The sequence below is a fragment of the Pristiophorus japonicus genome, chromosome 2 (assembly GCF_044704955.1).
Source record: "Pristiophorus japonicus isolate sPriJap1 chromosome 2, sPriJap1.hap1, whole genome shotgun sequence".
Lineage (NCBI taxonomy): Eukaryota > Metazoa > Chordata > Chondrichthyes > Pristiophoridae > Pristiophorus > Pristiophorus japonicus.
Window position 1 is genome coordinate 208,674,439 of NC_091978.1, and position 72,089 is coordinate 208,746,527.

At 45.4% G+C, this 72,089-nt stretch overlaps 1 protein-coding gene, 1 non-coding gene and 1 pseudogene across 4 annotated transcripts in view; all 3 read left to right on the forward strand.

Annotated features, from left to right (window-relative positions):
- The first annotated feature begins 42,688 nt into the window (after positions 1-42,688).
- Positions 42,689-42,885, forward strand: LOC139252639 (U2 spliceosomal RNA). Its single transcript, XR_011591495.1, has one exon. It is a non-coding gene; the product is annotated as a U2 spliceosomal RNA (small nuclear RNA).
- A 180-nt stretch (positions 42,886-43,065) lies between these two features.
- Positions 43,066-43,266, forward strand: LOC139251552 (U2 spliceosomal RNA; annotated as a pseudogene).
- Positions 43,267-66,354: 23,088 nt separating this feature from the next.
- LOC139243617 (protein FAM184B-like) overlaps positions 66,355-72,089 on the forward strand; it is a 418,508-nt gene continuing 412,773 nt past the window's right edge. For all 3 annotated transcript variants that reach the window (XM_070870807.1, XM_070870810.1, XM_070870811.1), the window contains exon 1: positions 66,355-66,762. In XM_070870807.1, the coding sequence (XP_070726908.1) occupies positions 66,619-66,762 (144 nt within the window). In that variant the 5' untranslated portion in view covers positions 66,355-66,618. The remainder of the gene's footprint in view (positions 66,763-72,089) is intronic.

Here is a 72,089-nt window from a genome sequence, read left to right on the forward strand (position 1 = left end):
TTACAGTACTGGCCAATATGGATAGGGAGGGACTATTCACCTATAAAGACAACAAGGCTAAAATAACAGGTCAATACTATCACCAAAAGGGAAGAGGACAAGCACAGAATAATAGAGGAGGGTTTGGGGGATGAGGACGGGGAAGAGGAAGAGGACAGTGGCCCCAATGCGAGCGCTCCCAAGATGAGTGTAGAAATTGCGGAAGGAAAGGGCATTGGGCTCAAGATTGCAGATGCTCACCGAAACAGCTTGGAGGGTTACAAAGGGATTCCCCTGAACCTCCACCTTCATTGGCCCCTCAGTTTTCATTCTCTAACCCCAACCCACACCAATCAGCATAGGGATGCCCCGTAGGCTTTGTGGTACAAGCGGCAGCCCTCCGCTTATCAGCAGACATAGAAGAAAACCCTTTAGCAGTAGTAAAAGTGGGAAACACTTATGTGAAGTTCCTGGTGGATATCGGTGCTACTATGTCTTCTGTACCACCCTCTGTGGGACTACCTGTAAGCAACACCACCGTCTTAAGTTTGGGTGTGGCCGATATCCCCATGAAATAATTTTTATCTGAACCTAATCAAATTGATAGTTGAAGGACAACAAGTTAATAATGAGACTTTGATAGTCTCTAAAACAACACCTCTCCCTTTATTGGGAAGACAGGCTTTGTGCAAACTAGGAGCCACAATTTATTGCACAAAGGAAGGAATGTTCATGGAGCTCCCTCCAAATAAAATCCATCAGTTTTTTAAGGGGATTGAAGAAGAGAAAAGGGAAGATAACAAAGAAAAGGCTGCCCTCTATTGTTGGCAATTGAATGGCAACTTCTATTCCCCCTTGATACATGAAGTTATACAAAACTTAAAAGCTAAAATTGACTCTAATACTGAAGAATTGATGTATATAATTTTGACAAGCTTTGAGGCAGTTCAGCTTCACTGTACAGCCTGGTACACTCGACAAAAAGCTGAAACTTACCAGTGTTTGGTACAATCCTTTTTAAATAGAGAAGAAATAGTAGAAGCTACGCCCCGCATTTATTTTGGACCAGAAGGATTGGGGGTAGCCATTGATTTGACACCCTTACAGCAGCAGCGGTTTAGAGAAGAGAACTCGACACCCCATCTGACATTGGCTGTAAAACCGCCAGCGAAACCTAAAGATATGGGTCCGATGATTGTAGAAATAGAAAAGGAAAAACAGCAACAAGGCTATCAACCTTGGGCAGTAATAAAATTGCAAAATATTCAGATAGACTTCATCACCCACAACAGGGGGATTCTCCAGTGGAAAGGAAAAAGTCATGCCTCCACTTTTGAAAAACAGCAACCCCCGGAACAACCAAGCCCTAAGCTGCCAATGGCATTGAATCAAGTATCCTCTGAACTTTGGGCAAAGCATAAGAATCATGTTGGGCACAATTGATAAAGAACGCCGTGTTACCAAGCATTAGGCAGTACAGACTGCCTCCAGAGGCAGAAAATGGGATAGAGCCAGTCATTTCTGCATTATTGGAACAAGGAGTTCTCGAAAAGACACAGAGCCCGTGTAACACTCCGATACTGCCCATACCAAAGGTTAATAGGCCGAATGAGTGGAGATTTGTGCAAGATCTGAGAGCTATTAATAAGATAGTAGTCCCTATCACCTCTGTGGTACCGGACACCAACTGCAAATACTATCTGCTATCCCACCAACAGCAATTGTCTTTACTGTGATAGACCTGTGTTAAGCCTTTTTCTCCATCCTGTTAAATCAAGAAAGTCAGTATCTGTTTGCTTTCACCTACAAGAAACAGCAGTACACATGGACCAGGTTGCCCCAAGGATACACCGAAAGCCCTGCAGTATATGCAGCAGCAGTAAAAAGAGACCTCGAAGACTGTTCATTATCAGACCAGTCTGTACTGCTGCAGTATGCGGACGATTTGCTTGTGGCTTCCAGCCACGGATACAGGTGCATGCAAGATTCCCTGAAACTGTTACAGCACCTATGTGAAAGAGGGCACCGAGTGTCGTTACAAAAGTTACAATTTTGTCAGACTCAAGTCCAGTACCTGGGTTTTCACATATCTCAAGGGCAGAGGCAGCTAGGACCAGAAAGAATTCAGACAATTCAAAGTGCCACCATACCGAAGACAAAGAAGGATATCTTGTCATTTTTGGGGATGGTTGGGTACTGTAGACAATGGATCCCTGATTATCGAGAATGGGATGCGGTCCTAAGATCAGCTGCCCTAAATGATGCCCCACCCAAGGTGGAGTGGACCCCAGAGAGAGAGGAGGCATTTAAACAGTTAAAGAAAGCCATTACTAATGCTCCGGCGTTGGGACTTCCGAATTATGGAAAACCTTTTCAGATGTATGTGAATGCGAAAGAAGGATTTGCAACAGCAGTACTAACCCAAGAACATGGTGGGGGAAATAGACCAGTTGCTTATTATTCGGTTTTGCTGCCTCCAGTAGTAAGGGGAATGCCAGTATGTCTACGTGCTGTAGCTGCTACTGCGGTCATGGTGGAGAAATCGGTATCTATTGTTTTGGACTATCCATGTACTGTCATTACAGCCCATGCTGTGTTATTACTTTTGAATTCAGCCGCCACACAACACTTTACAGCGTCTAGAAGAACGGGTTATGAAGTATTACTGCTGTCACACCCTAACTATACCTTTCGACGCGCACCGGTAGTGAACCCAGCCACCTTTCTTCCTACTAGAGAAGTAGAGGATCCAGACCAGCATGATTGTCTGTTAACGGTGGAAATAGCCACCTTACCAAGACCAGATTTGCTCACAGAGCCCATGGACAATCCTGATCTTATTCTCTATACGGATGGATCATCGTACAGGCCGTCGGATGATTTGCTTTTGGCAGGCTATGCTATTGTAAACCCCCACGAAACTGTTGAAGCATTTGCCCTGCCTCCCGGAACCTCGGCTCAGGCTGCTGAATTGTTTGCCCTCACTAGAGCTTGTATAATAGCTAAAGATCAAACTGCTAATATCTATACTGATTCTAGATATGCATTCGGGGTGGTCCATGATTTTGGACAACTGTGGAAAAACAGAGGCTTTATCACCTCTGGTGGAAAGCATATTAAGCACTCTCAACTGGTGCTTAATCTATTAGACGCCATTCAGTTGCCAAGTAAGGTAGCCGTTATCAAATGTGCAGCTCACACAACCGGTGAGGATGAAGTATCAATAGGAAATAGGAGGACTGACGAGGCAGCCAAACAGGCCGCTTCGGCCCAGGCAGACTGCCTTCAAGCAGTCTCAGTCTCTCCTCCACAGATGCTTGACATCCAACAACTTAAAACAGCCCAACAACAAGTTACTATACAAGAAAGAAGGACTTGGGAACACCGAGGTTGTTTTCTCAAAAACGACATTTGGTATCACCCTGATGGGCGAACTGTTTACCCTAGGTCTCTATTTTTGCCCCTGTCTCGCCTAGCACACGGTCAGGCTCACATGGGCAAAGGAGGGATGATACATGCTATTAATGCACAGTGGTATGCACCAGGAATAACAGTAGTAATTGAAAAAATTGCTAGAACATGCCAAATTTTTCAACAAAATAACAGAGGTAAAACACCTACTGAATATGATCATCTACCCCAGCCAAGTATGCCCTTTGAAAATTTGCAAATTGATTTTGTCCACATGCCTCCAGTATCAGGTCTCAAGTATCTATTGGCTATAGTCGATATGTTCACAAGATGGGTAGAAGCGTATGCCACTAGGAGAGACGATGCCCGAACAGTAGTAAAAATTCTATTTAAAGAAATAGTACCAAGATATGGGATACCTATGGGAATCAACAGTGACAGGGGAACACACTTCACAGGAAAAATAGTGCAAAATCTTGCAGAAGCATTAGGATTCCAGTGGAAGTTACATATACCATATCAACCACAGTCCTCGGGAATTGTAGAAAGAGTAAATGGGATAATAAAATCTACCCTCACCAAGGTATGTCAGGAGACAGGACTAAAGTGGCCAGATGCCTTACCATTGGTACTGTATACAATTAGAAACCAAAAAAAAACAAAACACTGGGTTGACACCACATGAAGCCTTGTTGGGAAGACCAATGCCTACCGGCGTAAAACCACCACTGGTGGCTGAAAAGATAGCATTAATTTGGAATGATGAAAAATCACTAAAGTATGCTCAGGCCATGTGTGAAATAGCGAGGAGTCTGCACGAACAAATAAAGCAGACACAGGTGTCCCCGTCGGAAGGAAATATGCACCCTTTCAGGCCTGGAGATCAAGTGTTAGTAAAAACATTAAACAAAGAATCTTTTTCTCCTAGGTGGAAGGGACCATATCAGATAATCCTCACAACACGAACCGCTTTGAAGTTGGAAAAGCACCCGAACTGGGTACATGCAACCCGCTGTAAATATTATTTCCCCGACGAATCACAGCCGAAAGAACCAGGATGAGCTACGGTCGCCCGACTAAGAAAACAGCCATCTTCTCGCTAAAGAACTGTACCTGCCCTTATTTTGTGTTCACTTATTTTGGGTATTTTGGACTTAAAAGTATCTATAGTTACTAAAAAAATCCAGGGACGAATGTCAGAACTCATTTGTGTGCCAGCCTGGGCATTTATTATTTTGGTTACAGTTACCATCGTGCTTGCGTGTTGTTATTGTAACGAATTAGTTCAAGAGTGTTATAGAAGAAAACAGAAAAGAGAAGATGAGGTGGGACTTTTGGAAAAACTATAAATGGACATTGGGCGTTCTGATCATTTTAGCAGTAAGGAGAGTCAGACAGGAGGAAGAATTACTTGAAGAAGGAAAAGTATGGAAGGGAGATGTAAATGGGAGAAAACTGATAAGGCAACGCAGCAAGGTCACTTTACATGCCCAGAGGGAAAAAATTGTAAGATAGGGAATTTCACAGTGATGTGTAAAGCTTGCGGAGTAGGAATAGATCAGCGATCAGGAGAAGTGAAAGTGACCAGTGAGGAAGGATTTAATATATCCCTGAACTGGAAAGTGGATATGACTTGCCTGACCAGCACGGACCAGGGTGGGAGTCGGGAGACCAATGGAACATTGTATGGACCGGAAGAGAATTGCTACTTTGAATTAGGAAACAGAGAATGGGTAAAGTGTATGAACCTCACGAAAATAATAAATAGAATAACCTATACTAAACAATGGACCCATAATAAAAATAAGCATTCCCCGCGAGATCCGGGACACCTGAAACGGATATTGACCACCTGCATCCCAGTGGTAAAGTCCCCAGGCGTATTGAATTTAACAATACAAATTAAATATCCCCCGAAGGAGAAAGGCGGCTGCAACACAACCAGTGTTGAGGTATCTTTTAGAAAAGAAAGACCCCCGAAAAAGAAACGGGATGTGCTAGGGACTGTGTTAGGTGGAGTGGGAGCAGGAATAGGAGCATTGAACTCCATGGATATCGAAACCCTACAAAATAAAATCCAGGTTGTCGGAGGACTGGTAGGGGAAGGCATAAAAATAAGAAATGCCTGGGATGAAGGGTTACAGCAATTGCAGGTATCAGGTTACGTCACGGACGTAATGACCTGGAAGCAGAACGAAAGGATAGAAAAGGAAATAGAGAACCTGATGAAGGAACAACAGGGAGTAAACAGGTACACCCATTGCATGTTTAAAGAAACGATCAGACAGTTATTGAGAGCCGAGCTAGAAAGGAAGATATTATCCTTCCATGCTGATACGTGGGAAGGGTTGCTGAAAATCAATCAGAAGGATAGGCTTCTTAATCTGACCATTAAACCCCAAGAAAGATATACCAGTTGTGATTCAAAGGGATGTAACATAACTGTGGAAATAGTGAATAAGACGAGACAAGAAATTTGGTGTCAGTTCCAAGTAATGCCCCAGTTATTTGGACAGAACTTTTGGTACCCAGAGTTTAAAGGAGATTGGGTTGATGAAAACAATTTGACACATCACCATAGGGGATGTGCTAGGTGGCCATTCGGAATGGTATGTCCTTATCAAACTGCCATACACGAACCATGCTCACTACAGCACTCCATTGGAGTATGTAAGTGAGAACTGAAGCCAACAAATAACACTGATATTACGGAAATTGGACAGAATGAGATCTGTGTGACAGTGAATAAACCTGTCTATCTGGATGGAATTTTGTATAGGCCCCCCATTAATAAATGCGTGAGAGGAGTCTACACCCTGTATGACCCTGAAGTAAAAAGAACTTATATCTTTGGGCAATGGCAAAATATAGAAAAATATCTGTCTGCGCACAAGATTGAACCCTTACCCCCTGTAATTAATTTGACCAGACTGCACAATTTGATACGTAATGACAAGCAAATTGAGGAAGCTCTGTCAAAAAGAGGCAGAGACATCCACCAATTTAGAGTCGAAATGAGTTACAAGAAGGGGCAGCTAGTAAGAATCGCAGATGAAATTACCTTTTTGACGGTACACCACTGGTGGGATGTGTTTTTCAGATGGTCCCCAAAAGCTTCCGCAATACTGAAGCTAGCTGTACACCTCATAATAATCATGGGTGTAGTGATGCTTACATTATTAATAATCATTTTTGGAATATGGATAAAGTTGGAAAAATTAATTAGTCAAGTAATGAGCCTGGTATCCCAAGTAGAAAGGAAAAGTGTGTCCATAAAAGGAAGGTTAAATCGCATAGGGGGAAAAGTAGATGATTACAATGAAGAGGAATGTCTTAAAATGCGACCCTACCCTGAGGGGTATGAACCCCCTTTTGAACAAGAAAAGAATATATAAGAAACTGTGTTGATCTAGTAAAAGATCAACAAGGAGGGAATTGTGGAAGAAAATGATCTAAGCCCTATTTTTAAGGAAAGGGTTAAGTTCACTTCTTGCTGAGTTAATTAAATTAGTGAAGCTAGAAAAGAAAACACCCCAAACCTCTCAGATCTTGGAACAAAGAATGTTGTAAATACATGACTGTCTAGTGTTTACATGAGTTTCCAGATACCCTGCTTATCAGAAAACGGACAGGGAGAAACTATGGAAGGACAAGATAAAAGTCTGCCTCCTGAAATGACCTTTGATTGCATTTACAAGAATGTATGATTAATGTACTTGTGTGGTGTGTTTTAGATTCCTGTTTCAACTGTATAAAGATAGAGCGAGTTTTCCTGTAAAAGTCAGAGTTTTGCCTCAGTGAGGGCTGAGTGGACTCTCCGAGATATCTTGTTAGGAAATAAAATTCTCTCGAAGCACGGCTCTGAAAGCATCCACCTGAGTTAATTTAAGCTAAAATTTCCTCGACAACTGTGTACAATGAGCAAGTGTGACCATAGCTTTTTTAATAAGACTCCAGTGTGTGGGTGGCCTGCTTATATACCGTCCTCCCAAGGGATGCTGGGATCCCTTTGGACTCCAACAGGTGGGCCCTCTGGTGGTCAGGTGTCATACAGGTTACAAGGGGTTAAATACATAACATCACTCTCCCGTGAAGTCAACAGTACATTCATTTACAAGATGAGACGATCTGGGGCTTTTCGCTCCCTTGTCGATCGTCTCGGTACAAATGCGGGTGTGGGTGAGTTGGTCAATTCTTCACTGGGCTGTTGGGCAGCCGGCCTTGCCGGGCTGCTGGGGATGGTGAGTTCGGCTTCGTGGTCAATCATGATGTCAGTTGCCACTTGTGTGTGTGTGTGTGTTGGAGGGTCAAAGTTGGTGGTGTCTTCTTCGGGTTGTTCGTAGCTGTTGGTGAACCGCAATTGATTTGGTCCAGGTGTTTTCAGTGCGTTTGTCCATTGGCCAATTTGACCTGAAACACCCTACTCCCCTCTTTGGCTATGACCGTGCCAGCGAGCCATTTGGGACCATGTCCATAATTGAGTACAAACACAGGATCATTGATCTCAATATCGCGTGACAAATTTGCGCGGTCATGGTACACACTTTGTTGATGTCGTTTGCTCTCCACGTGATCATGGAGATCAGGGTGGACAAGAGAGAGCCTTGTTTTAAGCGCCCTTTCCATGAGCAGCTCGGCTGGGGGAGCCTCGATGTGTGAGTGGAGTCTGGTGCGGTAGCTGAGCAGCACTCGGGACAGCCGGGTCTGCAGGGAGCCTTCCGACACACGTTTCAAGCTTTGCTTGATGGTCTGAACTGCCCGTTCTGCCTGGCCGTTGGATGCGGGCTTGAACGGGGCAGATGTGACATGTTTGATCCCGTTGCGGTTCATGAATTCCATGAATTCAGCACTGGTGAAGCACGGCCCATTGTCGCTGACTAGGACACCAGGCAAGCCGTGCATGGCAAATATGGCTCGTAGGCTTTCAATGGTGGCCGTGGACGTGCTTGCAGACATTATTGCACATTGAATGCATTTTGAATAAGTGTCCACGACAATAAAAAACATTTTGTCGAGAAATGAGCTCGCATAGTCCACGTGGATCCTCGACCACGGTTTAGAGGGCCACGACCACAAACTTAGCGGTGCCTCTCTGGGTGCATTTCTCAATTGAGAGCAAGTGTTGCACTGATGCACGCATGACTAAATCTGAGTCGATGCCAGGCCACCACACATGGGATCTGGCTATAGCTTTCATTATTACAAAGCCTGGGTGGGTGCTGTGCAGTTCACATATGAACGTATCTCTGCCTTTCTTGGGCTAGGCCACGCAATTGCCCCACAAGAGACAGTCCGCCTGCAGGGACAACTCGTCTTTGCTTCTGTGGAACAGCTTAATCGCCTCCTGCATTTCCGGTGGGACACCGGACCAGCTCCCATGGAGGACACAGTTTTTTACCAAGGACAGTGAAGGATCCTGGCTGGTCCAGGTCCTGATCTGGTGGGCCATAATGGGAGACTTCTCATTCTCGAATGCCTCCATGGCCATGATCAAGTCCGCTGGCTGTGCCATTTCCACCCCGATGTTGGGCAATGACAGCCAACTGAGAGCATCTGCGCAGTTCTCTGTGCCCGGTCTGTGGCGGATTACATAGTTGTATGCCGACAGCGTGAGTGCCCATCTTTGGATGTGGGCAGAGGCATTGGTATTAATCCCTTTGCTCTCAGAGAGCAAAGATATGAGCGGCTTGTGGTCAGTTTCAAGCTCAAACTTGAGGCCAAATAAGTACTGGTACATTTTTTTCACCCTGTAAACGCACACCAGAGCCTCTTTTTCAATCATGCTGTAGGCCCTTTCGGCCTTGGACAAACTCCTGGATGTGTAAGCGACCAGTTGCAAAATCCCAGATTCGTTAGCCTGTTGTAACACACACCCGACCTCATATGACGACGCATCACAAGCTAGCACTAATCGTTTACAAGGGTTATACAGGACAAGCAGTTTGTTTGAACACAACAGATTTCTGGCTTTAGTAAAGGCAGCCTTTTGTGAATTCCCCCATACCCAGTTGTCTCCCTTGCGCAGTAGCGCATGTTGGGGTTCTAGCAGGGTGCTTAACCCAGGTAAGAAATTACCAAAATAGTTATCCATCATGTTCTGTGGTCTCGGCACGTTCTTGATGGCCTCCGTCTTGGCGTCGGTGGGTCTGATGCCGTCTGCTGCGATTCTTCTTCTCAAGAACTCGACATCCTGCGCCAGGAAAACACACTTTGAGTGTTTCAACCTGAGCCCCATGCGATCCAAATGACTAAGAACTTCTTCCAGATTCTTCAAGTACTTGATGGTGTCCCGACCTGTAACCAGTATGTCATCCTGGAAAACCACGGTTCTTTATGTTCCGTTGGAAGATTGCTGCGGCCAACCGAATCCCGAATAGGCACCGGTTATAGATGAACAGACTTTTGTGCGTGTTGATGCAGGTGAGGCCTTTCGAAAACTCCTCCAACTCCTGCATCATGTAGGCCGAGGTCAGGTCCAGTTTGGTGAACGTCTTCCCTCCAGCCAGGGTCGCAAATAGGTTGTCTGCCTTGGGTAGCGGTACTGGTCCTGCAGCAAAAAATGGTTAATCGTTACTTTATATCCCCACAAATTCTAACCGTGTCGTCCTCTTTAAGAACCGGGACAATCGGACTAGCCCAGTCGTTGAATTCCACTGGCACGATGATGCCTTCTCGCTGCAGTCTGTCCAGCTCAATTTCCACTTTTTCAGGCATCGCCCGTGCCTTGTGGTGAATGGGTCGCATACCGGGAACCAGATGGATCTGCACTTTCGCCCCCGAGAAGCTTCCAATGCCTATCTCGAACAACGATGGGAACTTGCTCAGAACCTGGGCACATGAGGCATCATCGACAGACAAAAGCACTTGGATATCGTCCCAGTTCCAGCGGATTTTTCCCAGCCAGCTTCTGCCAAACAACGTGGGGCCACCCCCTGGCTCAATCCACAGCAGGAGTTTGTGTACTGCTCCGTCATAGGAGACTTTGACTTCTGCACTGCCAATTACAGGGATTAGTTCCTTTGTATAAGTCCTTAGTTTGGTGTGAATGGGGCTGAGCTTGGGCCTGTGTGCCTTGTTGCCCCATAGCCTGTCGAAGGCCTTTTTACTCATTATGGACTGACTAGCACCCATGTCCAGTTCCATAGATACTGGAATTCCATTCAGTTCAACTTTCAACATTATTGGTGGACATTTTGTAGTGAATGTGTGTACCCCGTACACTTCTGCCTCCTCGGTACGAGTCTCCAATTCCGCCTGATCCACAGTGGATCGATCTTCCTCTGCAACGTGGTGGTTTGCAGGGTTTGCAGCTCGCCTGCACATTCGCTGGAGGTGTCCCATTGTTCTGCAACTGTTGCACGCATAATGCTTAAAGCGGCATTGATGGGCCCGATGATCACCTCCGCAACGTCAACAAGGTGTTAACTGCCTCGCATTAATGATTGATGACAGACTCTGGGTCAACTGAGATCGGGCAGCTGCAGCCGGCGTGTATATTCTGCCATGTACATTTCTGCTCAAGACCGACGTTACTTTATGCACAGTACTGGCCGAAACTTCTTTATGCTGCGAAATCTGCTTGATGTTGTCGCTGGTGGACATAAATGCCTGGGCTATCGTTATGGCTTTACTCAGATTCAGAGTTTCTACAGTCAACAGTTTGCGAAGGATTGTCTCATATCCAATGCCCAGTACAAAAAAGTCTCTGAGCATTTGCTCTAGGAATCCCTCAAACTCACAATGTCCTATGAGGCGCCTCAGTTCGGCGACATAGTTCGCCACTTCATGGCCCTCCGATCGTTGACACGTGTAGAACTGATAACTCGCCACCAAAACGCTTTCCTTAGGATTTAGGTGCTTCCGGACCAGCGTACACAATTCTTCATAGGATTTCTCTGTTGGTTTTGCCGGAGCCAGGAGATTCTTCATGAGGCCATAGGTTGTTGCCCCACAGACTGTTAGGAGGATCGCCCTTCGTTTGGTAGCATTCTCATCCCTTTCCAGCTCGTTGGCCATGAAGTATTGGTCGAGTCTCTCCATTAAGGCCTCCCAATCGTACCCTTCTGAGAACTTCTCCAGGATACCGACTGTTCTTTGCATTTTTGCGCGGTTGTTCGTTACCTCGTCGCCAATTGATACACTCATAATAAAGGATGAGACTGAGTACTGTATGTAATGAGCAAGTGTGACCTTAGCTCCTTTATAAGACTCCAGCGTGTCGGTACCTCGTGGGTGGCCTGCATGCTCCCAAGGGATGCTGGGATCCCTTGGGACTCCAACAGGTGGGCCCTCTGGTGGTCAGGTGTCACACAGATTACAAGGGATTAAATACATAACACATGTCACCCTGGCATCCCCTTCTCTTCTATTAACCTAATTTATGTTTTCTAGGTCACCAGGCTTCGCAGGCTACCCAGGCTCAACAGGCTCCCCAGGCTCAACAGGCTCCCCAGGTTCAGCAGGCTTCGCAAGCTCCCCGGGTTCCCCGTGTTCTGCAGGTTCTCCAGGTCCTGCAGATTCTCCAGGTTCTGCAGGCTGTAACTGGAGGCGAGGAGGCAAGAGCCTCTCCTCTTGTTGCAGATCCTCTTGTTCACCGAGGACAGTGAAGAGGTGGAGGAGGAGCCTGCAGCGGGGACTTCCAATGTTCCTGCGGCCAAGTCCTAATCCACTGAAGAAGCAGTGGGGCCAAGCTCCTTGCAGCATGGCACCCTGAGTGGTTCAATGCCTGTGCCGACCCCGCAGAGGTTGGTTCGGCGAGGTTGCATTGCTCCAAGACCGGCAGATGTCAGCATAGGTATGGTGCAACTGTCTAACATGAGCGTCGACATTGGTCGAGAGCTCCTCCAAGCCATGGGCGGGTTAACTGGGCACTCTGCTGCTCTGACCGCGATAGTCTCGCAGGAGATGTCACGGATGGTAGCGGTAATAGAGAGAATAGCCGAGTCCATGGATGCCAGACGGCAGCCTGTGGTCCCGGAATACAGCACTACACCCCAAGGTGCCATACCGCCATTGCCACCGACGCATGCGAGTCAGGAGGAAGCAGTTGCTTCTGACTTAGAGGACATTTCTTTGGAAAAGTCCACTCCATCTTCTTCAACCACATCTTTGACTCTGCCGTCAGACCCCACACAGCAGCAGCACTCGAGGTGCCCTGCTACAAGGCGGCTTGGTATGTGTACAAGGGGGAGAGTTGGGGTTCAGGTCAGCGGGGGGTAAAGGCAAGGTGAGGCATGGCCGCAAGTAGGGGAGGGTGGGGAATGTATTTTTTTGTACTCTTATTATTCTTGTTATTAATAAATTTGTTGCTGGGTGGGTGGGTGGGTGGGTATTTGTTATATTTATAATTGTTTTTGAAAGTTTGTTGTTGTTATTGTTGTTATTATACCGTTACATATTATGCTGTTGTTAATGTTATTGAAATTTATTGTTATTTATTAAATTTCACTGTTGGGGTGGGGGTGGGGAGTAGATGTGTGTATATTGTTAAAAACATTTCTTTAAAACTTTTGTAGTCATTAAAATGTTTTTATTTAACTTAACATTGTTGAGCAGTGTCTTCAAATAGCAGAAATGTTAAATATATACAAAGTTTGCAAACAATGGTGAGGCCAGGTAATGCAAAGATGAAACATAACGTAACACAACTGTAACTGTCACGAACGTAACGCAAAGCATTCACTTATGAGCTGCGGACACAGCAGTCTTGCAGCTGCGTAACTACCACGCGACTTTTCCTGCGGTCTAGGGTGGGGTGGGGGCATGGTTTCAATGCCAGCCTGATTATCCTCCCCGAGGTCCTCGTCCTCCTCTTCCGCCTCCCCTCTCTCCTGAGGTGGACCGGCAGTCCCTTCTGGCAAATCTTGTCCCCTCCTGACAGCTAAGTTATGCAACATGCAGCACACCACAATGAACTGAGTGACCTGTATTGTAAGTCGCTTCCTCAGTGGTCCAGGCATCTGAAGCACTGCTTATGCACTCCAATTGTCTTTTTGAAATATTATGTGTGGCTATGTGACTTTCGTTGTAGCGCTTCTCGGCTTCTGTCTGGGGCTTACGCAGTGGGGTCATTAGCCAGCTGGCAAGGCCATATTCTTTATCCCCCAGTATCCAACTGTGACCTTATGGCTGACTCTTAAACAGGTCAGAGACAGTGCTCTCACGCTAGATGTGCGCATCATGGATGCTCCCTGGAAATTTTGCATTTACTGCCATGATTGTTTGCTTGTGGTCAACAACGAGTTGCACATTCAAGGAATGGAATCCCTTTCTATTCTGAAACACCTTTGCATCCTGGAAAGGTGCTCGCAGGGTGATGTGCGTACAGTCTATTGCTCCCTGCACCTCGGGGACGTTTCCTATTCTCGAGAAACCTAAAACCCTCTCAGTCTGTGCCTCCCTGGTCATAGGGAAGTTTATAAAGTCCATCCTGCGAGCGTAAAGGCTTCAGTCACCTGTTGAATGCAGCAATGTGTGGCGTGCTGAGAGATACTGCAAATGTCGCCAGCTGAGGCCTGAAAGGAGCCCAATGCATAGAAGGAAACTGCCACAGGAACCTTGGCCTCAACGGGAAGTGCGGTACTGATGGTGCTGTTAGGCTGCAGATCTCCCTTAATTAGCTGGCATATCTCACTGATGACCTCCTTTCAGAAGTGCAGCCTCCTAAGGCACGTGTTACCGGACAAGTCCAGGTATGATCGCTTATCCCTTATAAGTGTATCGTATGTAAGGTCTCCTCCTCCTCAGCAGTCTGCCACCTCTTTGATTGGGCACATAATGCTCTTCAGTAAACCTTCTCCCATCTCTAGTCTGCAGCATTTGAGTAGTCATCAATACTGGCTGAGAAATTACAGGCCCCATTACTATAAATGCCCTATTTATATGTCTTCAAAATTATTAAATTGTCCTCTAAAAATGCAATAAAAAAAATCAAAATTCACCACAATATGATTAGATGGTTGTCAAGAGATTTTAAAAACCATCTTAAAAGCACTCACCAATTACTTCAAAGCTCCCATGAACTTGAAGCAGCCTTTTATGTGAAGTCTCCAAATTACAAAATGGCGTCCATACTGCTGGGTTAAGGTCAGGTGAGTGCAGCTTTTCTTGAGCGTCTTTTTGGGCGAGCGATCATTTGGGCGGTAGATGGGCGAGATGTCAAAGTAACGGCGAAAGACTAAGAGGGCTGAGATAATCTGGGCAGTATTCTAGCGTTAGTTTCCATTATATACAGTCTTCTGGGCGGTGCACGAGTGATGATGTCAGATTTTTAAAAAAAAATATGGGTGGTCAGTTTAGCTAATTCCCGGCGTTAACTGTATGCCGAAAGTTACGCCAGCGATAAATGGGTGATAATTGGCCGTTAGTTTCCATTTTTACTCAAATATGAGCGTTAAACTCGTTAAATGGGCGGTAACTGGACGGTCACTGGGCAATCCTGATGCAAAGTCTCGCCCTTAGTGTTTAAGGATGAAATCACTTTAATGATAAGAGAGGATATAACTAGAGGTAAGCAGGCAGTGGTGACTTTATGGGTAGAATTAAGAAATAGAAAAGGATTTAAGATTGTAGTGCGAGTTGTGTGTAGACACCATGGCAGCAGCTGTGAAATGGTAGAATGTATAAATGCAGAGATTACACAGGCATGTAGCAAAGGCCATATAGTTTGGGATATGCAGATTAGCTCATGTCAGAAAGGTATTGAATTTCTTGAGTGTGTTTAGGATAGTTTTCTGCAACAATATGTCCAAGAACCAACAAGGGGTCAGGCCATATTAGAATTAGTAATGAGTAATGAGCCAGATTTAGTTAACAGCCTCATGGTGCATGAACATTTAGCGATCATAATATGATTGAGTTCAACGCAGTGTTTGAAAGGTAGAAATGCAAAGCAGCTATTATTATTCTAAATTTAGGTAAGGCCAACTTCAATTTCTGAAATTGCCCTCCGCCCCAAACGGGGCTTACCGATTTTTTTTCTCTGTCCCAATCCATGGGGCAGAGATTTAAGCATTATTGAGGTCTTTGTTTTTTTTTGGTATCGGCCGACAATTAAAATAAAATGGCAGCCACGGCATAGCGCCCTCCCCTTTATGGGCAGACGCGTCGCCCAGCCACAAGAAGCTTACCACCGGGAAAAGCTGTCGGGGGCACCGAGCGGGGCCGATCTGCTTCCGCAGGGCAATCTCCCGCGGGGCAATTTCACATGCGGGGCGGAAAAGGGGTCGCCTTCCGGTTGGTAAGGGGCCGGCACGTGCCCAACGGGGCAGGAAGATGGCCAGAGCGGTCCCGTACACCACTCCAAAAATAAAGGAGGGCAATTTACAAAATGTGGGCTCCTTTGCGGCGACTGAGCAGTGAGTGCTTTCCGCACTGTTGCTGCCTCTTTGAGGCTCTTAAAAAAAAAGGGCCATTTTCAGCCCCAGAGACTGTCCACAGTAAACTGAGCAAATATATTAGTGGGTAAAATGACAAAAGTTCAGTGTTCAAGAAAGAATTTAATGTGATCCAGAACCAATTTATACCCCGAAGGAGCAAGAGCTCTACTTGCCAAAAAAAGGAACCACAGCTGACTAAAGAGGTAAGTGACAACATAAAACTAAAAGAAAAAAGCATACAAAAATGCAAAAACTAGTACCGATACAGGCAATTGAGAGAGATAGAAAGAACAAGAGGTGACAAAACAGATAGGAAGAAACTTGCAAGGGATATCAAAATCAACACAATTTTTTACAATTATATTAGGAAAAAGACGGTGGTTAGGAGCAATGAGGGCCGCTTGAAAACTGATAATGGTGATACTGTAAATGAAAATAAGGAAATGGCAAACATGCTGAATAATTACTTTGTGTCAGTATTTACAGTAGAGGAAGAGGATAGCATGCTGGACATTCCAAGGAATCGGGGACAGGTACTCACCAAAATTAACATAAGCAAAATAACAGTAATGAAGAAAATAATGGCACGAAAGAGTGACAAATCTCCAGGTCTTGATTGTTTCTGTTGTGTATCTGTAAAGCATACACTCCCATATTCCGCCACCAGGGAGCTCATCCCCTGAAGTCCCAAGGGATCCCAGCATCCCTTGGGAGCACTGTATATAAGCCTGTTCCTCATTCTGGAGTGTCTTATTAAAGACTGAGGTCACTGTTACTTTAACCTCCCTGTGTGCAGCCTCACCTGTGTTAGGAATACAATAACTGGCGACGAGAATACAAATCCAACGCAAAGATGCAGCAAACTGTGGGCATCCTGGAGAAGTTCTCAGAGGGTGAGGACTGGGAAGCCTATGTCAAATGGCTAGACCAGTACTTTGTAGCCAACGAGCTGGACGGAGAAGGAAGCGCTGCAAAAAGGAGAGCGGTCCTCCTCACAGTCTGCGGGGCATTCTACAGCCTCATGAAGAATCTTCTGGCTCCGGTGAAACCCACAGATAAGTCATATGAGGAGCTGTATACACTGGTTCAGGAGCATCTTAACCCGAGGGAGAGCGTGCTGATGGCAAGGTATCGGTTCTACACATGTCCAGCAATTTGAAGGTCAGGAAGTGGCGAGCTACGTCGCCGAGCTAAGGCGACTTGCAGGACAATGTGAGTTTGATGGCTACAGAGACTTTTTTGTACTGGACATTGGCCACGAGACCATCCTACGAAAACTTTTGACTGTAGAGACACCAACCCTCAGTAAGGCCATTGCGATAGGACAGGCGTTTATGTCCACCAGTGATAACACCAAACAAATCTCTCAGCACACAAGTGCTAGCAATGTTCATAAATTAAGTGGAACTGTGTTTGCGAGCAGAAATGTACAGGGCAGAAACCACGAGTCTGCAACTGCCAGCAGACCTCAGGTGACCCAGATAAATCAGAGTCCCCAACAAAAGATGAATGCAAGGCAAATCACACCTTGTTGGCATTGTGGAGGCTTCCATTCAGCCTATTCATGTAGCTTCAAAGGGTATGTTTGCAAGAGTTGTGGAACAATGGGGCACCTCCAACGAGCTTGCAAATGAGCTACAGGCACTGCAAAACCTGCTAACCACCACATGGCAGAGGAAGATCGGTCCATGGCGGACCAAAGCAATTTCAAGCCTCAGAGAGAGGAGGCAGATGCTGAAGTACACGGGGTGCACACATTTTCGACGAAATGTCCATCTATAATGCTAAAAGTAAAATTGAATGGCTTACCAGTAGCCATGGAACTGGACATTGACGCTAGCCAATCCATCATGAGTAAAGAGATGTTTGAGCCACTGTGGTGCAACAAGGCATTCAGACCAGCCCTGAGCCCCATCCACACGAAACTGGGAATGTACACCAAAGAGCTTATCACTGTCCTGGGCAGCGCCATGGTCAAGGTCACCTATGAGGGAACAGTGCACGAACTGCCACTCTGGATTGTCCTGGGCAATGGCCCCACACTGTTTGGAAGGAGCTGGCTGGGCAAAATCCGCTGGAACTGGGATGACATCTGAGCGCTATCACATGTCGATGAGGCCTCATGTACCCAGGTTCTGAACAAATTTCCTTTCCTCTTTGAGCCAGGCATTGCAAACTTTTCCGGGGTGAAGGTGCGGATCCACTTGGTCCCAGAGGCACGACCCATTCACCACAAGGCGCGAGCGGTACCTCACATGATGAGGGAGAGAGTGGAAATTGAGCTGGACAGGCTGCAACGCGAAGGCATCATCTCCCCAGTGGAATTCAGCAAGTGTGCCAGCCCGATTGTTCCAGTACTCAAAAGTGATGGCACGGTCAGGAATTGCAGCGATTATAAAGTAACTATTAATCGTTTCTCGCTACAGGACCAATACCCGCTACCTAAGGCAGACGAGCTATTTGCGACGCTGGCAGGAGGCAAGACGTTCACCAAGCTCGACCTGACTTCGGCCTACATGATGCAGGAGCTGGAAGAGTCTTCGAAGGGCCTCACCTGCATCAACACACACAAGGGACTGTTCATCTACAACAGATGCTCGTTTGGAATTCGGTCGGCTGCAGTGATCTTCCAGAGAAACATGGAGAGCCTACTCAAGTCGGTGCCACATACTGTGGTCTTTCAGGACGACATAATGGTCACGGGTCAGGACACCACCGAGCACCTACAAAACCTGGAGCAGGTCCTCCAGCGACTGGATCGCGTGGGGCTGTGGCTGAAGAGGTCAAAATGCGTCTTCATGGCAACAGAAGTGGAGTTTTTGGGGAGAAAGATCACAGCGGTCAGCATTCGGCCCACAAACGCCAAGACAGAGGCTATAAGGAACGCGCACAGGCCAGAGAACGTCACGGAGCTGCGGTCATTCCTGGGACTCCTCAACTATTTTGGTAACTTCCTACCGGTGTTAAGCACCCTCTTAGAGTCCCTACATGTGTTATTGCGCAAAGGTGAGAACTGGGTATGGGGAAAAAAAACAAGTAATTGCTTTTGAGAAAGCCAGAAACATTTTATGCTTCAACAAGCTGCTTGTATTGTATAACCCGTGTAAAAGACTTGTGCTAGCATGTGACGCGTCATTGTACGGAGTCATGTGTGTATTACAACAAGCTAACATTGCGGGGAAATTGCAACCTGTCGCCTATGCTTCCAGGAACTTGTCTAAGGCCGAGAGGGCCTACAGCATGATTGAGAAAGAGGCATTAGAGTGTGTGTTCGGGGTAAAGAAAATGCAACAGTACCTGTTTGGCCTCAAATTTGAGCTGGAAACGGATCACAAGCCCCTCACATCCCTGTTCGCTGAAAACAAGGGGATAAATACTAATGCCTTAGCCCGCATACAAAGGTGGGCACTCACGCTATCAGCGTATAACTATACCATCTGCCACAGGCCAGGCACCGAGAACTGTGCGGATGCTCTCAGTCGGCTACCATTGCCCACCACGGCGGTGGAAATGACGCAGCCTGCAAACTTGCTGTTTGTCACGGCCCACCAGATTAGGACTTGGACCAGCCAAGATCCTCTGCTGTCCCTAGTAAAAAAACTGTGTACTGCATGGGAGCTGGGCCAACATCCCCGTTGAAATGCAAGAGCCAACCAAGCCGTTCCAGCGGCAAAAGGACGAGCTGTCCATTCAGGCAGACTGCCTGTTGTGGGGTAACCGAGTAGTGCGACCAAAAAAGGGCAGGGAGACGTTCATCTCGGCTCTCCACAGCACACACCCGGGTATAGTAATGATGAAAGCAATAGCCAGATCCCACGTGTGGTGGCCCGGTATCGACTCTGACTTAGAGTCCTGTGTGCGGCAATGCAGCGTATGTGTTCAGTTGAACAACTAAGTTTGTGGCCCTGGCCCTCCAGACCATGGTCGAGGATCCATGTTGACTATGCGGGCCCGTTTCTCGGTAAAATGTCCTGGTGGTGGTGGATGCTTTTTCAAAATGGATTGAACATGAAATAATGTCGGGAAGCACCGCCACCGTGTTTTGGATCAATAATAATAGTTCCAGGTTTGGGATCTGGATGAATGTTAAATAAGAGACAAGACAAATGCAGTAAAGATAAAACACCGTTTACCGAGAGAAAAGAAACATAATACAGTTCACGAAGAAAAGAGAAGTATGATATGGTGCAACAAAGTTCACAGCCTTTGGCCCGTCGGGAACTCCGCAATGACGGCTGGTCAAGAGCCTTGGGGGTCCCGGCACCGCTCGCGTATCACGGTCCAAGGTGAAGTTCAAAGAGCTACTGGACAATTCCGTTCCTTTATACTATTGAACAAACATGGGTGCATGTGGCTTATGGCCAACTTCTAATCTGTAAGGCCCCAGCTGTTCTTCCACAAAGCATGAGACTTTGAGACGTCGATCGTCCCATAAACAAGATGGTGTGCGCATCAAGGTCTCTCTCTCTCTCACTCTGCATCAACAACATTCAACGAGGCATGAAGCAGAAAACACACTGTAAATATCGGAATATCATAATTAACCCTATGTGATTAACCCTATACAATACAATCCACCCTTGACATTGAGACATTCTAAGTAATATAATCGAGTTGAAGGCGTAATGCATCAGTTCCACGTTGATTATGCGCAAGCAATGCCCGTAATCTACACGAAAGAATACATACAAGCAGTAATATCAGTAATAACGCGACGAATAAAACAACGATAGGATGTACTAACAGCTTCAAAGCGCCGGATGTTTTTGGGGACCATCCGTAAAAGATGTCCCACCAATGATGTACCGTAAGGTCGGTGACCGTTGTCGCAACTCTGACCAAGGCGCCTTCACTGTAACTCATAGCAACTTGCAGAGTATGAAGAGTACGCCCTCGTTTGCTCAATTCGTCAGTGACCTTTTGGTTATCTTTTAGAAATTGAGCTAAACGAGTTAGGTCTACAGTGGGAGAAAGGTTAGTAATACCAAGGACGGTGCGATGGTGCACAACATTTTTCCATCGTCCCAATTGATATGACCTATTAGAATGAAGGTCATATATGGTATACACATCTTTGAAGCAAGTATTTAGAGGAGGATCTTTACGGGCGCCATCAAGATAAATGGGATAGACACTAGTAATACAAACATGATTCTGTCCGATTTCATGTAAAATTGTATCATTGTATGGTACAAATGTCCAAATACATGTTCCCGCTGTATGCTGTAGGGAGCCATATTTGACAATCTTGAGCTTGGTGAGTTCTATTGCTAGCATCAATCCATCCACCCTTGAACTCGGGTACCCACAGATTTTGGCCATACATGTGGGGAAGCACTATAAACTGGCACCAAATTCTCATAGTAAAGTTACACCCCTGGTCATCACAATGTGTATGTTGCATATCAGGTTTTACCCCTATATTTCTATTGCCGAAGTGGAATATTTTGCTCCAACTATTAGCATGCCCTGACATGGCAATACGAGCGGGTGCAGGACATTCTGAAAAGGGAGGGTGAACAGCCAGTTGTCGTGGTGCACATTGGTACCAACGATATAGGTAAAAAAAGGGATGAGGTCCTACAAGACGAATTTAAGGAGCTCGGAGCTAAGTTAAAACATAGGACCTCAAAAATGGTAATCTCGGGATTGCTACCAATGCCACGTGCTAGTCAGAGTAGGAATCGCAGGAAAGCTCAGATGAATACGTGGCTTGAGCAGTGGTGGAGCAGGGAGTGATTCAAATTCCTGGGGCATTGGAACCGGTTCTGGGGGAGGAGGGACCAGTACAAACCGGACGGTCTGCACCTGGGCAGGACCGGAACCAATGTCCTAGGGGGAGTGTTTGCTAGTGCTGTTGGGGAGGAGTTAAACTAATATGGCAGGGGGATGGGAACCAATGCAGGGAGACAGAGGGAAACAAAATGGAGACAGAAGCAAAAGACAGAAAGGAGATGAGTAAAAGTGGAGGGCAGAGAAACCCAAGGCAAAAAACAAAAAGGGCCACTGTACAGCAAAATTCTAAAGGGTCAAAGTGTAATAAAAAGGAAAGCCTGAAAGCTCGGTACCTCATTGCGAGGAGTATTCGGAACCCTGGAGAGGGCTCTGAGCTAGTTAGAATGGGTGAGAGCTCAGATGAACAGGACCCCAAAAAAGAATGCAAAAGGCAGGAGGCAACAGAGCAGAGTAGCACTGGGGTAAGTGTTAACCACAAGGAGATAGGAAGGGACAATATGTATGAATATAAAGGGGCTGCAGGAGGGGTCAAAACTAAAAATCATGGTTTAAAAACTAGTATTAAAACACTCTACCTAAACGCACGCAGCATTCGAAATAAAGTAAATGAGTTGACGGCACAAATCATTACAAATGGGTATGATTTGGTGGCCATTACAGAAATGTGGTTGCAGGGTGGCCAAGACTGGGAATTAAACATACAGGGGTATCTGACAATTCAGAAAGATAGACAAGAAAGGGAAAGGAGGTGGGGTAGCTCTGTTAATAAAGGATGATATCAGGGCAGTTGTGAGAGACGATATTGGCTCTAATGAACAAAATGTTGAATCATTGTGGGTGGAGATTCGAGATAGTAAGGGGAAAAAGTCACTGGTGGGCATAGTTTATAGGCCCCCAATTAATAACTTCACGGTGGGGCGGACAATAATCAAGGGAATAATGGAGGCATGTGAAAAAGGAACGGCGGTAATCATGGGGGATTTTAACCTACATATCGATTGGTCAAATCAAATCGCACGGGGTAGCCTTGAGGAGGAATTCATAGAATGCATACAGGATTGTTTCTTAGAACAGTATGTTACAGAACCTACAAGGGAGCAAGCTATCTTAGATCTGGTCCTGTGTAATGAGACAGGAATAATAAACGATCTCCGAGTAAAAGATCTTCTCGGAATGAGTGATCACAGTATGGTTGAATTTGTAATACAGATTGAGGAAGTAGTGTCTCAAACGAGCGTACTATGCTTAAACAAAGGGGACTACAGTGGGATGAGGGCAGAGTTGGCTAAAGTTGACTGGGAACACAGACTAAACGGTGGCACAATTGAGGAACAATGGAGGACTTTTAAGGAGCTCTTTCATAGTGCTCAACAAAAATATATTGCAGTGAAAAAGAAGGGCGGTAAGAGAAGGGATAACCAGCCGTGGATAACCAAAGAAATAAAGGAGAGTATCAAATTAAAAACCAATGTGTATAAGGTGGCCAAGGTTAGTGGGAAACTAGAAGATTGGGAAAATTTTAAATGACAGCAAAGAATGACTAAGAAAGCAATAAATTACGAAAGTAAAATTGCGCAAAACATAAAAACAGATAGTAAAAGCTTTTACTGATATATCAAATGGAAGAGAGTGACTAAAGTAAATGTTGGTCCCTTAGAAGATGAGAAGGGAGATTTAATAATGGGAAATGTGGAAATGGCTGAGATCTTAAACAATTATTTTGTTTCGGTCTTCACAGTGGAAGACACAAAAACCATGCCAAAAATTTCTGGTCATGGGAATGTGGGAAGGGAGGACCTTGAGACAATCACTATCACTAGGGGGGTAATGCTGGACAGGCTAATGGGACTCAAGGTAGACAAGTCCCCTGGTCCTGATGAAATGCATCCCAGGGTATTAAAAGAGATGGCGGAAGTAATAGCAGATGCATTTGTTATAATCAACCAAAATTCTCTGGACTCTGGGGAGGTACCATCGGATTGGAAAGCAGCTAATGTAACGCCTCTGGTTAAAAAAGGGGGCAGACAAAAGGCAGATAACTATAGACCGGTTAGTTTAACATCTATAGTGGGGAAAATGCTTGAAGCTATCATTAAGGAAGAAATAGCGGGACATCTAGATAGGAATAGTGCAATCAAGCAGACGCAACATGGATTCATGAAGGGGAAATCATGTTTAACTAATTTACTGGAATTCTTTGAGTATATAACGAGCATGGTGGATAGAGGTGTACCGATGGATGTGTGTATTTCGATTTCCAAAAGGCATTCGATAAGGTGCCACACAAAAGGTTACTGCAGAAGATAAAGGTACGCGGAGTCAGAGGAAATGTATTAGCATGGATCGAGAATTGGCTGGCTAACAGAAAGCAGAGAGACGGGATAAATGGGTCCTTTTTGGGTTGGAAATCGGTGGTTAGTGGTGTGCCACAGGGATCGGTGCTGGGACCACAACTGTTTACAATATACATAGATGACCTGGAAGAGGGGACGGAGTGTAGTGTAACAAAATTTGCAGATGGCACAAAGATTAGTGGGAAAGCGGGTTATGTAGAGGACACAGAGAGGCTGCAAAGAGATTTAGATAGGTTAAGCGAATGGGCTAAGGTTTGGCAGATGGAATACAATGTCGGAAAGTGTGAGGTCATCCACCTTGGAAAACAAAACAGTAAAAGGGAATATTATTTAAATGGGGAGAAATTACAACATGCTGCGGTGCAGAGGGACCTGGAGGTCCTTGTGCATGAATCCCAAAAAGTTAGTTTGCAGGTGCAGCAGGTAATCAGGAAGGCAAATGGAATGTTGGCCTTCATTGCGAGAGGGATGGAGTACAATTGCTCATGTCACTCCACTATTTATGAAAGGTCAGTGAAGGAAACCAGGGAATCATAGAGCAGTTAGCCTAACATCTGTTGTTTGGAAATTACTAGAGTCTCTAATTCAGGATAGAGTGACCGAACACTGTGGAAAATTTTCAGCTGGTCAGAGAGAGCCTGCATAGATTTGTAAAGAATAGGTCATGCCTGCCGAACCTGATTGAATTTGATAAAGTCCTTCATAAAAGCCTTAGTTAAAGTTCAAGCTCATGGGATTGAAGGCAAATAATTGACCTGGTTTGGAAATTGGCTGAGCAGCAGGAGACAGTGACAATGGGCAGGTACTCTAATTGGCAGGATGTGATTAGTGGTGTCTTGCAAGGATCTGTTTTGTGGCTTCAGCTATTCACTGTATTTATTAACGACTTAGAAGATGGGAATAAATGCCACCTGTCCAAGCTTTCCAATAACACAAAGATAGGCGGCATTGTAAGCAGTGTAGATGGAAGTATAAAATTACAAAGGGATATTAATTGATTATATGAATGGACAAAACTGTGGCAAATAGATTTCAATGTAGGCAAATGTGAGGTTATCCTTGGACCTAAAATAGAACAGAGTACTTTCTAAATGGTGAAAAACTAGAAACAGTGGTCCAAAGAGACTTGGGGGTTCATGTACATAAATCATTAAAATATCATGGGCAGGTTGAGAAAATAATCAAAAAAGCTAATAGAATTTTGGCCTTTATATCCAGAGAACTAGAATACAAGAGGGTAGAAGTTATGCTGCAGCTATATAAAGCCTTGGTTAGACTACATCAATAGTACTATGTTCAGTTCTGAGCACCACACATTAGGAAGGATATGGGGCAAAGGCGGATATATGGAGTTAGGTCGCAGATTAGCCATGATCTCATTGAATGGTAGAACAGGCTCGAGGGCTAAATGGCCTACTCCTGTTCCTATGGGCCCAAGTTTCCGGTTCTGGCGAAAACGGCGCACCTCCAAGACTTACGTGACCTTCCTGGGCTCGAATGTGCGCCTGAATCTTCCCGAGCAATTCTCTGGTCCTCCTGGAGCGTGGTGTGGCGTGGTGTGGTGCAGTGGAGTCTCCCTGGGGCGGAGCAAGCCTATTACAGTCTGCAGGGGGGTGGGGCTAAGCCCCTACATGTCTTTCACAGCCGGCTCCCTTGCGCGTGCGTGTTACAACGTGCGCGCATGCGCAATGGGACCTCGACCTTGGCAATCGGCCATTTAAAAGGAGAACGTGGCAGACACTCATTTAAAGCTAGCATATATAAGGATTTTTGGTTGCAGGTAGGAGAAGGAGTAAAAATTATTTTACTGATTCTTTTCGTGCAAAGGATTGCTGCAAAGGTGCTGCATAGATGCAAGCAAGGACATTTAAAGGGAAAACGTGGCACTCTGTTACAGCGAACTGCGAGATTTTTGGGTACAGGAAGGGAAGGAGTGAAAAGTCTTAAGAGATTCTTGGAGTGCAAAGGGGTGCTGCACACGTGCATGCAAGGAAAGGACTGTGTTTTTAAAAATCACTGAGTGGAAATCCAGTACCAGTACAGCAATGCACAAACGTGCAGCGAGAACGAAGAACTTCTTGCATGACGAAGTCGAGACACTCGTTAATGTCATTGAGGGGAGATGGCAGGAGCTGGACACCAGCAACAGAGGCCGCACAAAGGTGGCACCCAAAGAAATCAAGAAACGCTGGGACCTAGTTGCAGGCGAATACTGCGCAGTGGTGAATACCAGGAGATCTGGAGCCCAGTGTAAAAAGAAATGGCAAGACCTTGGTCAAGTCGTTAGTGTAAGTAATATCTTCCTTTTCTCAATGGAATTGCAATTGTAAATGTGACCAGCTGTATATGTCCCACCCGGCAGAAAGGTACCCTCTCTAAAAAGTTATATTTTCATCATTGCAGAAGAAATTGGCTCACAACAAAAGGGAAAGAACATGAACAGGAGGAGGCCCGCCAAATCTGCACCAACTGACACCCTTGGATCAGAGGGTCATTGCCATGATGAGTCGTGCCCGGAGAAAAGCAATCTGTGATGCACAAGCTGGGCCCACACGCTTGGGAGAGGATAAGTCCTGAAAATGCATCGTGACCCTTCAAATCGACCTGCTGCCTAGCCTGCTATGTGCGAGACTATCCATGTCACCCATCCTGCCCACTCCTGTGCTGCTAACCATTTGACTGTTTAGTTATATTTTGCAGAACATGATGTCAATCCAGAAGATTCAGAGGAAGAGTCGGATGCGTGCGATCAAGACCAAGGTGGGTGGCGGGGTGGGGCGGGGGGGGGAGGAGGGGGGAATGGATATGTGTTCAGGGGAGAATGTCGATCAGAATATGGATCAGTCTACAGTGCAGGGCCTCACTCTCCCAGAGAATACCAGGAATTCTCCTCCAACATTCCACTCCTTCAGCCTGACATCGGTAGTGGGTAAAATTATGGAATCAATTATTAAGGATGTCATAGCAGTGCATTTGGAAAGAGGTGACATGATAGGTCCAAGTCAGCATGGATTTGTGAAAGGGAAATCATGCTTGACAAATCTTCTGGAATTTTTTGAGGAGTGGACAAGGGAGAACCAGTTGATGTGGTATATTTGGACTTTCAGAAGGCTTTCGACAAGGTCCCACACAAGAGATTAATGTGCAAAGTTAAAGCACATGGGATTGGGGGTAGTGTGCTGACATGGATTGAGAACTGGTTGTCAGACAGGAAGCAAAGAGTAGGAGTAAATGGGTACTTTTCAGAATGGCAGGCAGTGACTAGTGGGGTACCGCAAGGTTCTGTGCTGGGGCCCCAGCTGTTTACACTGTACATTAATGATTTAGACGAGGGGATTAAATGTAGTATCTCCAAATTTGCGGATGACACTAAGTTGGGTGGCAGTGTGAGCTGCGAGGAGGGTGCTATGAGGCTGCAGAGCGACTTGGATAGGTTAGGTGAGTGGGCAAATGCATGGCAGATGAAGTATAATGTGGATAAATATGAGGTTATCCACTTTGGTGGTAAAAACAGAGAGACAGACTATTATCTGAATGGTGACAGATTAGGAAAAGGGGAGGTGCAAAGAGACCTGGGTGTCATGGTACATCAGTCATTGAAGGTTGGCATGCAGGTACAGCAGGCGATTAAGAAAGCAAATGGCATGTTGGCCTTCATAGCGAGGGGATTTGAGTACAGGGGCAGGGAGGTGTTGTTACAGTTGTACAGGGCCTTGGTGAGGCCACACCTGGAGTATTGTGTACAGTTTTGGTCTCCTAACCTGAGGAAGGACATTCTTGCTATTGAGGGAGTGCAGCGAAGGTTCACCAGACTGATTCGCGGGATGGTGGGACTGACCTATCAAGAAAGACTGGATCAACTGGGCTTGTATTCACTGGAGTTCAGAAGAATGAGAGGGGACCTCATAGAAACGTTTAAAATTCTGACGGCGTTAGACAGGTTAGATGCAGGAAGAATGTTTCCAATGTTGGGGAAGTCCAGAACCAAGGGTCACAGTCTAAGGATAAGGGGTAAGCCATTTAGGACCGAGATGAGGAGGAACTTCTTCACCTAGAGAATGGTGAACCTGTGGAATTCTCTACCACAGAAAGTTGTTGAGGCCAATTCACTAAATATATTCAAAAAGGAGTTAGATGAAGTCCTTACTACTAGGGGGATCAAGGAGTATGGCGAGAAAGCAGGAATGGGGTACTGAAGTTGCATATTCAGCCATGAACTCATTGAATGGCGGTGTAGGCTAGAAGGGCCGAATGGCCTACTCCTGCACCTATTTTCTATGTTTCTATGTTTCTATCCAACCCCATCCTTGCTTGACGCTTTAAGTTCTGATGCGGCATGTCATCGTCTCCTCACATACCCATCCGCGCTTAGTGATGTAAGTTCTGGTAAGACGTTCCATGGTTTCACATCCTTCGAGGTTGAGGGTCACAGTGGTGGTGGTGGAATGCAGCTTGGAACACCCAGTTCCCCACTATCAGAGGTAGAGGGTCACAGTGGTGGTGGTGTGATACAGCTTGTAGCACCCAGGGCCCCATTATCAGAGGTAGAGAGTCACAGTGGTGGTGGTAGAATGCAGCTTGTAGCACCCAGAGCCCCATTATCACAGGTAGAGAGTCACAGTGGTGGTGGTGTGATACAGCTTGTAGCACCCAGTTCCCCACTGTCAGAGGGAGCGGGTCCCAGTAGTGGTGGAGGTAGAATGCAGCGTGGAACACCCAGGGCCCCACTGTCAGAGGAAGCGGGTCCCAGTGGTGGAGGTGGTGGAATGCAGTGTGGAACACCCAGGGCCCCACTGTCAGAGGAAGCAGGTCCCAGTGGTGGTGATGGTGGAATACAGTGTGGAACACCCAGGGCCCCACCGTCCCACCCTGCGCCTCTCACTGGAGTGGTGCCAAGAGGCAGAGCCGGGGGGAGAGGAAGGAGAACCCGAGTAGGCTCTCCTGAGATGCAGCGTTCAACAAATGCACTTGACATTATTGCATTGGGTGTGGAGGGCAATGACCTTACCTGTTCACTCGAGGGCACCATCAGAGGGGTTGGTGATGAGTTGACAGCGCTGTCTGGGCAAATAGCAGTTATGCCGCGTGAACTGAGTGTGGGAATCGCTGGAACAGTGCAAATGCTGGCAGAGGCCATCAGGCAGTTAGCTGCTGCAATAAGCGCACACCTCCCATTGCATTCCCAGTATCAGCCTCTGTTGAGATCCAAGCTGGGACCCCCCTCTCTCCCACCCCACCCTCTCTCTTCCCCTACCCCCCCTCTCTTCCCCTAGCCCCCCTCTCTCCCCCACTCCACCCCTTCTCTTCCCCTACACCCACCCCACCCCTTCTCTTCCCCTACACCCGCCCCATGAGGCAGTGCACATGCACCGAGATGTGGATGAGAGCTGGATGCAGCCTCTCTTTGCTGTTGGTGTTGATGTAGTAGATTTGATGCCACTGTTGTAACTGTTTTCAAATTGAAATTGTGTACTAAGTTTTGTAACTTTACAAGTATATAAGTGATCTTAGAATTTTTAAGTGATCTTAAAGCGTAAATGTTCTCATATTTAATAAGTTGTTTAAATTTACTCTGTTAAAATTTATCTTAAGGTTTTTCAGTGATTTTGTTCACAAACTGAAATTGTTTACTAAGTTTTCTAACTTTAAAACTATATATGTTTTTGGGATTGTTAAGTGATCGGAAAGAGTCATGTCAAATTTGATACAAGAATGATTTTATTGCAGTAAAGTAAAGTACATTGTAAAGATTTCAATGAAATATATTGTACATTGAAACTGAATCATGACAAGAATGCTTTTATTATTATTGCACTAAAGTAAAGTACATTGTAAACGTTTCAATAAAGTTTATTACTTAACATTACAACTGATTCATGGTCCATTATCATACCAAACACAACATTTCGGAACACCTGCAAAAGATAAACATCCCTCACCCCTTCAGTCATGCCTGCCTCCCGTACCTAGCCATGATCGAGGGGCGTGCTGGTGTGGTGTGTCGTGACTCGGAGATCTCTTCTGCTGCAGTGGGATGGGTGTCCGTGGACCGAGGGAGCCAGTGACTAATTGCCCTACAGTATCTGAGACACACAGACCGGTCCTGCTACTGGCTGTGAGGGGTTGGGTTGGGGGCGAGGAGGGGGGGAGGCGGTGGTGTGGAAAGAGTGCTGTTGGGAGTGTCGGAGTGAGGAGGGACACACGGAGCGAAGGGTTGGGAGGTGGCGGGGGGGGGGGGGTGGGTGGGGGAAGAGTGCTGCTGGGGGTGTGGGAGACAATGGTGGGTTAGGGTGGCTTACAACACGTTATCTCGCAGTCAGTCCCTGACAGAGACACAATGCCAAACAGTTAGTTTTACAAATGAGGTGAGTCATTCAAGTAATAGGTTGGACTAATGGGTTATGATGATTTCCAAAGGATCAAATTAGCCATAATTAGGTGTTGATGTGCCTGCCTCAGCCGGGAGCCTACACTTGTTTATTTATAAAAAGAGAACCAACTATCTTCATTCAGCAGATATAAGGCAAAATATCATCGAAAGAGGTTTTAGGCCATTTTAAATGATGTGTTTAATGCTTCAGTCCTTTTTGTGTTTAATTCCCACCCCCCATCTCCGGCTGTGCCTGCACTGAGGTTAACTCAAGGTAAGGTTGTTCAGAACTTATAAAAGTGGACACTTACTCCATTCTAAGTTAGTTTGGAGTAAGTTTTCGCTGCCAAAACTTGCAAAACAGGCCTAAGTGGCTGGACACACCACCTTCTGAAAAAAAATACCTGAACTAAAACCAACCTAAACTAACTCACTAGAACTAGAGCAAACTAAGTGCCCAGAGAATTGCAATTTCTAACATACTCCAAACTAAACAAGCTGCTCCAAAAAAATAGGAGCAACTCCACCCGAAACTTGGGGCCCATAGTTCCTAATGAATAGTCTAATTCATAAAAGGCGTGGACACGATGGGACAAAATGGCCTCCTTCTGTGCTGTAAATTTCTATGATTCTATAACAATATATTTACAGTTTTAGCCATTTCATTGAGTGGACAAAATAACAAAAAGATTGCAACTCAAATTTATTACAAATTGTTTTTATATACACACATCTTTCTTGTATCTTCTAGGAATACCAGTCTTAACATTTTCTATCTATCTCCACATGAGTCTTTCTAACTGTTACGTTCATAATAAAGTAATGTAACTGAGTACTGTAGACAATGAATAAGTGTGACCTTAGCTCTTTTATTCAAACTCCAGAGTGTTGGTACAGCATGGGAGGCCTGCTTATATACAGTGCTCCCAAGGGATGCTGGGATCCCTTGGGACTCCAACAGATATGCCCTCTGGTGGCGGTATGATACAGGTTACACACATAGGGTTGCATACATTACACTAACTGCCAACTATCTTCCTTTAAGAGCACCTTCCAAAAGCTCCCAATTCAAACAAAACTGTCCTTGAAATGTGTTAATGGGGACATCCTGGATTTTGAATAACTGACCTCAGGTTCAAAAAAGGACAGCCAATCAAATACAAACTGATCCAGTCCTGAAGTCTGTATGGAACCATAGGAACAGGGGCCATTCAGCCCCTCGTGCCTGCTCCTCCATTCAATTAGATCATGGCTGATCTGCACCTCAATTCCATTTGCCTGCCAAAACTGCTCACTACTCCAGGATTATCCTGGAATGCAAAGATAACACTGGTTTCTTTTCACCACCAACTGTCTCCTTAAACTCCTCACCTTCAACAGCAAGTGCAAGGAGCTAATGGACTTCAAGTCACTAAGATTTAGATCATCCATTCAGCTGCCTCTACCGAATCTATCCCTTCCCCTTGCCTACTAAGCCAAGATTTTTCCAAGGTTCTCCCCTGCCCTAGCCGTGAATCTTGCTCCAGTTTCTCTCTTTTCTCTCCTCCTGCCCTCTCTGAGCTCAACTTGTCCATGAGACCCACCTCCTGCTTTCTCGACCCTATTCCCACTAAACCGCTGACCACCCAACTCCTCTTCCTGGCCCTCATGCTAGCTGATACTGTAAATGGTTCCCTCTCCTCGGGTACTGTCACCCTCTCTTTCAAATCTGCCATCATCACCACCTTCCACAATAAAAACACCCTTCACTCCTCTGTCCTTGCAAACTAGCATGATGTTAGGTTTCACATGTACGCGGACAACACCCAGCTCTACTTTACCAATATTGAATTCGACTCCTGCACAGCCTTTGTTGTCAGACTGCTTGTCTGGCATTCAATCCCGCAGATACCGCAATTTCCTCCAAATAAACATTGGGCAGACCAAACCCATTGGGCTGAATTTTCCATGGTGGCAGCAGGCGGGTTTGGTGATGGGTCGGGTGGGAAAATGTTTTTTTACACCGAGTTGGGAGCCCGCCACAACACGCCTTTCCCAATGTCGGGTCTGTCAATGCTGAGCAGATCCAACCGGCAGCAGCAAGGGGCCCAACTAAAATCATTAGCATCTAGTTGACAGATGTTTAACAGGCTTTTTTAACTACCACAGGAACCACACTGTTCGGGATCACAGCTGTCAACCTGAGGAGGGAGTTCAGTGGCCATTGCTCCAGTTGATTACGTGACAGCTTCAAATGTACAGTAAAAGCTTCCACCTGACAGATGATCACTTTCCTCAGCCACAAGCTGTTTCTCAGTCCATTTCCAGCACAGATTCTGCAGGCTTTTCACTTTCCATTCTCTATCCACTCTCATCTCATTGGAAGACCTCTCTCGCCATTGACAGAATGCTTCTGTCATCTCTACTTCACCTGCCATCTATTCCATCAATATGGGCTCCCTTTATACTGGCCCAGAAATCCCGGTCGGCTGCTTCACATGAGCGATCAGGTAAAAAACTTATAAAAATTGCGCACTTACCTTATTCTGCTGCGCCCACGCAAGTTCCCATTCCTGAGGCCTCCACTGACTGTGCGTCGCAGGGCTGGAGCTGCAATCACATGGCTCTGGGCAGCCAATCAGGTAAAGTATGTTCTCATTCACAATGATGGGAACTCCACAAGTTGGAGTTCTCATTATTATGAATGAGAAACAGCCCTCAAAACACACAAAACCAATAATAAAAAATAGAAAAAAGACATCACATATTTTTATTAATTTAAATTAAAGTTATTTATGCAATAAAAATGATATTTTTCCAATTTTTAAAAAAGTTATTTTAATTATGGTTTAAAATAAACTTACCGTAGTGGGGAGAGTTTTTAACAATAAAAATTGTTTTTATAATTTTATTTTAAAATGTTTTTATGTATTTTAAAACTCTTACGCCTGCTTTTACTCGCGCAAGAGTCTTAGAACATAAGAACATAAGAATTAGGAACAGGACTAGGCCATCTAGCCCCTCAAGCCTGCTCTGTCAAAGCTCGGCGGGTTTCACCGGAGCCAGAAAATTCTTCATGAGCTGTAGGTCGGTGCCCCGCAGAGAAAGAAGCTCTCCTTTTTGCAGCGCTTCCTTTGCCGTCCAGCTCGTTAGCTATAAAGTACTGGTCGAACCGTTCGACATAGGCTTCCCAGTCTTCACCCTCCGAGAACTTCTCCAGGATGAACTCCGTCATGAGTGTTGTGTATCTGTAAAGCATGCACTCCTATGTTCCGCCACCAGGGAGCGCATCCCCTGAAGTCCCAAGGGATCCCAGCATCCCTTGGGAGCACTGTATATAAGCCAGCCCCTAAGGCCTGTTCCTCACTCTGGAGTGTCTTAATAAAGACTGAGGTCACTGTTACTTTAACCTCCCTGTGTGCAGTCTCATCTGTGTTAGGAACACAACAAATGGCGATGAGTACACGAATCCAATGCAAAGATGCAGCAAACTATGGGCATCCTGGAGAAGTTCTCGGAGGGTGAAGACTGGGAAGTCTATGTCGAACGGTTAGACCAGTACTTTATAGCTAACGAGCTGGACGGCAAAGGAAGCGCTGCAAAAAGGAGAGCTTCTTTCTTTGCGGGGCACCGACCTACAGCCTCATGAAGAATTTTCTGGCTCCGGTGAAACCCACAGAAAAGTCATATGAGGAGTTGTGTACACTGGTTCGGGAGCATCTTAACCCGAGGAAGACCGTGTTGATGGCAAGATTCTATACGTACCAGCGATCTGATGGTCAGGAAGTGGCGAGCTACGTCGCCGAGCTAAGGTGACTTGCAGGACAATATGAGTTTGATGGCTACCTGGAGCAAATGCTCAGAGACTTTTTTGTACTGGGCATTGACCATGAGACCATCCTATGAAAACTTTTGACTGTAGAGACACCGACCCTCAGTAAGGCCATTGCGATAGCACAGGCGTTTATGTCCACCAGTGTTAACACCAAACAAATCTCTCAGCACACAAGTGCTAGCAATGTTCATAAATTAAGTGGAACTGTGTTTGCGAACAGAAATGTATAGGGCAGAAACCACGAGTCTGCAACTGCCAGTAGGCCTCAGGTGACCCAGATGACTCAGAGTCCGCAACAAAGGATGAATGCAAGGCAATTCACACCTTGTTGGTGTTGTGGAGGCTTCCATTCAGCCTATTCATGCTGCTTCAAAGGGTATGTTTGCAAGAGCAGTGGAAAAATGGGGCACCTGCAACGAGCTTGCAGACGAGCTACAAGCTCTGCAAAACCTGGTAACCACCATGTGGCAGAGGAAGATCGGTCCATGGTGGACCAAAGCAATTTCGAGCCTCAGAGAGGATGCAGATGCTGAAGTACATGGGATGCACACATTTTCGATGAAATGTCCACCTATAATGTGAAACATAAAATTGAATGGCTTACCCGTAGCCATGGAACTGGACACTGGCGCTAGCCAATCCATCATGAGTAAAAAGATGTTTGAGAGACTGTGGTGCAACAAGGCACTCAGACCAGTCCTGAGCCCCATCCACACGAAACTGGGAACGTACACCAAAGAGTTTATCACTGTCCTGGGCAGCACCATGGTCAAGGTCACCTACGAGGGCACAATGCACGAACTGCCACTCTGGATTGTCCCGGGCGATGGCCCCACACTGCTTGGAAGGAGCTGGCTGGGCAAAATCCGCTGGAACTGGGATGACATCCGAGCGCTATCACATATCGATGAGGCCTCATGTACCCAGGTTCTTAACAAATTTCCTTCCCTCTTTGAGCCAGGCATTGGAAACTTTTCTGGGGTGAAGGTGTGGATCCACTTGGTCCCAGAGGCACGACCCATTCACCACAAGGCGCGAGCGGTACCTCACATGATGAGGGAGAGAGTGGAAATTGAGCTGGACAGGCTGCAACGCGAAGGCATCATCTCCCCAGTGGAATTCAGCGAGTGGGCCAGCCCAATTGTTCCAGCACTCAAAAGTGATGGCACGGTCAGGATTTGCGGCGATTATAAAGTAACTATTAATCGTTTCTCGCTACAGGACCAATACCCGTTACCTAAGGCAGACGGCCTATTTGCGACGCTGGCAGGAGGCAAGACATTCACCAAGCTCGACCTAACTTCGGCCTACATGATGCAGGAGCTGTAGGAGTCTTCGAAGGGCCTCACCTGCAAAAACACGCACAAGGGACTGTTCATCTACAACAGATGCCCGTTTGAAATTTGGTCGGCTGCAGCGATCTTCCAGAGAAACATGGAGAGCCTACTCAAGTCGGTACCACGCACGGTAGTTTTTCAGGATGACATTTAGTCACGGGTCAGGACACCGTCGAGCATCTACAAAACCTGGAGGAGGCCCTCCAGCGACTGGATCGCGTAGGGCTGCGGCTGAAGAGGTCGAAATGCGTCTTCATGGCAACAGAAGTGGAGTTTTTGGGGAAAAAGATCGTGGCGGACGGCATTCGGCCCACAGATGCCAAGACAGAGGCTATCAGGAACGCGCCCAGGCCACAGAACGTCACAGAGCTGTGGTCGTTCCTGGGCTTCCTCAACTATTTTGATAACTTCCTACCAGAGTTAAGCACCCTTTTAGAGCCCCTACGTGTGTTATTGCATAAAGGTGAGAACTGGGTATGGGGAAGAAACCAAGTAATTGCTTTTGAGAAAGCCAGAAACATTTTATGCTCCAACAAACTGCTTGTATTGTATAACCTGTGTAAAAGACTCGTGCTAGCATGTGATGCATCGTCGTACGGAGTCGGGTGTGTATTACAACAAGCTAACGTTGCGGGGAAGTTGCAACCTGTCGCTTATGCCTCCAGGAGCTTGTCTAAGGCCGAGAGGGCCTACAGCAAGATTGAGAAAGAGGCATTAGCGTGTGTGTTTGGGGTAAAGAAAATGCATCAGCACCTGTTTGGCCTCAAATTTGAGCTGGGAACCGATCACAAGCCCCACATATCCCTGTTCACTCAAAACAAGGGGATAAATACTTATGCCTCAGCCCGCATACAAAGGTGGGGACTCCCGCTATTAGCGTATAACTATACCATCCGCCACAGGCCAGGCACCGAGAACTGCGCGGATGCTCTTAGTCAGCTACCATTGCCCACCACGGGGGTGGAAATGGCGCAGCCTGCAAACTTGTTGATGGTGGCGCAGCCCGCAGACTTGTTGATGGTCATGGAAGCGTTTGAAAATGATAAGTCACCTGTCACGGCTCGCCAGATTAGGACTTGGACCAACCAAGATCCTCTGCTGTCCCTAGTAAAAAACTGTGTACTGCATGGGAGCTGGGCCAGCATCCCTGTTGAAATGCAAGAGGTAATCAAGCCGTTCCAGCAGCGAAAGGATGAGCTGTCCATTCAGGCAGACTGCCTGTTGTGCGGTAACCGTGTAGCGCTACCCAAAAACGGACAGGGAGACATTCATCTCGGCTCTCCACAGCACACACCCGGGTATAGTAATGATGAAAGCGATAGCCAGATCCCATGTGTGGTGGCCCGGTATCAACTCTGACTTAGAGTCCTGTGTACGAGTACTGCTTAGCTACTGCACGAGACCCCACTCGCTCACAGGGATGCCCCCGGCTGAGCTACTCATGAAAAGGACACTTAAAACCAGACTCTCGCTGGTTCACCCCAACCTGCATGATCAGGGAGAGAGCAGGCGGCAGCAAAAAATGTAAACGATGGTCGTGCCACTGTGTCAAGGGAAATTGATCTGTGACCCTGTGTATGTGCTAAACTATGGACATGGTCACAAGTGGATCGCGGGCACGATGATAGCTAAAGAAGGGAGTAAGGTGTTTGTAGTCAAACTAGACAATAGACAAATTTGCAGAAAGCACCTGGACCAAACGAGGCTGCGGTTCACAGACTGCCCTGAACAACTCACAGCAGACACCACCGTTTTCGAGCCCACAACACACACCCAAAGGATCAATGACACCACGCCGGACCAGGAAATCGAACCCATCACGCCCAACAGCCCAGCAAGGCCAGGCTCAGCCAGCAGCTCTACAGGGCCAACAACACGCCAGCCTAGCGAGGGCACAGCCAACACACCAGAACAGACATTTGTACCGAGGCGGTCCACCAGGGAAAGAAAGGCTCCCGACCGCCTCACCTTGTAAATAGTTTTCACTTTGACTTTGGGGGGGAGTGGTGTTGTGTATCTGTAAAGCATGCACTCCCATGTTCCGCCACCAGGGAGCGCATCCCCTGAAGTCGCAAGGGATCCCAGCATCCCTTGGGAGCACTGTACATAAGCCGGCCCCTAAGGCCTGTTCCACACTCTGGAGTGTCTTAATAAAGCCTGAGGTCACTGTTAGTTTAACCTCCCTGTGTGCAGTCTCATCTGTGTTAGGAACACAACATTGAGGACATTTGCTGGGCAACATATGGGTAAATACCGCAAGCTTGCTCTTGCAAATGTCCTTGCTCCCGAGATATGGAAGATCTGTCAAGCACTAGCTTGACGGATCGGAAAAGCTGGTTTTCAGCGCATGCGCATTGCACGCTGAAAATCGGCTTTTGCGTTGCCTTCCCGGGTCCGTACACAATCCGTACAGACCCGGGAGGCCGGAATTTCTGAGCCATTAACTCACCCTGGTCCTCAGAATTTAACCACGATCAGCCCCAACAATAGCAGCACCAACAATAACACCAACCTTCTAACCAATCACTTGATGATGCACAGAACACAAGGCATCAGCACATGAGCACATTGCTGCCGAGGAGGCCAGGGTTGGCCTCACTATGGCCAGATTTACTTCACTTGATGCTGTATACTTTGGCTGCCACATGATATGCCAGTTTGGCACCACCCCACATCAACACCATAAAGCATCCCTACAATGTCGAAACCATTTCTTTCACACTCACCACCATTGCGGGGATGGGGGGCGGGGGTAACCGTTATATCTCACCATTCACTGCAACTCACTAAGCCACTTCCAAAGGTGCACACAAATCTGTCCATGAACACGGTGTTGAAAATAAAGGTTTCAATGTTTGACTGCACATTTACAGTAACTTTACATGAACCTTGGATAAAACATCCAAGTGGCTACCCTTGTGTGTTGTTAGTTGGTATAAGGACATAAGCATTAGGAGCAGGAGTAGGCCATTTGCCCCCTCGAGCCTGCTCTGCCATTAAATAAGATCATGGCTGATTTTCTACCTCAACTCCACTTTCCTGAACTATCCCCATATCACTTGATTCACTTAATAGTCAAAAATCTATCGATCTCTGTCTTGAATATACTCAATGACAGAGCACCACAGCCCTCTGGGGTAGAAAATTCCAATGATTCACCATCCTCTGAGTGAAAAGATTACTCCTCATCTCAGTCCTAAAAGGCTGACCCCTTATTCTGAGACTGTGACCCCTTGTTCTAGACTACCCAGCCAGGGGAAACATCCTCCCTGCATCTACATGCATTAGGATGAGGGTGAGTGTGAGGGGTGTCTAGTGTAGATAGGGGTGATACTGTAGATAGAGAGAGAGAGCGAGGGATGGATGTGTGTGCAAGGTAAGCTGGTGTGATTAAGGATGTGCAGGAGTAGTGTAGGGAATGCAGAGTGTTGGGAATGTGATGAGAGGCACAGGAGGATGAAGGTGAGGATGGCTTTGTACTAACGTTTTGTGATCTAATTAGATCATTGAAAGCTTTGTGACGCTACAGCCAGATCCTCCTGATGACATCCCTGATTGTGACCTCCTGTGCAATGTGCAACCAAGCTGGTTTTGATCTCCTGGGGAGGTCTCTTCCGCCCATGGGACTCCTTCCATAAGCATATGGAGGGAGTCATGGGAGAACCTGGGTGCAACCATGCACCTCTGTGCAGTGATTGTCAGTGTTTGCAGCACTTCAATGCTGTAGAACACTGACAGTACAAATGTCAAAAGTAAGTGGCCATGGTCCCAGACATCACCAGACTTGTTCCTTCTAATTGGGCCTTGAAACGCACTGGGCGGGCTTAACAAGTCCTATTAAGGTAAGTTCATTTTCCAGAGTGGGATGGAGCCAGCAGCGGGGCCATGACCCACCACTGACATGGCCCGCCCCGGATCCATCGAGATAAGGAAAATCTTCAGCCCCCACCACGAACTGCGTTCCTTCACTACCGATTCTATTTCCCTCCCAATCCACTGTCTCTGGTTGAACCAGATTACTTGCAACCACGTCATCCTTTTGACTCTCAGCTGAAATTTCAACCCCATATCCCTTCCAACACAAACAGCACCTACTTCCACCTCTGTAACATTGCCCACTTCTGCCTCAGCTTACCTGCTGTTGGAAACCTTATTCATGCTTCTGTTATCTCCAGACTTGACCAATCCAATGCTTTCTTGGCTGGCCCATCATCTTCCATCCTCCATAAACTTGAGCTCATCCAAAGCTCTACTGCCTGTACCGAAGTCCTGTTCACCTATCAAGCTGACTTAAATTGACTCTCGGTTCACCAAGACCTCATGTTCAAATCCCTCCATGGCTGTGCCCCTCCCTCTATCTGTAACCTCCTCCAGCCCTACAACTCTCCCAAACACTTTACGTTCCTCCAAATGTGGCCTCTTTTGCAACCTCCACTCTATTCGTTAAATCCGAAACAAGGGTCTGAAATCAAAACAAAGCAAACTACGACAAGCAATGGCTAGTATTTAAAGAAATAATACATCATTTACAAAAATATATATATTCCTTTAAGGCACAAAAACCCCAGAGGAAAAGCGATCCAACTGTGCCTAACAGAGAAGTTAATGATAATATTAGAGCAAAGGAAGAGGCTTATAATATTGCCAAAAAGAATAATAAGCCTGAGGATTTCAGAATTCAGCAAAGGAGGACAAAGAAATTGATAAGGAAAGAGAAAAAAAAATATGAGAGTAAATTAGCAAGAGACATAGGGCTAGATTTTACACTTTTGTGCAGATCGCCCAAAAATGGGTGTTATTTCTGGCGTAGGCGGTAAAAATGGGTTTTCAGATCGCCGGCTTGTCGCCCATTCTCAAAGCCCCTAGTCTCCATTTTTTAAATTGGACGTTACCATGAGCAATCTGAAATGGGTGTTCGCGTTAAATCTCTCTGACCTTCTGCCGTAAAGTGTCGCCGTCTTTAGCAACAGCATGGCAACGCTCAATTCCTGCGATTCAGGAGGTCAAGGATCATCTTGACATGTGCATAAGAGGAGACAGTGTGTAGGTGTGGTGTGGCTGCTTTGGGAGGAAGGAGGGAGAGTTTCGAGCTTTATGGCAATTTAGGAAGAAAAATTAGCTGTTACCAGCAAGATATTTGCCCGAATTTGAAGTCTATAATGGAGGGAGAGGAGGAGGCGACACAGCACATTGTGGAGATTTACGCTGGTGAGAGCAATGAGCTGGGACAGGAACACATTGGAGGGTGCAAAAGAGCGAGGAGGTTCTCGGACGAGGCAAATGCCGCCCTCCTGCAGGAGGTCGAGTTACGCTGGGGTGATTTGACACAGGGAGGACGTGGGAAGCCCACCCCAAAGGCCTACCAGAAGATATGGGCCGGGATAGCAGAGGTGGTCCCGTCAGCGACCAACGAGGTGCGTGAGGGCAACCAATGCCGCAAACGATGGAACGACCTTGTTGGATCCACAAGAGTAAGTATTACATTGATTTACATGTACATATCCATTTATATAATTTGATTTGTAAGAGTCACGAGTGACGATAATCAGATGTGAGATCTTTCACTATTACCGGGAATGTTGTACTCAAAGCCTGTGTTCATGGTGTACGTCTTTAGGTAAATAATGCTAATTATCATCATAATCATGATTATATCTGTCGGTTATGTATTGTGTCAGTCTCTGTGACAGTACCTAGTAATGATATCACGCAATGATCTCATGCTATGTCGTCCTGTCACCTTTTACAGAAGAAGCTATCGGTGATTAGGTCCGCGCAGAGGCGAACGGATGGGGGGCCACCAGTCATCAGCGACATCACTAACATTGAGGAGCGGGTGCTCACACTAATGGGGAGGCACCCCCGGATGGCCACGCAAGCAGTTGCAGACCCTGAAGTGATGCCACGTGAGTAAAGTATACACCATTGCATGATGTAAAGTCAAGAGGTGCCACACCCACTCATATCCGAACAATAATATATGATAGATGGTTTCTAAAATTGTCCTATAAATGATGCTGGCCTAATGAAAATCATTGCAATGCACAATGTGTTTATGGTCATGAAATGAGATGTCTGTGATGATTTTGATAGCAGTGGTGCTTTTGTCGTGCATATGCTGTGTGTAGTGCTGGAATCACCTTGTGACCCCTTCACCCCCTCCTCCTCTAATAACCTCATTTGTGTTTTGCAGCTCAGCCAGCAGCGTGGACCCAGGCAAGACCACAGAGGCCAGAAGGTGGGGGCGTGGGGCCGGACTCGGCGGACGATCCTACATTTGTTGAGGAGCTCCGATTCTCGCCCGTCAATCCGCTGGGATGAGAGCGCCGACTTCGAGGAACATACATTGTCAGGCTCCAGAAGGCATTCCACCACAAGGCCATCCAGTGTTCCTCTGGCCATTCCCGCCTCCACTCTGGAGGCACCGGCCCCAAGCACCTCGCCACAAGGCACCCCATTTGTACCCAGGACGGCGCCAACCCCACGGAGATTTCGTAGATGCAGCAGGTCTGGTCCATAAGCGGCAGATGAGAGCGGAGAGATGGTTAAGATGTCCAGGAGAACTGTAGACCTTGGTGACCAGATCCTCAATGCATTGGGGGGCATACCCCGACAGCTGGCCACCATCTCCGGCACCATGACTGAGTATGTTCCACGGATGGCGAAGGCCCTGGAGGCGATAGCCAGGAATACTGCTGGCACAGGCCTCCCAGTGGTCCCAGAGTGCGGCATTCCACCCCTAGGTTCCACACCACCAGTGCCAATGACACATGAGAGGCAGGACCAAGATCCTGCTTCTGGATCCAAGAATGTTCCCACCTCGGCATCCCCCGCTCCCATACCCATGCAACCACCGCCTCTGCCTTCTTCCCCCCCAATGAAGTACGCCTGAGGAGCTCTTTGGCCAGGCGGCGTGGAGCGAGAAGGGGAAGAGGTAGAGGTGGGGAGAAGAAGGGGAGGGGAGAAGGAAAGTGAGATGCATGTTCCACAGGTGATGGCTATGTTATAACTCCATCTGGGTGTATGCAATTTGTTGAAATGTATGTGGGGAAGGGGCCACCCTCCTGCTTTGCATTTGTGTTCTGTGTTGATGGAATTGTTGACCATTTGATTGATGTCAATGGTCGAAAAAGTGGGGTGGTGGTGGGTTGTTTTTGCTCGTGATACTTATGATTACAGACTAATGGTTATATAAAGTGTTTTTTATTCATAACCTTATTGTGCATTGTCTCAGATAGCTGGACCATTACACACTGATGATTCCTTAACATGAAAAGATAAAATTAAACTTAACTTGAATCAACTTAAACTTTAACTCTCGGCCTTTTGGCTAAGATCATGCGTAACTGACCTGACAGGGGAGTAACCATGACCCCAACGTGGTTCTCCCTGGATCAGGAAGGTGATTCTCCTATGCTTTTTGGAAATAGGAGGTGGGTGGGGTGGCTTGACCCATCCACCTCCACGGAGGTGTGTGGGGGGCCTGACCCATCCACCTCCATGGCACGAACCTGATATTGCAGTACTTCCAGGAACGGTGCTTGGGCTCTAGGCTTTTTGGCTAAGAGCATTGGCGCAGGGTGATCATTGATGTGTGCAAGGTGACCTCTGGCGTTTGTGATCTGACAAAGAATTGGAAAGATTGGCAACGAATAAAACATTTTTAAAAAAACTTAAACTTTAACTGATCGCTTCTCGGCCTTTTGGCTAAGATCATGCGTAACTGACCTGACAGGGGAGTAACCATGACCAGAAAGTGGTTCTCCCTGGATCAGGAAGGTGGTTCTCCTATGCTTTTTGGAAATAGGAGGTGGGTGGGGGGCTTGACCCATCCACCTCCATGGCACGAACCTGGTATTGCAGTACTTCCAGGAACGGTGCTTGGGCTCTAGGCCTTTTGGCTAAGAGCATTGGCGCAGAGTGATCCTTGACAGGTGCAAGGTGACCTCTGGCATTTGTGATCTGACAAAGAATTGGAAAGATTGGCAACGAATAATAAAAAAAAACTTAAACTTTAACTGGCACCAAGGTGATGCCCGCCTTTGATGTCTGAGCTGCACACACACAGTAGTGTGTCAGTTTTGTCAATAACAACAACATTCTTTCAGGCAAATCGCTCATTTATGAGCTCCTGACATAAGAGTCTTGCAGCTATGTAGCCACCATGGGCCTTTTCCTGCGGTCGGGACGGGGGAGTGGGCATGGTTGCATCGTCAGCCTGATTGTCTCGCCCTAGCTCGGTGTCCAGCCCCTTGTCCTCCTCTTCATCTCTCTCCTGAGGTGGACCATCAGTCCCTTCTGACAATTCTTGTCCCCTTCTGATAGCCAGATTGTGCAGCATGGAGCACACCACCACGAATTTAACTACTTGCTCAGGGTTGTACTGTAGCTCCCCTCCTGAGTGCTCCAGGCATCTAAAGCACTGCTCAAGCACACTAATTGTTTTCTGGACCACATTGTGTGTGTCTCTGTGGCTTTGGTTGTATCGCTTCTCGGCCTCAGTGTGGGAGTCACGCAGGGGGGTCATCAGCCAGGTGGCTAAGCCATATCAGTTGTCACCAAGCATCCAGCATGTGGCTGACTGGTAAACATGTCAGAGACAGCACTCTCACGCAGGATGTGAGCCTCATCGAAACTGCCATTATTAGCTGGTTGTGGTCGACAACTAGTTGGACCTTCAGGGAGTGAATTCCTTTTCTGTTGCGAAAAAGCTCTGGGTCCTGAGAAGGTGCCCACATGGCGATGGCGATGTGAGTACACTGTATTGCTCCCTGCACCTTGGGGAACTTAGCAATGCGGTAGAATGCTCCAGCCCTGTCAGTCTGAGCCTCCATGGTCATGGAGAAGCTGATAAAGTCCATCCTACCCACGTACAGGGCCTCCATGACCTGTCTAATGCAGCGATGTGTGGCATGGTGAGGCAGAGGGAAAATGTCGAGTGCGGAGGCCCGAAAGGAACCCGACACGTAGAATGACAGTACTGCGGTGGCTTTGACCTCGATGGACAGTGATGTCTTGAAGGTGATGGCAGGCTGCAGATCTGCCCTGATGAGCTGACATATTTCAGTGATCACTACTTTGCGGAAGCGCAATCTCCGAAGGCAGGTGTTCTCGGACACATCGAGGTAAGACCTCTTCTCCCTGTAAGTGTGGGGTGTGTATGGTCTAGACCTCCTCCTCATTCTGGCACGTATTGATTGGGCACATAATGATGTGCATCAGACATTGAGCCATTTGCGCTCTGCAGCATCTGCGTATAAGAACATAAGAACATAAGAATTAGGAACAGGAGTAGGCCATCTAGCCCCTCGAGCCTGCTCCGCCACTCAACAAGATCATGGCTGATCTGGCCGTGGACTCAGCTCCTCTTACCCGCCCGCTCCCCTATTAATCAATGCAGGCTGAGAAATGGCTGGCCCCATTCCAATGAAAGTATAATACCGATTGATCAGAGGCAATAATTTCAACACTAAAAGACACTTACAGTAAAACCCAATCATCCACAGTATGAAAAGATGTCTGTTCAGATGGTCACTTCACCTGAGCAGAACTCCAGAGTCATTCCAAACTTCCCCGAAGTTGAAGTAGCCTTTTCAATGAAGCGACCTGCGATTTGAAAAGTGGTGCCCACACCGCTGTGATTAGTTCAGAACAGTTCCACTTTTTCAGAGTGGTGTTTTGGGTGAGCGATATTGTGGGCGAGATGTGTGCGAGGTAGTGAAAGTAATGCTGGCCAATATACTGGGAATTAGTTTCGGCAAATTTGATCTTTACGACAAAAAAAAGTGGGCGGTCTGTATTATTGAATCTCAGCATTAATTATGTGCCGAAAGTCACGCTGGGCGATATTATGGGCGTTGGATTTGCCCATTCTGATGATTCCGTCCAAAAAAAAGTGGATGGGCGGTATTATTTTTGGCCGGCGTTACGTACATTGCGAAAGTAACACTCGCCGATAAGTGTCCGAAAAATGGGTGTCAGTTTCCATTTTGTGGCTAAATGGGCGATAACTGGGCATTTCACCTCATTTCAGCGTTAAAATGGACCTTAAATGGGCGTTATGCATGCCAAAATAATGGAAAATCTAGCCCATAAAAACAGATTGTAAATGTTTCGATAGATATGTAAATAAGAAGAGATTAATGAAAGTAAATGTGGGTTCCTTACAGGCTGAGACAGGAGAAATTATAATGGGGAATAAGGAAATGGCAGACACATTAAACAAATACTTTGTAGCTATCTTCACAGCAGGGAACACAAAAAACATTCTGGAAATATTGCAGAATCAGGAGTCTAGAGAGAATAAGTAACTTAAAGAGATCAGTATAAGTAAAAACATTGTACTGGAGAAATTAATGGAACTGAGTGGTGACAAATTCCCTGGACCTAACAACCTGCTTCCAAAGGTTTTAAAAGAGGTAGCTGCAGAGATAGTGGATGCACTGGTATTAATCTTCCAGAATTCCCTAGATTCTAGAACAGTCCCCAAGGATTAGAAGATAGCAAACATAAGCCCACTATTTAAGAAAGGAGGAAGAGAAAAAATGAGGAACAATAGGTCAGTTAGCCTAACATTAGTAGTATGCAAAATTCTAGAATCTATTCTTAGGGACGTGGTAACAGCACATTTAGAAAATCATAATATGATTAGGCAGAGTCAGCTTGGTTTTATGAAAGGGAAATCATGTTTGACAAATCTGTTAAGAGTTTTTCGAAGATGTTACGAGTAAGATGGATAAGGGAGAACCAGTGGATGCAGTGTATTTGGATTTGCAAAAAGCATTTGATAAGATGTCACACAAGAGGTAATTCCACAAAATTAGGTCTCATGGTATTGGGGGTATAATATTCGCATGGATTTAGGATTGGTTAATGGATAATCCATTAGCTTAGATGATGTGGAATCTGTATGGGTAGAGCTGCGGAACACCAAAGGGCAGAAAACGCTAGTGGGAGTTGTGTACAGATCACCAAACATGCATAGAGGTTGGGGATGGCATCAAACAGGAAATTAGGGATGCGTGCAATAAAGGTACAGCAGTTATCATGGGTGACTTTAATCTACATATAGATTGGGCTAACCAAACTGATAGCAATACGGTGGATGAGGATTTCCTGGAGTGTATAAGGGATGGTTTTCTAGACCAATATGTTGAGGAACCAACTAGAGAGCTGGCGATTCTAGGCTGGGTGTTGTGTAATGAGAGAGGATTAATTAGCAATCTTGTTCTGTGAGGCCCCTTGTTGAAAAGTGATCATAATATGGCAGAATTCTTCATTAAGATGGAGAGTGACACAGTTAATTCAGAGACGAGGGTCCTGAACTTAAAGAAAGGTAACTTTGATGGTATGAGACGTGAATTGGCTAGGATAGACTGGCGAATGATATTTAAAGGGTTGACGGTGGATAGGCAATGGCAGACATTTAAAGATCACATTGATGAACTTCAAAAATTATAAATCCCTGTCTGGCGTAAAAATAAAACGGGGAAGGTGGCTCAACCGTGGCTAACAAGGGAAATTAGGAATAGTGTTAAATCCAAGGAAGAGACATATAAATTGACCAGAAAAAGCAGCAAACCTGAGCCTGGGAGAAATGTAGAATTCAGCAGAGGAGGACAAAGGATTTAATTAGGAGGGGGAAAATAGAGTATGAGAGTAAGCTTGCAGGGAACATATAAACTGACTGCAAAAGCTTCTATAGATATGTGAAGAGAAAAAGATTAGTGAAGACAAATGTAGGTCCCTTGCAGTCAGAATCAGATGAATTTATAATGGGGAACAAAGAAATGGCAGACCAATTGAACAAATACTTTGGTTCTGTTTTCACTAAGAAGACACAAATAACCTTCCAGAAATAAGAGGGGACCGAGGGTCTAGCGAGAAGGAGGAACTAAAGGAAATCCTTATTAGTCAGGAAATTGTGTTAGGGAAATTAATGGGACTGAAAGCCAATAAATCCCCAGGGCCTGATCGTCTGCATCCCAGAGTACTTAAGGAAGTGGCCCTAGAAATAGTGGATGCATTGGTGGTCATTTTCCAACATTCCATGGACTCTGGATCAGTTCCTATGGATTGGAGGGTAGCTAATGTAACTCCACTTTTTTAAAAAGGAGGGAGAGAGAAAACAGAGAATTATAAACCGGTTAGCCTGACATCGGTAGTGGAGAAAATGTTGGAATCAATTATTAAAGATGTAATAGCAGCGCATTTGGAAAGCAGTGACAGGATCGGTCCAAGACAGCATGGATTTATGAAAGAGAAATCATGCTTGACAAATCTTCTAGAATTTTTTGAGGATGTAACTAGCAGAGTGGATAAGGGAGAACCAGTGGATGTGGTGTATTTAGACTGTCAAAAGGCTTTTGACAAGGTACCACACAAGAGATTAGTGTGCAAAATTAAAGCACATGGTATTGGTGGTAATGTATTGACATGGATAGAGAACTGGTTGGCAGATAGGAAGCAAAGAGTAGGAATAAACGGGTCTTTTTCAGAATGGCAGGCAGTGACTAGTGGGGTGCTGCAGGGCTCAGTGCTGGGATCACAGCTATTTACAATATACATTAATGATTTAGACGAAGGAATTGAATGTAATATCTCCAAGTTTGTAGATGATACTAAGCTGGGTAGCAGTGTGAGCTGTGAGGAGAAACATAGAAACATAGAAATTAGGTGCAGGAGCAGGCCATTCGGCTCTTCGAGCCTGCACTACCATTCAATAAGATCATGGCTGATCATTCAACCTCAGTACCCCTTTCCTGCTTTCTCTCCATACCCCTTGATTCCTTTGGCTGTAAGGGCCATATCTACCTCCCTTTTGAATATATCTAACGAACTGGCCTCAACAACTGTCTGTGGTAGAGAATTCAACAGGTTAACCACTCTCTGAGTGAAGAAGTTCCTCCTCATCTCGGTCCTAAATGGTTTACCCCTTATTCTTAGACTGTGACCGCTGGTTCTGAAACTCCCCAGCAACGGGAACATTCTTCCTGGCAATAACCTGTCCAATCCCGTCAGAATTTTATATGTTTCTATGAGATCCCCTCTCATTCTTCTAAACTCCAGTGGATACAAGCCCAGTTGATCCAGTCTCTCCTCATGTCAGTCCTGCCATCCCGGGAATCAATCTGGTGAACCTTCGCTGCACTCCCTCAATAGCAAGAATGTCCTTCCTCAGATTAGGAGACCAAAACTGAACACAATATTCCAAGAGTGGCCTCACCAAGGCTCTATACAACTGCAGTAAGACCTCCCTGCTCCTATACTCAAATCCTCCAGCTATGAAGGCCAACATGCCATTTGCCTTCTTCACCGCCTGCTGTACCTGCATGTCAAACTTCAATGACTGATCTTCCATGACACCCAGGTCTCGTTGCACCTTCCCTTTTTCTAATCTGCCACCATTCAGATAATATTCTGTCTTCCTGGTTTTGCCACCAAAGTGGATAACCTCACATTTATCCACATTATACTTGTAAGGGGGGGGGGGGGGGTTGTCGACTTTATGAGGGGGTCAGGTTCCCTTCTGACCAACTTGAGCGGTTCGAATCGCTCCCACTCCCTTGGGTTCTGTACTCTGGATTTATTTGGGGGGTGTGACAAAAGTGCAGACGACACTGGTTTGAGGCAAAGAACTTTGGTTTTTATTACATTCAAAGTAATACAGGCTTATTACTCTAGTGAGAAAATACAATGCCAAACTTACAATCACTCCAATAAAGGACAGTACAAAGAAAGGTACAAGGTCAAACTTAAAATCACAAATCACTCTAATAAAGAACAAAGAAGGAAAGGTACAAGGTCAAAATTAAAATCATTCTAATAAAGTACCATACACTACACATTCATAGGGGGTTGCAGTAAAATTATACCTCCCACTTCCCAATACCTAATTCTAGCTAGGTTGTAGACTCCAGGGCAGGCAGGGACCTATGCTTACCAATCCTTTTGATAGTTAATGGTAGATCACGGTTGTGTTTTCCCTTGATATCACGTTGACTGTGGTCAGTCGCTGCGACGATGGTGATGTTCTTCCTTCCTTCAGGACTTCAGGACTTCGAGGCTGGAGAAGTTAGTTTACAACTGTCGCGTTGGTTTCTCTCCTTGTCTTGATGAGGTAGGGACAGCCTTGTAGCTACCTAGCAACCACCTCTGTAACCTCTGTTGAAAACAGTGGCCAGTTATATGATTTCAGTGTTCTAATCATAGCGCCAAATCTCTTCAAAATCCTTTGTATAATTTTGGCGGGCTTGGTTCTTCTTTGTAATATTTTGTCGGGCTCGTTAAAAGTTGATATGTCATGGGTGGGTTGATGTTCGAAAACTGTTTCCTGATGGAAATAATAGTTTGGTAATTGCAATGTCCTTTTGTGCTTAGTCTTTCGCATACAGGCTGGATTGGGCCTCAATGTGATGTAGATGCTGAAATGATTGTCCAGACCCATGTTGATGGGGAGCTACCTCTGGATGATTTTGTGATGTTAATGTCTCTTGTGGAGAAGGATTTTCAAATACTCATTCTTCCAGACAAGTTAACTCAGTTCTCACACCCAGATAGCTTTACTTAATTAGACTGTCTCTTGCTAGCTCCATAGGTCCGCCCACAGCCTTGAGTTTGTCTTTTAAAATCTAAAATTCTATTAAAGTTCGTAGTTCATTCCATAAGCACTTTAGAGTTCCAAACTTTTCAGCAGATAGTTCAAAATTAAATTTCCTTTCGAATGAGCCCAAACACAGGGGTGCTTTCTCGTGAATTTTGCACTCCTTCATACTGCATCTGCCATGCAATTGGCCACTCACCTAACCTGTCCAAGTCACACTGCAGCCTCTTAGCATCCTCCTCACAGCTCACACCACCACCCAGCTTAGTGTCATCTGCAAACTTGGAGATATGACATTCAATTCCTTCATCTAAATCATTGATGTATATTGTAAATAGCTGGGGTCCCAGCACTGAACCCTGCGGCACCCCACTGGTCACTGCCTGCCATTCTGAAAAGGACCTGTTTATTTCAACTCTCTGCTTCCTGTCTGCCAACCAGTTCTCTATCCACGTCAATACATTACCCCCAATACCATGTGCTTTAATTTTGTACACTAATCTCTTGTGTGGGACCTTGTCAAAAGCCTTTTGAAAGGCCAAATACACCACATGCATTGCTTCTCCCTTGTCCACTCCGCGATTACATCCTCAAAAAATTCTAGAAGATTTGTCAAGCATGATTTCCCTTTCATAAATCCATGCTGACTTGGACCGATCCTGTCATTGCTTTCCAAATGCGCTGCTATTTCATCTTTAATAATTGATTCCAACATTTTCCCCACCACAGATGTCAGGCTAACCAGTCTATAATTCCCTGTTTTCTCTCTCCCTCCTTTTTTAAAAAGTGGCGTTGCATTAGCTACCCTCCAGTCCATAGGAACTGATCCAGAGTCAATAGAATGTTGGAAAATTATCACCAATGCATCCACTGTTTCTAGGGCCACTTCCTTAAGTACTCTGGGATGCAGACTATCAGGCTCTGGGGATTTATTGGCCTTCAATCCCATCAATGGCCCCAACACAATTTCCTGATTAATAAGGATTTCCTTCAGTTCCTCCTTCTCGCTAGACCCTCGGTCCCCTCTTATTTCCGGAAGGTTATTTGTGTCTTCCTTGGTGAAGACAGATCCAAAGTATTTGTTCAATTGGTCTGCCATTTCTTTGTTCCCCATTATACATTCACCTAATTCTGACTGCAAAGGACCTATGTTGGTCTTCACTAATGCTTTTCTCTTCACATATCTATAGAAGCTTTTGTAGTCAGTTTTTATGTTCCTTGCAAGCTTCCTCTCATACTCTATTTCCCCCTCCTAATTAGACCCTTTGTCCTCCTCTGCTGAATTCTAAATTTCTCCCAGTCGTCAGGTTTGCTGCTTTTTCTGGCCAATTTATTTGCCTCGTCCTTGGATTTAATTTCCCTTGTTAGCCACGGTTGAGCTACCTTCCCCGTTTTATTTTTACTCCAGACAGGGATGTACAATTGTTGAAGTTCATCTATGTAATCTATAAATGTCTGCCATTGCCTATCCACCATCAACCCTTTAAGTATCATTTGCCAGTCTATCCTAGCCAATTCACGTCCCATACCATCGAAGTTACCTTTCCTTAAGTTCAGGACCCTAGTCTCTGAATTAACACTGTCACTCTCCATCTTAATAAAGAATTCTACCATATTATGGTCACTCTTCCCCAGGGGGCCTCGCACAACAGGACTGCGAATTATTCCTCTCTCATTACACAATACCCAGTGTAGGATGCCCAGCTCTCTAGTTGGTTCCTCGACATGTTGGTCTGGAAAGCCATCCCTAATACACTCCAAGAAATCCTCCTCCATCGCATTGCTACCAGCTTGGTTAGCCCAATCTATATGTTGATTAAAGTCGCCCATGATAACTGCTGTACCTTTATTGCACGCATCCCTAATTTCTTGTTTGATGCCATCCCCAACCTCACTACTACTGTTTGGTGGTTTGTACACAACTCCCACTAGCGTTTTCTGCCCTTTGGTATTCCGCAGCTCTACCCATACAGATTCCACATCATCCAAGCTAATGTCATTTGTTGCTATTGTGTTAATTTCCTTTTTAACCAGCAATGCTACCCAACCTCCTTTTCCTTTCTGTCTATCCTTCCTGAATGTTGAATACCCCTGGATGTTCAGTTCCCAGCCTTGGTCACCATGGAGCCATGTCTCCGTAATGCCAATTATATCATAATCGCTAATAGCTGCCTGCGCAGTTAATTCATCCACCTTATTACGAATACTCCTTGCATTGAGGCACAGAGCCTTCAGGCTTGTCTTTTTAACAATTTTTGTCCCTTTAGAATTTTGCTGTAATGTGGCCCCTTTTGATTTGTGCCTTGGATTTCTCTGCCCTCCACTTTTATTATTCTCCTTTCTATCTTTTGCTTCTGCCCCCATTTTATTTCCTTCTGTCTCCCTGCATAGGTTCCCATCCCCCTGCCATATTAGTTTAACCCCTCCCCAACAGCACTAGCAAACACTCCCCTTAGGACATTGGTTCTGATCCTGCCCAGGTGCAGACCGTCTGGTTTGTACTTGTCCCAGCTCCCCCAGCTCAAGCCACATATTCATCTTAGCTATCCTGCTATTTCTACTTTGACTAGCACGTGGCACTGGTAGCAATCCTGAGATTACTACCTTTGAGGTCCTACTTTTTAATTTAACTCCTAGCTCCCTAAATTCAGCTTGTGGGACCTCTTCCTGCTTTTTACCTATATCGTTGGTACCTATATGCACCACGACAACGGGCTGTTCACCATCCCCCTCCAGAATGCCCTGCAGCTGCTCCGAGACATCCTTGTCCCTTGCAGCAGGGAGGCAACATAGCATCCTGAAGTCTTGGTTGCGACTGCAGAAACGCCTATCTATCCCCCTTACAATAGAATCCCCTACCACTGTAGCTCTCACACTCTTTTTCCTGCTCTCCTGTGCAGCAGAGCCACCCACGGTGCCATGAACTTGGCTGCTGCTGCCTTCCCCTGGTGAGCCATCTCCCCCAACAATATCTGTTTTGGAGGGAAATGACCGCAGGGGACTCCTGCACTCCCTTCCTACTCCTGCTCTGACTGATGGTCACCCATTCCCTACCTGCCTTTGTAATCTTTACCTGCGGTGTGACCAACTCACTAAACGTGCTATCCATGACATCCTCAGCATCGCTCATGCTCCAGAGTGAATCCATCCGCAGCTCCAGTGCCGTCATGCGGTCTAACAGGAGCTGCAGCTGGATACACTTCCTGCACACATAGTCGTCAGGGACACTAGAAGCATCCCTGATTTCCCACATGGCACAGGAGGAGCATGACACGGGTCTGGGCTCTCCTGCCATGACTTAACCCTTAAAATAATCTGGTACAATGCCAAAGATTTCTTACTGACAAGATAAGGAAAAAAGAAAAACTACTCACCAATCAAGCAGCCAATCACTTACCCTCTTGGCTGTGACATCACACTTCATTTTCTTTACCTCCCAGGTCGGGGAGTCAGCACTGGTGGGGAAAACAAGACAAAGCAACACCTCCCGCTCCCACTTGCCCGAACTCTCCCATTTACCAAAGTCTTACCTTTGCACTCTGAGCTGTTGCAGCTCCAGGAGGATGCTAAGAGACTGCAGGGTGACTTGGACAGGTTAGGTGAGTGGGCAAATGCCTGGCAGATGCAGTATAATGTAGATAAATGTGAGGTGGCAAAAACAGGAAGGCAGAATATTATCTGAATGGTGACAGATTAGGAAAAGGGGAGGTGCAACGAGACCTGGGTGCCATGGTACATCAGTCATTGAAAGTTGGCATTCAGTACAGCAGGCAGTGAAGAAGGCAAATGGCATGTTGGCCTTCATAGCGAGAGGCTTTGCGTATAGGAGCAGGGAGGTCTTCCTGCAGTTGTACAGGGCCTTGGTGAGGCCACACCTTGAATATTGTGTACAGTTTTGGTCTCCTAATCTGAGGAAGGACATTCTTGCTATTGAGGGAGTGCAGCGAAGGTTCACCAGACTGGTTCCCGGGATGGCAGGACTGACATATGAAGAAAGACTGGATCGACTAGGCTTATATTCACTGGAATTTAGAAGAATGAGAGGGGATCTCATAGAAACATCAAATTCTGACGGGATTGGACAGGTTAGATGCAGAAAGAATGTTTCCAATGTTGGGGAAGTCCAGAACCAGGGGTCACAGTCTAAGGATAAGGGGTAAGCCATTTAGGACTGAGATGAGGAGAAACTTCTTCACTCAGAGAGTTGTGAGCATGTGGAATTCACTACCACAGAAAGTTGTTGAGGCCAGTTCGTTAGTTATATTCAAAAGGGAGTTAGATGTGGCCCTTACAGCTAAAGGGCTCAAGAGGTATGGAGAGAAAACAGGAATGGGGTACTGAAGTTGCATGATTGGCCATGATCATATGGAATGGTGATGCAGGCTCGAACGGCCGAATGGCCTGAAGTTATTTTCTTTGTTTTTATGTTTCTATGACAGAAAACAGAGTAGGAATAAACAGGACCTTTTTCGGGTTGGCAGGCTGTAACTAGTGAGGTAATTATCTGCTCTACCATGGAGGGCTGTGGAAGCTCAGTCGTTGAGCATATTCAAGACAGAGATCAATACATTTTTAGATATGAAGTGAATCAAGAGATATGGGGATAGTGCAGGAAAGTGGAGTTGAGGTAAAAGATCAGCCATGATCTCAATGAATGGCGGAGTAGGCTTGAGGGGCTAAATGGCCTATTCCTGCTCCTGCTTTTTATATTCTTATGTTCTTAAAAGACTTCTGAGCCAGATAGGATACTTCCTAGAATATTCAAAGGAATTGAAGAAGGAAATTTCTGATGTTCTGGGTTGATATTTTTTAGCGTCCATCAGTATTGGAGTAGTACACAAGGACTAAAAGCTAACAAATGTAATCAATATATTCAGAAAGGGAGTAAGCCATGAATCTGATAATTATATGCTGTTTGCCTAACATCTCCAGTGGGAAAAATTTTGGACATTAGAAATTTTAGTTACTGTGACAAAAAACGGCATGATTTTTTTTTCAGAAAGTGTTAAGTGTTGACATATTAACGTTGGAATTACCATAGGAAATGTTTATATAGAAGGTTTCAATGGAATGAACAAACTTTAAGGAATATAATGATGTACAGTCCCTAATGCAAATAGCAGGCATGTTCATATTAATGGGATTTGATGGTGTAGAGTTTCCACTTTGGGCACAATCAGCAATTCCGGCAGAAATTTCGCCTGTTTTGGAAAGTTTTGTTATTCCCTGAGTTTCTGCTCAAACTCATTTGCATATCACTGAACTCAAAATCTGCCATGAACCAGCACAATCAGGCAGCACTTTAAAATCTAATTTTTTAAAAACAATTTGCTTTGAAAAATATTCCTTGATATATTTGACAGCTGAAAATTGATTTACATACATGACATCACCTCCCCCCGCCCCCCCAAAGTCTTATTGGGATCATAGGTTTAGTCTTTCAGGTGGTCTACGCTCCCTCGTGGAGCGCCGCAGTTGGGGCTCTGGTTGTTGGACACCGACGTGGGTGTCTGTCACCTGTGGTGATTCCGGCCTGTCCGGGCTGACTGCAGGGACTGTGCATTCTTCTGATTGCTCTTGTTGCTCATTCATTGGCGGTGTTGTGAGCTCCATCTCATGGTCTTCTTCAGGTTCCTCCGTGTCGATGTTGAACCTTTTTTTTACTTGGTCCAGATGCTTACGGCATATCTGACCATTGTTGAGTTTTACCACGGTGACCCTATTCCCCTCTTTGTCAATTGCAGTGCCCTCAAGCCATTTGGGCCGCATGGCGTGATTGAGGATGAATACAGGATCATTTATTTCTATACATCTCCCCCTCGAATTACGGTTTTGGTACTCATTTTGTGACTTGCGCTTGCCTTCAACTATGTCGGTCAGGACTGGGTGAATGAGGGACAACCGAGTTTTGAGTGTCCGTTTCATTAGTAGCTTTGTGGGCGAGTGCGGTCGGGATCTATAGGCCAGCAGGAGACACGATAGGTGGCATTGTAGGGAGGGTGCTTTGAATCCTGAGCATACCTTGCTTAATGATTTGGACCGCACGTTCCGCCTGGCCATTGGAGGCCAGCTTGAACGGCGCAGTCCTGACGTGGTTGATGCCATTGCCCGACATAAACTCTCGGAATTCGTAGTTTGTGAAACATCGGCCATTATCACTAACCAGGATGTCCGGCAAACCATGGGTTGCAAAGATCGCACGTAGGCTTTCCATGGTGGTGGATGATGTGCATGAATTCAAAATGATGCACTCGATCAATTTCGAGTACGCATCTACCACAATAAGGAACATCTTTCTTATGAATGGGCCCTCGTAGTCAACATGAATGCGTGACCATGGCCTGGTGAGCCAGGCCACGGGCTGAGCGGGGCCTCCCTGGGGGCTTACCCAGCTGGGCACACGTCGTGCACCTGCGAACATAGTGTTCCAGGTCTGAATCAATTCCAGGCCACCAAACATGTGACCGGGCAATGGCCTTCATCAGCACAATGCCTGGGTTCTCGCTGTGGAGTTCCCTGCCCTTCTGGGGCATAACTACCCGGCTGCCCCATAGTAGGCAGTCAGCTTGGATGGAGAGCTCATCCATCCGTCTGTGGAATGGTCTGACCTCCTCAGGGCATGCTTCGTGTGTGGGCGCCCAATCCCCAGTCAGGACACATTTCTTAATCAGGGATAGGAGGGAATCTCTGTTTGTCCAGATTTTGATCTGGCGGGCTGTGATGGGGGAGCCTGCGCTGTCAAAGGCATCGACAGCCATGACCATCTCGGCGCTTTGTTCCGCTGCCCCCTCGGTGGTGGCCAGTGGAAGCCTGATGAGCGCATCAGCGCAATTTACCGTGCCGGGCCGGTGCCGATGGAGTAGTCATAAGCAGCCAGCGTGAAAGCCAATCGCTGTATGCGAGCTGATGCATTGGCATTAATAGCCTTGCTGTCTGACAACAGGGATGTTAATGGCTTGTGGTCCGTCTCTAATTCAAACTTCCGACCAAAGAAGTACTGATGCATTTTTTTTACACCAGACACATGCAAGCGCTTTCTTCTCGACCATCCCATATCCCCGTTCTGCTTGAGAAAGCGACCTGGAGGCATAAGCCACAGGTTGTAGCTGACCCTCAGCATTACCCTGCTGCAACACGCACCCAGCCCCATAGGACGATGCATCACATGTCAGAAACAATTTTTTACAGGGGTCGTACAGGATCAACAACTTGTTTGAACAAAGTAGGTTTCGCGCCCGATCAAAAGCCCGTTACTGACAGTCTCCGCAAAACCAATCGCAACCCTTACGCAGGAGCACGTGTAGCAGCTCCAACAATGTGCTCAAGTTCGGCAGAAAGTTCCCGAAATACTTCAACAGTCCCAGAAATGAACACAACTCCAATGTGTTGCAGGGCCTGGGTGCTCGTCGAATCGCCTCTGTTTTGGACTTGGTGGGCCAAATCCCATCTGCAGCAACCCTCCTGTCCAGAAACTCAACCTCAGGAGCTAAGAACACACATTTAGACTTCTTGAGTCACAGGCCTACCCGGTCCAGTCGGCGTAGCACTTCCTCCAGGTTGTGGAGGTGTACCTTGGTGTCTCGACCCGTGATGAGGATGTCGTCCTGGAGTACGATCGTTCCAGGAATGGATTTAAGCACGCTTTCCATGTTTCGTTGAAAAATCGCTGCCGCTGATCAAATGCCAAACGGGCACCTGTTATAAATGAACAGTCCCTTGTGCGTGGTGATGGTGGTCAGTAGTTTAGATTCGTCGGCTAGTTCCTGGGTCATATAGGCTGAGGTGAGGTCCAACTTGGTGAACAGCTTGCCGCCTGCCAGCGTGGCGAAGAGGTTGTCCGCTCTCGGGAGCGGGTATTGATCTTGTAGGGACACCCGATTGATGGTGGCCTTGTAGTCACCACAGATCCTGACAGAGCCATCCGCTTTTAGAACGGGAACGATGGGGCTCGCTCAGTCGCTGAATTCAACAGGCGAGATGATGCTGTCTCTCAACAGCCGGCCCAATTCGCTCTCGATCTTTTCTCGCATCACATACGGCACTGCTCTGGCTTTGTGGTGCACTGGCCTGGTGTCCGGGGTGATGTGTATCACTACTTTAGTGACTTTGAAAGTTCCGACGCCAGGTTGGAATAGTGAATCGAATTGTTGTAAGCACGAACTTCGCTCCACAGATGAAAATGCGTGAACACCCATCCATTTCCAGTTCATCTCGGCTAACCAACTCCTCCCAAACAGTGCGGGACCATTGCCCTGGACAATCCAGAGTGGCAGCCGATTCACAAACCCATTGTGTGTGACAGCCAACATTGCATTGCTTAGCACCGGAGTGATTTCTTTAGTGTAAGTCCGTAATTGTGTCTCAATACGTGCTAATTTGGGTCTACTGGCTTTAAGTGGCCATAGCTTCTCAAATTGCTGAACGCCCATGAGTGACTGGCTGGCCCCAGTGTCCAGCTCCATGCGGACTGGGATACCGTTTAATAAAACCCTCATCATCATTGATGGCGTTTTGGTGTATGAAGTTCGCCACATGGACCCGCTGAACCTCGGCGTCCATCGATTTGCCCCAAAAGTCATCCTGCCTCAAAGAACCCTCTTCTGGTCCATCCGCCTCATATATTAGTCTGGTTGCAGACTTCCTGCACATTTGAGCTAAGTGGCCACTGAGTTTGCAGTTCCTGCAGACAAACTGTTTAAATCTGCAAGATCTAGCTGAGTGTTTTCCCCCACACTTCCAGCATCAGTTAAAGTTTCCAAGGGACTATGGCCAGGCATTCTGCGCTGACTGTCCCTTTGACTGCTCTTAAGTACCCTATTAGTGGGTGTCAATGGCCCCATCCTGGGCCGCATTGTCCACTGTGATGGCGTGAATGTTCATTCAGCCTGCCATTGTCTCTGTTGAAGTCCCACTCTGGGGTCTATTGCTGCCTGGGGAGTGTTGGACTGCCCCTGCCTGCCTGCGGGGCTCTGAGTCACATTGATGATGTTGACTCCCTGATCCATCGCCGCGTTAGAGGCAGAATTGCGCGCGTATATTATTTTCGTCGCTTCCTCCCCCGCCATGAAAGTTTGAGCTATCAACGCCGCCGCTTCCAAGGTCAAATCCTTGGTCTCAATTAATTTGCGGATAATTCCCGCATGACCAATGCCCTCGATAAAGAAGTCCCATAGCACCTACCCCCTGCAGGCGTCTGTGAACTTACAGAGATTGGCCAAACGCCGGAGGTCCACAACGAAGTCTGGTATGTTCTGTCCTTCACGACGTCGGTGGGTGTAGAATCTGTGTCGGGCCATATGTATGCTACTCACCGGTTTGAGGTGCTCCCCGATCAATTTGCCAAGTTCTTCAAAGGTTTTGTCCATCAGCTTTTCGGGTGCTAGTAAGTCCTTCATGAGCGCGTAAGTCTTTGGTCAGCAGCTGGTCAAAAGATGAGCTCTTCGCTTATCGGCCGCTGCATCCCCCAGCCATTCTTTCATAACGAAGCTTTGCTGAAGCCTCTCGATAAAATCGTCCCACTCTTCCCCAACACAGTACCGTTCCTCTGTGCTACCGGTGGCCATTCTCGTGGGTCGTGAATTCCCGTTTCTCGTCGCCAATGTAAGGTCCTTACTCTACAGTATGAAACCACACGAGGCACATTCTGGGGACAAGGTCACTCTGTGGCCTTAACTCTTCATTCACAGGACTCCAAAGACCATGACCCTGAGTCGGACCTCCCTTCTTATACCTGTGTGATCAGGTAAGGAATGTCTCCCACAAGTTCACCCCTTGTGGTCAAGGTGTGCATCTAGGTTGAGTGTATACAGTAATACAGTGGTGTTACATTGTGGTTACATGCATGACAATGTCAATCCCTAATAACCCTGTAGCATAAGAGCAAATATCACTGACAAGCATTTGCTCACCCTAGCTTTTCAGCAAAACGATTTATTTCAACCGTGATGAGAGGGCCACGTGCCAGCAATCAGTACATTGGTAAATCTGTCAATTTTGCTGAGATTCTAGCTTGAACCGTTTAAGAGGCAGATAGACTGCGACGGGGTCCAATGAAGGTGACCCTGAATCTGGAGCAAACGGTAATACAAGTTGTCTTATATCCAATAACTTCCCATTTCAATTGAAATCGTCTTTCAAGAACTCTTGCAGGTTGGTTGCTAATAATTTACTGGACAGGGAAACTGCTTCTCAGTATATAAATCACGTCACTTGTTTGGACTCACACGGGGATGAGAGTGGGGAGGGGGGGGGGGAGGGATGGGGTTTAAGAACTTAATAACTAGGTGATCGCAGAGTGAACAGCTACTTAAACTGGCCAAATAAACAGCCCACTTAATACAGTTCAAGCGGCGCCATTGTAATTGACGCCTATGGTCATGGGAAATGGCTAGCCCCATTTGTTCGATATAGGCGGCTGTCCAGGATAAACGGGGAAGGTCTCAGTGGTGGGGACTGTACATGTGTACCAGTGGCCTCCTATGGAGTTTCTCACAGTAAGTTGGATGTGGGCAGTTTTACAATGACAGGAAGGTTATATCAATAATAATACATTATCCTGCTGCTAAGGTAAAATTGTATTTAATTTGGCCCGATGTTATCAGAGTTTAACTGCTGCTTGGTGAGGAAAGTTTTGAATTGGAAGGTGCTTGTATATTTTTGGCAGGAAAGAAAAAAACATGTTAAAATTATTGCCTTTTTTAAAATACATTTTTGAATTGTGACATATGTGCAGGGGCAGACATCGACAACGAGGTTCAACATTGCCTCCGGTGTGCCAGCGCAGCCTTTGGCCACCTGAAGAAGAGAGTGTTCGAAGATCAGGCCCTCAAATCTGGCTCCAAGCTTATGGTCTACAGGGCTGTAGTGATACCCACCCTCCTGTATGGCTCAGAGACGTGGACCATATACAGTACACATCAAATTGCTGGAGAAATACCACCAACGATGTCTCCGCAAGATCCTGCAAATCCCCTGGGAGGACAGATGCACCAATGTCAGTGTTCTTGATCAGGCCAACATCCCCAGCATCGAAGCACTGACCACACTCGACCAGCTCCGTTGGGTGGGCCACTTTGTTCGCATGCCCGACACAAAACTTCCAAAGCAAGCGTTCTACCCGGAACTCCTACACAGCAAGCGAGCCCCAGGTGGGCAGAGGAAATGCTTCAAGGACATCCTAAAAGCCTTCTTGATTAAGACTAACATCCCCACCAACACCTAGGAGTCCCTGGCCAAAGATCGCCCTAAGTGGAGGAAGAGCATCTGGGAGGGTGCTGAGCACCTCGAGTCTCGTCGCTGAGCGCATGCAGAAAACAAGCGTAGGCAGCGGAAGGAGCGTGCGGCAAACCAGACTCCCCACCCACCCTTTCCTCCAACCAGTCTGTCCCACCTGTGACAGAGACTGTAATTCCTGTATTGGACTGTACAGTCACCTGAGAACTCACTGTTAGAGTGGAAGCAAGTCTTCCTCGATTTCGATGATGATGATAATGAGATTCTGTTAAAACTTGTATTTAAGCACTCGTGAACATCTTGTAGTGTTGTTCATGATAAATTGGATGATATGCTATTTTATGACAGTATTATTATATGGGCCAAAATTCGCAGTTTCTATAGGCACGGACGATGTGCGCATGCATCCGCATACTCGAAATCCAACACTTGTGAACTGTCAAAAACAGTTCCAACACATCCCCAGGAGAAGGGGCTTGGCGGGCGGAGATTTGGGCTATTTGCCCAATTCTTGCTCAGCGAATGTCACTCAAACTCTTATGCCTGGTAAATGCAGGCATAAGGCCTGATTTTACCAGTGTAAGAGTTTTAAAAGATCGAAAAATAAAATGTTATCAATAATTTTTATATTAAAAACTCTGTCCATTAAGGTAAGTTTATTTTTACCTCTATTAAAGCATATTAAAAAGAATTTTAAAAAACTGTTTTTGTCTAAAACGTTTAATTAAATTAAATTTCAATTAAATTTAAATATGTGAAGTGTTTTTCTTATTTAGTTTAAATGTTTGTGGTGTTTTTGGGGGTATCATGCATAGAAATGGGATCTCCGTACAAATGGAACGCACCATTATTGTGAATGGGGATACACCATTTTCATTGATTGGTCTGGCCCATGTGATCCCAGCCTGCACATATGCTGCTGGAATACGTGGGCCCCTGCGGTGGACTGTGCAGCTAGGCCTTGGAGCACAAGTCTATGTTTCTCCGGGTTCGCCAGGTATTTTTGTAAATTTTTTTTTGGTCGGAAGCACGTTGTGTACATTGTGTTACTCTGTTACTAAAAGGATCTGTCCTGTCTCTTTAAGAAATGCATTTTTAATTGCCACGTGTCAACGCAGCCTAAGATCACTCTGACTGATTTTCTTCCCCAAAACCTTGCCTTGGCGTAATTCAGATGGTGCACTTTTGAAACCTGTCCCAACTTGAACATATGCGAATCTGTCTGACTTTCAGTGTTCAGGTACTTGCATGGGCTGGTCTTGACCATGGTGGAAATACACTTGTGAAATGGCATGCCCCAAGACTTGTAGAAAGAAGTTGTACACAGCGGCGTCTAGAGGCAGCGGTGCGGGACCCAGGGGCAAGGCGGATGGGTCAAAGTAAGAGTCGGGTACGTTGGCTGAGCAGGAACAGCATCAATGTCAGGCAGAATTGAGGTGAAGAGTCACATTTGTTTTTTTTCCCGAAAACTAGAGGTATGGAAGAAATTACATAAAAGACTTCATGGGTAAATCCAATTTGTATGAAATTCTTCTGTTTGCTATTTTATCAAACACTTAGGTAACGTTTGGAAAATACTGGAAATTGGGGCTGTTAGCAGTTGAATTTTTTTTGACTTGCCTGTTCAAGGTCTGCCTGCTGCAGCTTTCAGGTAGGCCTGCAAATGGGTGGTCAGTGCTCCTCCCTGAGACAAGTCAGGAGCCTACTGGAATATGCAAAATGGTACTAGGCCTTGAGCAGCCTATTTAGCAGTCCTTAAAGGGACCAGTGGAGCCTCCTCACAAAATGGACTCTAAAAATACTTCTGTGTATTTTGTGACCTGCTGACCACTCAGTGCCCTGCCACCCAGCGGAGTGCCTTCCCCTTTACACTTTCTTTCTAGCTCGGCTCTGCGATGGAGCCTTAAGATTTACAGCCTCCTGAATCAGCGAGTGCCTGAAAGTGGCCGTTGAGCACAGCAATTTGCTGATCTAATGCAAATAAGGCCTGAATTTGAAAATAGTTCAGGCCTCATGAATGGAAGTGAATGCTTCACCCAATATGGGTAAATGTTGAAAATAGCCACTTCTCACTTAATGCCTTTATTTAAATAGCAGACAAATACATTTCACATTAACGTGTTAACAATAGTAGTAACAGCAATACATCATTCAAAAATGGCCACATAAGTGCTTAGGAAAAATGTGTAATTTAATCATCTGTTTTTTTGAGAACCTCAATTGTCATTTCTAAATCAAACATTTGAGTTTGGTGGGCTGGCTAGACAGCTGGTATCAAGTGGAGCAGCAAGCTCGGCAGCAATTCACAGTGGAAAGAGAAAGCCAAAAAAAGAAAATCAAGGCAGAAATTGGAGATATAAGAGAAAATCAAAGATAGGGAAGCAAACAAATGGGTGAAATTGTACTATATATTAGCATACAGATATGTCAATGTATTTCTGACCAATGCATGAATGTGTTTCTACGTTAATATTGCATAGTACAATTTCACTCCTAAAATAAAGAAAATCAAAGGTTGAGAAAAGCAAAGTAAATTGTAAATATTATAAAAACATATAATAATGATGTTAAGTGATGAAACATAATCCATCATATAGTGATGGACCATGTCAGACATGTGTCATAATTGATTTAGTTCAGTTACTCAACTGTTGATGTTGGGTGGGACTGCACTCGCCTGATTCCATTCTTATCTATCTAATCATAGCCAAAAAAATCACCTTCTTCTCTTCCCACTCCTGCATCGTTACCTCTGGATCTATCCTTGGCCTGCACCTATTTCTCATCTACATGCTGCCCCTTGGTGGCAGCATCCAAAAACACATTGTCAGTTTCTACATGTACGCTGATGACACACAGCTCTACCTCACCACCACTTCTCTCGGCACCTCCACGGTCTCTAAATTGTCAAACTGCTTTTCCGACATCCAGTACTGGATGAGCAGAAATTTTTTCCAATTAAATATTGGGAAGACCGAAGCCATTGTTTTTGGTCCCCGCCACAAACTGCGTTCCCTAACCACCGACTCCATCCCTCTCCAGAGCATCTGACTGAGGTCTGAACCAGACTGTTCGCAACCTAGGTGTCATATTTGATCCTGAAATGAGCTTCCAGCCACATATCCACGTCATAACTAAAACCACCTATTTCCACCTCCATAACATTGCCCATCTCCGCCCCATCTCAGCTCATCTGCTACTGAAACCCTCATCCATGACTTTGTTACCTCTAGACTTGACTACGCCAACACTCTCCCATATTCTACCCTACATAAACTTGAGGTCATCCAATACCCAGCAGCCCGTGTCCTAACTCACACCAAGTCCTGCTCACCCATCACCCCTGTGCTCACTGACCTACATTGGCTCCCGGTTAAGCAACGCCTCGATTTCAAAATTCTCATCCTTGTTTTCAAATTCCACCATGGCCTCGCTGCTCCCTCTCTCTGTAATCTCCTTCAGCCTCACAACCCCCCTGAGATGTCTGCGCTCCTCAAATTCTGCCCTCTTGAGCATCCCTGATTATAACTGCTCAACCATTGATGGCCATGCCTTCAGCTGCCTGGGCCCTAAGCTCTGGAACTCCCTGCCTAAACCTCTCCGCCTCTCTACCTCTCTTTCCTCCTTTAAGATGCTCCTTAAAACATACCTCTTTCATCTGCAGTAATTTCTTTTTATGTGGCTCGGTGTCAAATTTATTTGTTTTGTCTTATAACCCTGGTGTGAAATGCCTTGGGATGTTTTACTACATTAAAAGTGCTATATAAGTACAAGTTGTTGTTGTTGTTGTTGCAAATTCACTTAACATTATTCCTATTACAGTGTAAATCTGTTAAAATGGACTGATCTGTGCTGATCTGATTTGCCTGGTTTACCCAATGCTGATTCTAACTATAATTTGTCAAATGTTAAACCCTTTTAAACTAATGTCACTTTACAGTAGACTATGCACTTTAAATCAACAATCTTATCACCTTTGATAGTTTTCTATTCATTTCTAGCTGCTTGTATTTACTTTATCTTTACAGCTAAATTGATAAGATTAATAGCCTCAGGCTCTATGCCATTTCAGTAACACAACAGAGAGCAAAATGATTCACTGTCAAATTGTGACTAATTTATCTACAATTTCTGCAACTGCCGTCAATTTAAATAAAGAAATACTCCAAACAAACCAATATTTCTGTCCACAATAACCAATGAAGCATGCAATGCTTTTCATGCATTTGGTTAAGCAAAACTTTTTATCCAATTTATTTGACTGGACATTCTTTATTCTGTAAGTGTAGAAATATAATACTCAAATTCATTGTTACAATGTGACTCAATATATCAACAATTTTGTTTGTTTGTTATTTTCTTGCTGTGTTCTCAATTGTGTATTGGTGTGTTCAGGGAAACACAAGAAAACCATGAAGACAATATCGGGTGAGTGGGGATTTCATACAAAATGTGGAAATTATTTCAAAGAAACATAAAAAAATAAAACTACTATTCGAGTCACAAAACTAAAAGTTATTGGCCAACTGTCAAAAAAATCTTGCATGTGAGCTGCAATAATTCACATTATAAATGGATAGTTAAGGAATTTTCAATAAGCTAGACAGCTGGAGGAATGAGAGGAAGGAGTAAAAATAATACCCCTGACATTTTTAAAAACATTTTTATTCTTCCACGATTTTGGAGGCCATGAGAGTTCAGCAATAATTTAATTTCTCTAAAATAACCTTCATGTTTGAAACGTTTATCGTGACAAACTTTGGAGACTTTCCAAACCTCCTGCTTTGAAGGACCCCCTCCCCCGAACCTGTTTCTTCCCGTCCCCTCAATACCCATCTCCCTTCATGTGACATGGGAAGGAATCCCGCTCCTGGATTGGGGTCATTTTCTTCTATATGCGAACGGTTATTAAAACATACAGTAAGGAATAAATTAGGAGAGAGCTAAGTAAGTGTGAATTCCCTTTAACGCAACAATTGATATGACTACACGCGTTTCAGTAAATTAAACGACTAAAATTAGACTAGCCATAATTACGCGGATAATTCATCTCCGTTTAATCTCCTCCCTTTGGAGGCGTTACCGTTTGGTGTTTGTCACATGGTGTTAAAGCACGGATCTCGTTTCATGAAAACTTTGCGGTCTGTTTACAGACAGGCAGTGCCTACTATGGAATGTGCAGCATCTACCCACTGATACCGCCTCCGCCCTGATGGCTGGCACTGAAAGATTTGACTGAACAGTTCTGGCGTTGCACATGCTCCTGTTTCTTTGCGGCTCTGTGCCTTCGATGAGGGATTTGACCATCTACAAGACCGATCTTGACAGCAATCCTTCGCAGCCTGTTTTGGGCACAAGAGCTGCGCGTTCGCGAGGGTTCACACCAATTCTACCAGCCAGGAAACCATGGCGACGGGAGTGAATTGGACAGATCAGGGGAGCCATGGTGCCAAATGCAATGGTTCGAAAGCAACTCTCCCAGAACCGGTGCAGCACTACAACTACGATATTCACTTGAAAATGTGTAAGAAGATCGCCCAATTAACGAAGGTATGATCTGGGAGATTGCGAATGATACATGCACATATTGCAAAATTAAGCAGGTCTAACACAAATAGGAACACGATCACTATACGGCAAAATAAATAAAACATAAATGTACAATCTTATTTGCTACCAATTTATTTGAAGCGATTATTATTTTGAATAATGCAAACTTTCTGGCTTTAAAACAGTTACATTAAAATCTAATTTATTCTGAATAACGTTAATTATAAGAGGTTAGTTTGAAATGTCAAAGACTTGTTTTTGTCCATTCAAACAAACGAGTTAATTTACTTAACTTCCGAGTAAGCGGTAAATGTTTTAGATGGGTTAATGGTTCTTTTCCAGTGGACCATTCTTCCACGCTCTCTTCATTCAACGTCATAATAAATAGATTAAAGTTAGCTGATTGCTACAACTGGCACCTAAATAAAAACTCAGAACAAAGCAGCAGCAACGAAGTGATCATCATAAAAATTAAAATAAAATTCTCAGGTGCTTCACTTTATTAAGCATGTAGGAGCAGGTTTGAGTCCAACATGCAATCTTTCAGTTTCCACCTCAGAATTGAAAGTAAATTGGCTGACTGTTGAATGCAAGGTATTCCCAGAATAATACATATGACATTACACTCTCTTTTAAATACTGAGTGGAAATAAATGGAGACGAGCACAGCTAATCAAAACTATTTTTATTGCCGTGATTGCTATATTCTTTACATTTCTGGAAACATTATGATAACCACAGATAGAGCTTACATTAGCATTATACAAGGATTTTCTAGCGATCATTTTGGAAAAAATGCTCATGTGCCTGTGGCTTTGACATAGTTATATACATAGTTTACTTGTGTTGATCAAATCTTAGGAAAATAAGTAATAAAAAATAATGAGATTCAATCCAAAATACACATTTAAATTTAACATAAGACATCATCCCTTTAGTGTTAGGGCATTAAGAAAGAAGTTTCTTGAGTCTGTTTTAATTTGTGTGTGTTGAGAGGTATTTTGTTTTACATATCAATGTGCGATGGGAAATAGTTACTGTGTTCAGTGTATATCAAACATTCTGGCTTAATGCGATTTATGATGGTTATTGGAGTACCTTCACTGTCAGCTTGGAGCTAGATTTGGTTTGTAATGTCAGTAAAGATAAATAACATGATCAAAGCATGTGGTAAGGTTTTGTTTTTCTTTACCAAAAGGAGTATCAGAGGTACATAGAATATTTTAATCTGCAGCAGTCTTTAATGTATAACAGTGTAACTGATTCCAAACACCTGTTCTTTAAAGTAACAAGTCTTAAGAGACATTTAATTTTTAGCACTACAGACGATATGATACACCAATTTAAAATAGGTTGTTGCTAGGTGAACATGGGCTGAAGGGAGCAACCATAGTTGGAGAACACTTTAGCTAGATCATTTGCCATGGACTGTATTATGTTTGTACTGTACCTATGAATGACTCCACGAGGCAATGTGTTGTACTCAAACTCTAGTGACCTTGGTTCTTTATTCTAAACTCCAGAGTGAGGCAGCCGCATGGTGACTCCCCTTTTATACATCCCCTGCCACCAGGGCAGGACAGAAAACCCTGGTCTCCACCAGTTGCACCCTCTAGTGGTGCCAGCATGTATATACACAGTGTAAACCTTATTGATAATACATCAGGTAAACAAGTCTCCATCTTATGCAACTATACAGTGACTACATGTATATCTATAGTCTGCATATATAACAGACTGCAAATTTAGAATTGTATAACTGCTACTCTTACCTCCCCAATGCCCATTGATGCATTCATTTCAAAGGAGTGGCGGGCGGGGGCGCGTGCAGGCAGATACTCCCCTCGACAATGTTGCATTTTTATATTACAATGATACATTTCTGTTAATTTAAATACTTTTTTAAACTTCAAAAGTAGTAGATTTTTAAACTCAAAAATTATAGGAAAAATGAATGACATTCGTGTTTATCAATATTTAACTGACAATACAGACCACTTTCCCAGAAACAACCTGAACAACACTCTCCCCTTCATACATTGCCTCTGTGAAGGGGGAAGGTAGTAATCTCTCACTTTAAGCACTCCCAATTTACAGAGGCAGTTTTCCCTTTCTAACCACCTTAGTTCAGAGGAAGTCTTGCCCCATCCAACTCCCTCCAGTTCACAAAGGCATTCTTCAACCTCCCAGTTCAGAGAAGCACTTTTTTTCCCCCTCACCCCTCAACACATCAACTTCACAAAGGCACACTATCTCTTTTTACTTCACTCAGTTCAGAGATTCACTCTTCCCTCCTTGATGAGCTTTCCACGGCCAGTTTTGACGCTGCTTCGGGAGCAGTCTCAGTACTGTGGATAGAAATTCCTGATGTATCTTGAGAGCAGGATTTCCCACTTGCAGCCCCCTGCACAGAGTCTGTTCACAGAGCAAAACAAAGTCACGTACGAGCCAAAGTTGGGATTGTCAGTGAAAAGGCCGTCAAACAGTGGTGCGGCAACAATTTCCCAGTCAGATCCCTTGCAGCAACAAATCAGCAGTTGTATCAAGAGCTTACTCTTTTGCTGCCCCGGGATAAAGCATAAAATATCCACACACATTGCATATGCCTGCGCAATATCTGCAAGAGTTTTATGTAGACTTGATAAATTCTCTCATTTCAAAAATAGCAGATCCTGTGGAGTTACTGATGCTTATGGAGAAATTTAAAAACCCAACAACAATGACAGATTTAACTTTTGTTCCTTTTACTTGAAAGTCCATGATTAGATATATTCTCTGCTGTCTAAACTAATCTTCCTAAGTAAAATATTAAAAGTCCAACTGCAGAAGAACACAATGAATGAAAAAGTTCATGTAATTCATCAAGTCTACCCTGTCCACAGATCACCACATAAAGGCAAGGAAAGAAAAGGAATGTAGTCACTGTTGTAATGCAGGGAAAATATGCAATCAAACCTATTATGGACTGTGCCACATTTATTTTATCTCCTGAGGGATAGCTCTGCACATTATCTCTCTGAACCCTAAAAAAGGTAATGAAGCAAAACTCCAGAATGTTTATCCTTCCTCACATATCCATGCTTTAACTCTATTTGTAGATGAATAGACAGGTGTAATTATAGCACATGATTTTTTTCCAATGGCACTGGCACCATCATGCATTTAATTATCTCAGTCCATTCTTATAATCTTCAATCTCATTCCCAGCTAGATACTAATCTATGTCTTTTTAAAGCAGTTAATATAAAAAGCTTTAACTGTTTTTGATGTAATCAGTTCCACATAGCCAGTACTGTAACCTAACTTCAAGCTCGCTGATTTTGTAATTGTGTACTTTAGTTTTATGTATGCAGAATAAATTTAGTAATTTGCTTACATGTGCATTGTCATATCAGTGTCTCTCAACATTGTAAATAATTTCTCTATCTACCAGATGGTTCTGGGCTTTGAATCAAAATGTAACAGTGATCAAGGAGGTGTATATAGCAATGTGTCGTGTATCCAATGGAGGCAGAGGGAGGTCGCTGATTGGAGCGTGGGCAGGTACAGCAGGAGTAGCGAGGTCGGGGCGAAGGAGCGGTGAGAGATCATGGAGCGACGCGATCAGGGCACAGAAGAGGCGAGGGCCCAGGGGCAGCATGGGCCAGCCCACACTGCGATACGTGTGCACACTAGATCCGTGCAGCAGAGCTGGTCTCCAGTTGTCTTGGTCAATCCTTGCCACTAGACCAAGACCTCGCTCTGTCAAGCCCGTGCGATAGCTGGTGTGCAACGGCCGCCACACGTTAAAAAAATCCACGCACAGGCATCTTCCACCTTTCAATATGCAGTTGGAGACTTGGAATATTAGGTCCTTCATTGAAACACCTGTGAACTCATTGAACTCATCTCTTTTTGGTGTGGAAGCAAGTCATCCTCGATCGGAGGGGCCACCTAAGAAGAAGAAGAAGAAGAAGAAGAAGTAGGGATTAAACAGCTGCATCACCATTATAAGGGTATGTACCAGTATTAACTGGACTCTAGGAGATCCAGTGGGTGGACAGTGAACAATTAGAGTACGAGGATTATAACAGACCTGCCTGCCACAAGGGTCCAGACTCTCCACTAGTGTGCCAAGGTTGAAAATATCTATTATACATTAAACGTGCTGAGTAGATTGCAGCTTTCAATTTCAAAGTGTGTTGAAAAGTCCATTATCATACTAGCTCAGTGAAAAAAATGCATTACTATAATGTCAGTATTTATCTGCATTACCTGTTTTGGCTGCAGGTGGCACTGAGTTGGCATTTTTAGAGTTAAAAGCTTGTCATATAAATTAGACCAGATTTTGATGGAGTGGCACAGTGTATGCCATTAGTTAGACTTTTTCCTGCACTCTTCAGCTCAAAGTTTTTTGCCCTAGGAGTTGCTGGAAGTGATTCTCAGGCACACAGTCTTGGCAGTGAAACTTCTCATCCAGTTCAGGTGCACAAACACTACTTTTTAGAGAATGCAGTCCCTTTGCAGTTTTATTGCAACCTGTCTCTAAGAATGACAGGCTTTGAAAAAAATCCTCACTTTAACCTGTCAAATCAATTATCGAAAGAGCAATCTCTGAAAACATTGATGCCATTTTGAATGCTGTCAACTGTGTACAGCACACCTTACTCCTTCCTGCACAAAAAACACACTACTAAAGGAAAGCATAATACATTTACACCATTTTCTTCTTCCTATGAATCTACCTTGGCAAATAAATTTCAGCCCACTAATCCACCCATTGCGTAGAATTCTACCTTCCAACTAGGTGAACAACATTAAATAGACAGTCGAAGGCCTTGAATCCACATGCAAGCCACATCTCTACAAAGGATAAAGTCGCATCTTGAAAAGTACAGAGGAGACTGCACTCCACCACACAGCACAAATTTGATGCGTGGAGAGATCAGTCAACCTCTTGAGGGATTCCCAACTTTACTAGTCAGAATGTCGGGGTCCTCTTGACTGGTAACCTCCCTCCACTGTGCACAAGAGAATTTTTCACCCCTGCCTTTCCTCTACCTGTCCTCAAAAAAACATTGTTCTTTTCCTATATCTCCCTATCCACTCTCCTCTCATCATCCATCTTCTCCCATCCAAATTCCCCTATCCTCACCCTCTGTTTTATCTCCACCCACACCTGGGTCCATTTACCAACCCCCCTCTCCCATCCCCCCTGCCCCCGTCTCTTCATTTTGCTTGACCTGAAAACTGCACTTAGTCTTGACTCCCTGTGTGCCACACCAAGATGAAATAGCACATTATACATTTTCATAGCATCATAGAATGATACAGCATAAAAGGAGGTC